The following is a 72,089-nucleotide window of genomic DNA, read 5'->3' as shown; positions in this document are numbered from 1 at the left end:
TGGGCAAGGACATGTTTGTGGAGATGAACGAGCTATGTGCTTAGTTCAGGCTGGTTCACATGCAGGACAGTGATCTCAGAGGAAGAGTGATGTGTTACATTTATTAGCTGTTGCAAATACCTCTGGAGTTTTCCAGTCAGAGTGAGAATGAGGGTGGGGGCCATGTGCTCTGCGCAGTGAGGCTTGGTCACCAAGATGGAGTGTAAAGGGGGTACAAAAATGGATGCCCCGTGTCCTGCTCAATGGTCCCATCTACGCGAATGTCAACCAAAGTTAACATCACATAAGGGCAAGGGGCGAACCCACTACTGGAGGCACTTGGTCCGAGTTTCTACTGAGAAGTAAAGGATGAGAGGGGCCTGATGGCCCCTCGCTCCCACACACTTGCCTGCACGCCCACCGGCCCATCCATCCCACCCCTCTATCAAAGGCGGTTCGCACCCGGGGATGAGCGCTAGCATGGGGGGCTGTCACGGGCGCAAACGGCCAAGGTGCCAAACAGCATGTACACTTCAAAAGATATCCCACGCCCAGGGTCCATCGCTCACATGGCCTCCTCAGACCCTGTGTCTCCAGGCAGGCCTCCCCTGAGGCAGGCCGCCCCCTGCAATCCACATAAGTGTGTCTCCATTCAGCAGTCTTCCTGTGCCTTATCTGCACGCCCACCGGCCCATCCATCCCACCCCCCTCTATCAAAGGCGGTTCGCACCCGGGGATGAGCGCTGGCATGGGGGGCTGTCACAGGCGGCAACGGCCAAGGTGCCAAACAGCATGTACACTTCAAAAGGTATCCCACGCCCAGGGGCCATCGCTCACATGGCCTCCTCAGACCCCGTGTCTCCAGGCAGGCCTCCCCCGAGGCAGGCCGCCCCCCTGCAATCCACATAAGTGTGTCTCCATTCAGCAGTCTTCCTGTGCCTTATCTGCACGCCCACCGGCCCATCCATCCCACCCCCCTCTATCAAAGGCGGTTCGCACCCGGGGATGAGCGCTGGCATGGGGGGCTGTCACGGGCGCAAACGGCCAAGGTGCCAAACAGCATGTACACTTCAAAAGGTATCCCACGCCCAGGGGACATCGCTCACATGGCCTCCTCAGACCCCATGTCTCCAGGCAGGCCTCCCCTAAGGCAGGCCGCCCCCCTGCAAACCACATAATACCACGACATACACACGTCATTCATTCACAAACACACCCCTGTTTCTAATACTTTATAAACCACTTGATATGTCTCATGAGAACATCTTTGTGCTTTGCAAGTCAACTCCTGAACCTTCTACCTGAGAAGCACTGAGATCTATGCTAATCTGCTCGTCGTCGTGCTATCTGTGACCGCTTTGAACAAACTCGTCAGTGTGCTACTGTGGCCATCTACCTGTTCTCCTGCAAAATACTGCTTGGCCTGCTGTATCCAACTGTTTGTTGGTCAAGGTAAGGCCATGTATCCTAGTCATATTTCGGTCATTTTTACATTTCTATCTATTTACGATTACAGTACCCAACAGTCCTATGGTCATTGGTCTCATTGCTATTGACTTGAGTTTCAATTGTTATGCTATCAATAGATCTATTTATTTTCACCTGTGTCAATTGTCATCGAATTGCATCTTTCGGGGGTCCAGTCTATAATGTAAGCATGTTTCCTTGTCGTGCAAGACAGAACATCCAAGGGACATGTTCAGAGTTCAGTCACATCATTTAAAAAATGTCTGTAATTTATGCAAATACTAAGCCGCACATGATGAACTGGTGTAGTTCCGGCGACCAAAACAAACCTTGCATTGAACATGGTATGGTTCATTTACTTTTTTATGACATTTTTATTCATCAAGGTTTTATAATAATCTTGATATTTACTTTTCAGAATTTATAACAATGCCTGCCTGTTCGATTAGCGGTTGCCCTTCGAAGACTCATGCTAAATTTGAAGGCACTACAATGCATGTATTCCCTAAAACTGTTGATCGAATAAGAGAATGGGTCAGACATTGCAGATATCCACCGGAAGAGCTTGAAAGTAGAGTCCAGCAAGTCTTTGAGGACAAGAGGGGTGAACGATACCGCATCTGCAGCCGGCACTTTTACTCTAACATGTACGCCACATCTTGGGTAACAAAGAAGAATAAACGGCGAACAACACAAAAATTGCTCGCAAACGCTATTCCAACTCTATTCGTCCACATTCCGCCACTGGTGAGTCAAGTGTCCGGATTTAGCTTTAGGCCTTGCGGTAGTGTGTAGGTAGCCGAATGGATTAAGTGATATTTTAGGTGTTGTGTCTCTTGTAATACTTTCGATATTGATATGCGTGTATAGCTTTTTGAATAATGACATTTATCAATAAATTATTTTTCGATTTTATAACCCCCAAAGGAAATCTATTTATGGGCACAGGGAACTGTGCTATATTGCGCATTTTCAATAGCATTATTCTCAAGTATTCTGTCAGTTTACATGTCAATTTTTTAATATTTGCATTTCATTATCAAACAATAATTTACCTTTACAACTGCTTGACTATCTACTGAATCTGAAGCAAGAACATTCTACATCTGTGACGTGCCCGCAGTTATCAACCACTTCTAGCGCGTATCAGGTAATCATACTTGGCTATTCCGCTACAGACTTGTTTTATGCATGTCAAGTAATAGTTTTTATGTATTGTGTGATTATTTTACCAATTGTTTGGTTAGTGCTTTCCAATTGATATACACCTTAGTTGTCGTCCCCTGGTGTTTGTTTTCAGTTATAATTAGTGTTATCCATACTAATGCAAGTACTGTCTTTCAGGGAGATGCAACAGCCCTAGATGTTCTTCAGCAGCACGAGGTATGGATACTGACAGCTCCATCGACCGTGATCATCAGGACTGGAACACTTCTCGTTTGATTGTTCTACACCATGTTTCATTCGTGGTAAGCCATTGATATGTACCTGTGCGGTCGACCCCAAGTGTGTGTTGTGTTTTCAATATTGTAATCCTTACTAATGCAAATACTATGTTTCAGGCAGTTGTTGAAGCGTTAACCCATGCACTTGATGCGGAGCCTGACATTCAAGTAATTCCAGGGGAAGTGGAAGCGGGACCATGTGGATACGAATCGGCGCAACAGCTTTCGGAAGTGCGCATCACATTTACAACATCCATAGATATTCTTCAGCAGCACGAGGTATGGATACTGACAGCTCCATTGAGCGTGATCATATAACGTGATTCCATTTGCTATACTTTCTTCCCTATTAACGCAAGTACTGTGTTTCAGGGAGACGATGGAGTTTCCACTACAATCACAAGATCCCATTTAGATGATGCAGATGTAAAGAAATCGGAGAAATAAGTCGATTACATCTGATAATATTTAAATATTCCTTGATTCTTTTAGACAATGCATCATTTGTGGTTATCTCTTTGTATGTACCTGTGCCGTCGACCCCAAGTGTGTGTTATGTTTACAATATTGAAAACCATACTGACGCAAGTACTGTGTTTCAGGGAGTTGCTGATGCCTCCTCTCCAATACAATCATTCATGGCAGTCCATGCAGAGCCAGAGGTATGGATACTGACAGTTCCATGGAACTAGGTCATCAGAGCTTGAATACTTGTCGTTTGATTGTTCTACACAATGTTTAATTCGTGTTGAGCTATTGAGATGTGCCTGTGTGTTCGTCCTCACGTGTGTTTTATGTTATCAATATTGTGATACATAGTAATGAAAGTACTATGTTTCAGGGAGTCGATGGAGCCTCATTCCGTGCTGTCTATGTGGATACAGAAAATATAGACGTTGCAGTGCAAGAGGAAAGGAAGAGATGCAGAAACTAATCGGAGCTACAGCGTGCAGATGTTGAAGGTCGAGTCAAGAAAGTTGCAAAGAAAAGAAACAAAAATAAGGTTAGTTACAAACAGTTCATAACTTTAGAATTTCTTTGTGCTTGGGACTATTTTATGTTTTTTCCAGTCAATTGTACTATACTTTATCTTGTGTTTAAACTGAACATCCCTTTTCCAATCTGTCCTGTAGTTACCCGTGGGTCTACGAACTATACATACACAGACAGTGAAGCGAATGAGAGATGTTGCTTGCCAGACCATTTACACTATGGAGGAACTATTAATTCAGACACATCGTGTTGAGACTAGAGATGTTCATATCCAATGGCCAGAACATGAAATGAATGTGTCCGGAGAATCCAGTAAAGTTGTAATGGACCTTTGCTACAGTGCGACTGCACCACCACAAGAAGATGATACTGAATGTATTGAGGATAGCTCGGAAGTAGTCGCAGATCAATTCACACAATCTACACCTGCCAAAAAATTGCCACCAAAAAAGCTGTCGACAATGTTGTGTTCTCCCATCAATGTTGAAGTAACAGATGTTGAAATGACAGAGAATGAACCAGCAGCAGCATTCACCGACGCATCAGAACCTGATATCGGCGATATTTCTTTCAGTTGTGGTGAAATGTCCTCAACGATGCAGTCCGAAACAAGTGTGGCACTGGATGACAGTCTAATGAAAGAGGGCAAATACATAGTATTCAACAGTTGTTTGATGAATATTATAAGTATGCTGAAATGTGGGCATTCCGTCAGAGGGAAATTATGTCGGAGGCCATTGATTCATGTGACTCGTCAAAAACAAGGCAGTAACGTCAAAATACATGCCGCCTGTAGATTAAATCATGCATTCTCATGGTCTGCACAACCGATGCTGGGGAAGCTGCCAGCAGGCAATCTACTGTGCAGCTGCATCACTTTTTAGAGGGTCCAGTTTTAGAAAGTTAGAGTCTTTCTTTCAGTTTGTGGGACTTCATTTCATTTCTAAAACGCAGTACTACAAATACCAACATGATTATCTGTTTCCGGCCATTAGTGATGCTTGGAAAATTGAACAATTGTCTCTAGCAAGTACATTCGAAGGGAAACGATTCAGGCTAGCCGGCGATGGACAGTGCGACAGCACTGGATTTTCTGCCAAGTACTGCACCTACCACTTTCAGGACATGGATAGTGAGATAATTGTGAGTTTGGTGGTCGTGCAGGTAACACAATGTACATCCTCAGTGGCCATGGAGAAACTAGGATTTATAAAATCAGTGGAATATCTACAATCGAGGGGAATGCACATCGACCTCATAGCCACGGACAGACACGTTTCAATTGCCAAGACAATGAGAGAGCAGTGCCCACATATTAAACATCAATTTGATGTATGGCATCTTGTTAAATCAATCAATAAGAAAATCTCGGCTGCAGGGAAAAAAAAAGGTTTGGAATGTATTTCACAGGGTTCCCAGTCTATCAGCAACCATCTTTGGTGGAGCTCCAAAACTTGTGAAGGGTCAGTGGAAATACTACTTGAAAAATGGCGGTCACTGATGCACCACTGTACCAACGTTCACCGCTGGTCAGAAACCTACATTTCCACCAATGTGAACATGGCCCTTTGTCCCCAGAGGAGGCAAGGAAGAAGAAGTGGTTGATTCCATCTTCACCGACACACAAAGCCATTGAGAAGATTTTTTTCGATACAACTCTATCAAGAGATTTGAGGGGAGTGACAGAATGCTGTCACACAGGAGGTTTCGAGGTGTTCCACAATATGTGCCTAAAGTACAGGCCAAAGCGCTTGCATTTCAGCATACAGGGCATGAAACATAGGACTCTACTTGCGGTCTTGGCCCATAACGAGAATCTCAGCCGTGAACAATCTAGGACTACGGGTAATGTAAGGATGCCTCGCTACACTAAGGTGTTTTCTAAAAGAAGTAAGCAAAGGGTCATCAAACCAGTCTATGAGGAAATGGAGTTCGACTTTGTAAAAAGCCTTATTGTTGCTGTACTCGAGAAGCAGAGATATGCAATTTTGAACGTTTCTGTGCAGAGCACTGATGCATTGCCACCGAACATTGCCACTGTGCCATGTCCACCCAAAGCAGAGCTGGTTGTGAAGAACAAATCCCGGTTTAAATAATTGTAATATGATTGTCTTTTTGTAAATACATGTTATCGTACAGTGTACATACAAAGTATGCTAACCCTAACCCCTCCCTTCACCATCCTGGGTGGTGAACAACCTGGGTGTCATGTTTGACTTCTCTCTCTATTCACCTCATATCGCTGACCTTGTCAATATGTGTATGTATATATTTTTGTTGCTGTAACTAAGTTTCGTAAGGTTTGCGTATTGCAAATAATCAAACAAACAATAAATCTCACTTTCAACTCAACTCCTCGGGTACGTTATACTTTCCCTGACCTTTCCACAAAAAGTCAATGTCTCCATAGTTATGGTTCTCTAGGGCTGCAAAGCTCGCGGACAACAGGGACAAAATTGGGGGCCTCAGAACGCGCCAAGCGAGCCGTTGCAGATGGGAGAGAAGCCCGTTCACATTTGCACATTGAGTCCTAGTACATAGATGGATTCGAAAATTCAAGTTCTCACAGATGGCTTTACTACGGGATGTTGCAAAGTAAGAATGTATGCTCCTTTAGAGTGAAGGTCAGCGGCTTTGATTTTCAGCTGGTGGCCTAAAGAGGCCCACAACTCAAACTGCCAGTATAAGGTTCTATTGTTTTTTGACCTTGAGAGACAGGGACCATGCCGAAAGGACTTCATTTGAAGGAGGGGTGCAATAACGTAAAAGACGATAAGGCAGAACATTCGGAAACTAGACCGAGTTTCATGTTAGTTCAGTATACGAAAAATCGTTGTCAAGAGCACAGTGGGATTTACGGACTGCATTACGCAGAGACACAATGGAAATTGCAAATATAATGTAAGTAACTCTTTAGATGCTTTTATACCGGAATGAAGAATCAATGAATGGATGAATGAATGAATGAATGAATGAAGAGCAAGTAAAACGTTTGTGGGATCGTCTTTGTACCGGGCTCATGGGCATGCAGGTCCACATTCCACACGCATGTAGACAAACAGTTGTTTCTCATTGTGTGTTAACCTTGATTTATTTCGTTAGTTTTCGCATTGATTTTAGAGCCGAACATACTCCATTGCACTATCCTTGAAAGCAAATAGTTTCAGATCGGCCGTAATAAATAAAATGAATAATATTAATAAAGATCGGCTGGCGAGACTAATTATAATTTTTATGTTTTCAAAACAGGTATATCCTACCCTACTGCTACTGCCACCAGTTTCAGACCCCGGCAGATGGTTTCTTCAACCGCCAGCTGCAGCTTATCGTAAACAACTGCACCACTTTGACGGTCTTATGGGACGATCGCCAAGGGCCCATACACCCTTACGCGGTACTAGCGGCTAGAAGCAACATATCAACCTTTACGCTGGCCTAGTGCCTAGTTGATGGAACAGCCTTGCGGTTCACTGTGCGACCAAAGTGCTTCTTTTAATGAAAACCAACACCCTGTGTACCATAAAGTAACAGCGCGTGACTCACGATGAAACGGAACAGGATTTGCGGATAGAGAGAAAAGAAAAAAAATGACATTCCGATTTAATATGCCAATTGCTGAATATTCTATAAACATTTAATGTTAAATAAATGTACTTTACCAAATGTACTGTGTTGCTGTTTGATTTGAAAGTACAGTTTCATATTCCGAATTGTGGCGCGCTGTGTTGTGAGTTGATCTGTGTTGGTTTCCGGGTTCTGTGTGAAGTCGCGTAGAAAATGACTGGGCGCGTTTGCCTACGCAGCACAGTAACGTCACGGAGAGAGGCGGGAATATGAATGTTTTGATAATGTCCGGCTCAGGGGCGGGGGATATGATTCAGTGCCGCAAAAGCAGGAGCGATGGGGCAAGTGATAGGATTATCACAAAATGGCAGCGCCCTGATGCCTGTTTTCGCGTGCATTTAATGGACGAAAAATCGGGTAAGGTCCATAAGAAATTTTTCTAAAATCGAGCAACTTAGGCTTAAAAACACATGGCTGACCCATAGGGACAATAAACATTTTTGACCAAACCTTTCCTTTAAACATTCACATCCAAGTATAGGAACATGCAGTCACTGGCCAAAGTCGCAGCAGGAGCAGATGGTGCATCGCTGCCTCAGCCTGGCAGTAAGGCGCATGTGCGTCTGAAAGCGGTTTATCAGTCCAAAATGGTGGATCAGGCTTTTAGATCCTACGTCCATGCTGTCAGGAGACAACACACACCCATAGACCGTACATCAGACTCAAAGTGCCTAATTATGAAGACCCAATCACAAGCTACTGTCAATGATCCAACACAACTGTAGGGTATTCGCCATGCCTCGTCACATTGGGAGGGATCAGCACACATAATAGGCCTAGCCTGGGTGATGGTGGTGTCAGTGTCTGCAGATGGAAGTTGTGGCAGGAAGTTGTAGCACATTTGCGGTGCAGAGAGTAGACTGGGAAGGGAGCTTGGGGCGCACAAGGCTGTAAGTGAGAGGAAGAGAGTGAATATCAGGGAAAGGAGGTGGTAAAGCAACAATACGGGTAGGATGGTGGAGTTCAGCATCAGAAGGAGGTTCATTAGGAACATCAGGAGGAGGCTGGAGTTCAGCATCTTCAGGAAGTTGGAGTTCAGCATCTTCAGGAAGTTGGAGTTCAGCATTGGAAGGAGGTTGGAGTTCAGCATCAGAAGGAGGAAGTTGGAGTTCAGCGTCAGAAGGAGGTTCTTTAAGAGCATCAGCAGGAGAACATTGGAGATGAGCAAAAGGAGGAGGAGGAAGTGGTTAAGGACCTTTCAGAGAAGGTTGGAAGTGGCTATTAGGATGAGGTTGGAGTGGAACATTAGGAGAATATACAGGAGTCTGATAAGTTGGTAGCTAGCAAGAGTAGGAAAGGTTCGATATGGCAGATTTTGCCCAGGAAAGACAATAGCAGTGAGAACTCAATCTGAAGGTGTGGAACCCACGGAAGGAGGGGAAACAAGCACATGGCATGGCATCAATGAGAAGCAGGTGCAGAGATTGAAAAGCTCAGGGCCCTGTCATGCCTGTTATGGGGATCAAAGGACAAGAACACACAGAGAAAAATAAGATTAAAGTGATTTATTTCGTTTATTTGTACAGCGAGTGGGAGCAGTAAAAAATGGGGGATTTACATACAGGGCAACAGAAACATCAAGATCACACTGGTGGTTACAACTAACTGAAAGTTCAGGGGAAACTACAAGATGAAAGTGACTTCACTTTGGCCTTCTGAGGTGATGACAACGCAAAGTCTTTCATGGAAAATATCCGGCGAATGTCTTTCATCAACAAAATCTCAAAGTTCCTGAGTGCTTGGGACTTGGCCTTTTCCATGTTCCTTGGGCAGTTCCCTGCTTTGCTGGTGACATGGGGCAATCACTCTTTTTTTCTCCTTCTTCTTTGAGACTTGTTCTGTAGTCTGTTGTTCTTCTTTAGGTTCCACATCCCCTGTTCCAGTTGGTCCACCACAGTAGAAAAGTTGGGGTCCTGTGTCAAGAAAGGGAGGAGCCTGGGCCAAGGACAGGGCAACTTCCAGTGTACTGAATGTAGTCCCGGGGACGAGAGCAGTTTGGGGGGTGGCCAACTACTCTACAACATTCTCCTTGGCTTGCAACACCAACCGTTAGCCCAGTGATTTAGCTGCTCTTTTGCTCTTCTTGATATCCTTCTGTCACTCTGCTTCTCTGGTTTCCTCTTCTTTCTTACTGGCTTCTATCAGTTACTTTCTTTTTGGCTGTTCCTTCGCCACCTCTCTTCTTTCTTTTGCCCCTTCTGTCTCAATCTCCCCCTGTCACTCATCAATGGGACACTCTTCAGTCATTACCCCAGCAAAGTGTATATCTCCCCTATCCAGGGAGCCAGAGAGTGACTGGAAAGGAAGGTGCAGGTGTGCCGATGAGGAGGATCTCCATCTTACTGGCATTAAGGCACAGATCATTAGCGGCACACCACTGCTGGATTGCAGACAGACAATCCGAGATGAGAGAGGGAGAGGAGGCAGCTGAGGGGGGCCTGAAAGCGAGCCGAGTGTCATCCGGATAGCACTGAAAGTTGGAGCAGAGAGCAGCAATGCAGTGGGCAAGAGGTGCTGGGTATTGGTTGAACAGCCAGGGAGAAAGGTTAGACCTCTGGGGAACAACACAGGTAGAGAGTGTTATAGAGCAGAGGAAGGACCCAAGTTGGACCTGGGAGGGTCAGCCAGGCCAGGACCTTATCAGTGATACCCAGGTTATCACAGAGCTGGTTGAGCAGAATGGCCAGGTTGACCGTGTTGAAAGCACAGGTGAGATTGAGTAAGATGATGACAGAGGGTTGATTGGCATCGAGGTTAGAGAGCAGGTCTTCACGGATGTTCAGGAGAGCAGTTTTGTTGCTTCTGGCTGCTCTGAAGCCAGACTGATGGTCATGGAGACAACCAACAGATTCAGTGTGAAGATTATGTTGGGAGATGGCCAGCTTTTCCAAGAGTTTGCCTGGGAAAGCAGTAATGGAGATCGGGTGATAGTTTGCCAGACAGGAGGGGTCAACTGAGGGTTTCCTAAGAAGAGGGTGAACAAGAGAGTGCTTCAGGGGTAAAGGGAAGGTTCCAGTGGTGAAAGAGTGATTCCAAAAGTCGCCCAAGGCTGGAGTGAGGGTGTCAATGTGGTCCTTGATGGTTTTGGATGAACAGGGAACCTGTTTTGACGACACTTTCATAGATCGGACTTGTCTAGAAACCTCATCGGGGGTGAAAAGAGGAAAGACAGAGAAGGGAGGAGGAGCAGTGGCCACAGGGAGGCCAGAGGTAGAGGAGAAAGTAGAGGGAGAGGATGAGAGGGTGGACACGATGTCCTGAGTTTTAGAGATGAAACGTGAAGCTAAGGCCATGCATAGGGCCTGGGAGGGGACACGAGAGGTAGAGACGGCAGCAGGATTGCCCAGCTCTTTGCAGATTTTAAAGAGTTCGGCCTATTTGTTAAATGCCACAGAGACACAGGCTCGGATGTGAGCTCTCTTCTAAGTGAGGACAGAGAGTCAGTATTGCCTTTGAAGCAGGCGGCAGGCCAGTTTGTCAGAAGATGTACAAGATGCCAGCCATTTCCTCTCAGCCACCTTACACTTGCGTTTAAGGGTGATGAGGTCTGAGTTGTACCAATAGCTGCACTTGGACTTTGGGCTTCAAGCGGATCCTCATGACAAGGGCAAGTACATCAAGAGTGTCAGAAATAGAAGAATGGAGATTGGAAAGGGCTGTGTCAGGATGCGAGTCAGCCAGAGGTTCAGGAGGGGGAGAGAAAGTGGTGGCGAAGCCTCAACTGACACACGCTTCATGGGACGGATAACTGAGTAGGTGGGTGGCAGTGTGGAGGTAGGCTCGGCCAAAGGGGTAGAGAGAGAGTAAGTGAGAGGAGAGGAGAAAGTGGTCACTCCAGGAGAGAGGAGTGGTGAGAGTGTTAGAGAGGGGGAGATTGTCAATAGAGTCCAGAGAAGGGACAGGAAGCATCCAGGTGGATGTTGAGGTCTGCAAGGAGGAGGAATTGAGTGGTTGAGGTTAGGAGAGAGGAGGAGATATCCGCCCACTCGGAGAGAAAGGACGTTATCTGACCAGGTGGCCGGTAGATCGTGGCCACAGTGAGAGAGCCTGCAGGCCAGGCATTCAAAGGAGGAAAGGCAGGAATGCACTCCCGGAAGATCAAGGCTACACCCCCCCACTGGAACAGTTGGATCTGGGCACTCTCCAGTCATTCAGAAAAGAGAATCATTCTTCTTGTACCGAAGTTGACAATGTGATAGAGACACCAGGAGAAGGAAGTCATTCCCCTGGCTTTGTGTTGAAATGTGCCAAAGTATACCAAGAGAAGGCAGGCAATCTCTTGGTCCTGAATTGAGAGTTCAGCTGAAGACGCCAGGGGAAGGGAGTCATTCCCCCTGGCCTTGTATTGAACTGTGCCAAAGCAGACCAAGAGAAGGGATGCATTCTCTTGGTCCTGAACTGAGAGTAGAGGTGAAGAAACCAGGGGAGTAATTCCCCTGGCCTTGTAAATTGTACCAAACCGTACCAGGGGAGCAGAGTCATTCTCCTGTTTCTACTGGAACTTGTACAAAGCCACACCAGGAGAAGGGAGCCATTCTCCTAAGAGAACATTGTGTTAAGATTGCCTGAAACCCGCAGGCCGGGGGAAGGGAGTCATTCCCCCAGGTATATTTGTTTTGAAGGAACATTTTGTTGAACCCCATCCAACAAGCAGGAGAAGGGAGCCATTCTCCTTAAAGAAGGAACTTCCTGATAGTTACTTTTTTAGTTGTGTGAGGGACAGCAGTAGGTTTTGACAAAGGACAGTGTAATTTATTTTGACAGCTGATCTGACAGACCCTTTTAGTATTCGTTTTGAGGCAGGGAAACCTCTCTTAGAAGTTAGGGATAGTAATGATCTTGTTTTCACTTCAAAATAAATGTCTATAACCAAAATCATGCCCCCTTTGTGTTAGACACCCTTACATTAGATGGTTTCCAGTACAAACAAAAAATAGTCCAGAAAAGAAGTGTTCTCAGTTCTCCTGTTACCCTCTTCAGATACACTTGCAAGTCTCCATATACAACCTCTTTGGTTGTACATGTGCTTCTTGCCAAGATTCAATACTCACGTTTCTAGGGCTCCCGTAAGCCTCCTTATCAGTTTCCTTCTCCACCACCATCTCTACCTTCTCTCTATTGATTCTTTGTTTTGCCCAGGTTGATGAACCCTCCAAGTTCTCTTCTCCTTAGGTTTTTACCAATGTCACTTGTTTCTCAAGGGGACTCCAGGCCCCTCTGGCTTTCATGTTTCCTTAACATCTCTGGTTGTATATGTGCTTCTTCCTCAGATTCAATACTTGGGTTTCTAGGACTCTCGTAACCTTCCTTGTCATTTTATTTCTCTCTGTTTGTTTTTGCTTGCCTCCCTCCACCTTGGGCAACTCTGGTACCTTCTCTGCCTTCTGGTGTGCTCCAGCAGGATGGCGTCCCAGCAGGTATATTGCTGTTCACCCCTCTCCACAGCGTCACTGGCACGTACGTATCTGCTTCTGCCCGACTCAGCAGTATCTGCAGTCCTCATGTTCCAAGTGAAGGATTCATTCCTCCCTTCTATCCTGGCTTCAGCATAGTTTCTTGGATCCTCGACCTACCACGGCTGTGTCGTGGTCATGCCACCAGATAAGATGTTCTCCCCTCTCCACCTCTTAATTCTCTGCTTCTGTCTGATTTGACAGTCTATGCGGCCATCACCTTCCAATCGGAGGAGGTGTGCCTCCGTTCAAACATGGCCTCGAGGACATCTGTATGCCAGGATTCTTCCTCCTCTCCAGGCCTTTTCTCTAGCCCCTCTTGTGAGCTTATGAGCTTATGAGCTCCTGCTCCAGCCTATCTTTCAAGCACCTGGGCTCATGTTCCAGCCTCTCCTGTTTGAGCCCCTCTCCTGATCCCACAATCTTCAATATGGCCGAGCCCCCTAAACCTCTCCTCCCGGACACTGAGTCTTCAACAGCCTCCTGATCTAACTTCAAACCAACTCTGAATAAGCACCTGTCTCCTCTCACCAGTCTCCAGCTCCTTCTTTCAACACCCACCTCGAGAGACTGAGCCATGGGGCTTATATAGTTCTGTGACCCCCTACCTCTGGGCTGGGATTCCTATGAGGGTGTATACCTGTATGGTAAATCTGAGTAGGGTATGTGATTGGCTGTGCCTTTTTGAGGCCCCTTGTTGTGTGCCTCTGTGTTCAGGTCTTGTACTTAGTATTTATTAGACTGACCACCATTTTGGGATCATTCTCTAGATTGTTGGGAGAGAAAAATGCAGAGGAAAATGGCACCTCTGTGACTCGCCTGCAGTCTCTGGGTGAGTCGCACATATGTTCTGTGTGTGCTTCAATGAGCTGTTCTAGTTCCCTTAACAGCCCTTGCATGGAAATTGTGCATACATGCATAGCTCACATGAGGTCTCTGGGTGAGTTATGCATGTTCTTTGCGTCTGCTTTCATGAGTGGTTGCACTTACGTTCTTCTCCTCTTAGCACTTACTCTGAGCACTTCTCCATGAGCACGACAGCACTTATCCCTCAACCTCCCCTCTGCACTTGCACGTTCTGAACACTCACAAGGCATAGTAGGTTCGTCTCCCCTCCCTTTTTATTCTCATTATTTGCTTGTACTATTAATTCAATTATTTATCTTTGGTGTAATTTATTGTCTACCTTCCTCTGTCCCCACCCTGTTGCCCTGTGGGTGCTTTGAAAAAGTTTTGCTAATTGTATAAGTGCCTAACAAGTGACCAATACATAAATAAATAAAATAAATGAGCTGTTTGAGTCCCCTGAAAAGCCTTAGTAGAAAAACTGAAGATGCATCCATGACTCGCCTCAGACCTTAGGGTGAATCACACAAACATTCTATGTATGATTTTGTGGTCTGCTCACTTTTCAAAAAAATAAACGCTGCAAGAAATTTTTGAATGCTTTGGCAACTAGCCTAAGGTCTTGGGGCAAGTGACTCTGATATGTTTTGTGTGTCTCAGTGGTTCTACTGCATCTCTAAAATAGGAGCTGTGGGGAATCTGTGGAACAGTTGATGCCTACATTCCCTGATCCTGTGCCCTTCGAAGTTCAACTCTGAGACAGCTGCCCTTCTGTCAATGAGGGGACAATGATGTTTCAAGTTACTGGTGACCGACCTCTGCTTTGTGATGGGGCCCAGTTAGGGTGGGCTACCGCCCCGGGATCATCGTTTGTTGTCTTGTTGCCATGGGGAGGTGTCCAGGCCCCTTAGGCAGGGGACTTTGTCACAACCCCAGGGTGAAGAGAAGGCTATATGACTACTTCCTGCAGAAACTTGGGAAGTTCATTCTGTTGGCTCAAATGAAACCTCAATGAGAAACTGCGCTTACACTGACTATGCATGCGTGAGACACAACCATGCCTACACGAGTTACCCAGAGAATAGAAGTGGAGCCATTCCAGCATCAATGAGAGACACAACCATGCCTACACGAGTTACCCAGAGAATAGAAGTGGAGCCATTCCAGCATCAATGAGAGACACAACCATGCCTACACGAGTTACCCAGAGAATAGAAGTGGAGCCATTCCAGCATCAATGAGAGACACAACCGTGCCTACACGAGTTACCCAGAGAATAGAAGTGGAGCCATTCCAGCATCAATGAGAGACACAACCGTGCCTACACGAGTTACCCAGAGAATAGAAGTGGAGCCATTCCAGCATCAATGAGAGACACAACCGTGCCTACACGAGTTACCCAGAGAATAGAAGTGGAGCCATTCCAGCATCAATGAGAGACATAAGATGAGAACCAGAGACATGCAGAGACTATGAGTGACAAGGTTGTAAACGAAACCCCTGTGAACCTTAAGAGGAGCCCCCAGAATTGCTGGTACTTTGAGAAAAGACTGATTTGATCTCTTTGTTTTGACCAGAGAGGTGTACCTTTGCATTCTCACTTAGAATTTTGTTTGGCCTCCTTGTGGTACCCACTCGACCAGCTATTTGACAGAGCTTATACCCGTGTGTGCAGTTTCAAGTACTTATCGGGAAGTACTGGAAATAGTCAGTGAGTTGTTGCGTGATGGGCTTGGGATGAGCTTCAGTGTACCCGCAAAGCGTGGTGGCATGTTTGCTTGTTAGCACCTAGCCAGACAGATTAAATTATATTAAAACTATATTTGAAATGTGAAGGTGAGTCCCTTTTTCCTTGTTTTATTAAATATAGAAGCTGATAGTGCTTGTTGTTATAGGAATATATTATATACCATATATACGAGGCTGAAAAACGTGTGCGCTCATCAGTAGGAATAGTGCTACCTGGCATACTACTATCTACAGTATTTTTTATTTATTTTATTTTTGCTGAAGCAGGTGTGTGCACTGGAGTAAAGACCCTCTTGGGCCTTGTTTGACCCCACCTTGTGCCTCTAAATCAGCCCCAGCCCCGTGCAGCCACGTTCAGCCCCCTCTTCCCACACAATCACATCCCACTTCCATTTCCCTGTGCGTCTCTCCTCCCGCTGCCGAGCGCGCCCCCCTTCCCTGATTGGTGTGATTCACCGAGTGGTACCTGGCCTATAGTCCGGCACAACTCCCTGCTCGCCTCTTTTATTTTCGGCAAAGCAGGTTAGTGGACCGGACTAAAGACCCTCATGGGCCTTGTTTGACCCCATCTTGTGCCTCTAAATCAGCCCCCAGACCCGTTCAGCATCCTCTTCCTGTCATGACCCCTATCCCTGACCCCTCAGATGCAACAGCCCCCTGACAGCAGTGAGGTACAGCCCCCCACAGTGGCATCAAGCGTCTTAAAAACCCATCAACAGCAGACATGGAGACAGTCCTGGCGCCTTTGGCGCCAGGCTCATTATCGAGAATAAGGCAAGCCCACTTTGGGCCTTAATTCAACATGGAGGCCCTTTCTACAGCTCAGTTCCATGACCTGAGGCATGCAGACTAGTGTTTTGGGTGTGGTTGAACCTTCAGGTGTGGCTGGCTATATAAGCCACGCCCGAACTGGGATTCACGCTTCGTGTTATTCTGCACTCCTGCAGCGTAACGCTCACCGTGTCCAGCTCCAGCTCATCTTCTTCTCCCGGCGGCTTGAATCTGCAGCATCAACCTGGATTCCACCGGCAACCTACAAGAACAGCATTAACACGGTACACTTACCTGTGAGTAGCAGCTCCAACATCCATCCGTGCATCTATCTGTGCTCGGTGGCCTCACCCATCTCCGGAGCGCTCTGCAACCTGCAAGAACAGCATTAACGAGGGACAATTACCTTTGAGTAACAGCTCCTGCATCCGTCTGCGCTCACTGGCCTCGCCATCTCCGGAGTGCTTCGCAATCTGCAAAGTAAAAGACAGCATTAACAGCAGGTTCTAAGATCGTGCTACGCTAATCTGCAATGGAGATGGAGAAACAAGCAAAACACCATTAACCGCTTACCTGCATACCTGGTCACCGAAAGAACTGCATTCTGGATCAACAGCGCGCTGCCTCCTGCGTGAAGGAGAGAAAGGAATACAGGTTAGCAACTGGCTCACATTGAGCAGCGCCGTGCTTTGCGCTAAACTACTTACCACAGCCTTAACCATCTGGCACTGCAGCTCTGCAACAGCAACAATCCCTGTGAAAGACAGAAAGAGACATTAAAAGGACAGGGAACGAAAAGAAGACAGGAGAGGGAACAAAGACTGAAAGAATCACCTGAGCACATTAAACAAGTCGGTGTCACAGCCGGACTGGACCCGACACAAGGGCACAGGACCAGTGAAGCAACTAGGCTCTCGAAATGCCCACAACTAACACGTACCCCTGCACTGAGACGCAGGACGGAGAGCTTAACGCACAAGAAAATAAATAAGGTGAGGCATAACTCTAAGGGAAGGGACTTGGTCAGTGGGAGGTGGGAACCCCCATCACAGACTCTGTATCTAAACCCCCATTCTCCTGTCATACGACCTGTCCACCAGCCAACATTCAAACAAGCAGGAAAGGGGCCAGGACAGCGCACAGCCTCCCATCCAGTATCGTGTGGCGTCCCTGTGGATACCAGGTGAGCGTAACAGACCGCAAAGCCTCCTTAAAACATCCACCTGGGTGTCATGGAAACATCTGAGACTGATCAGCTAGCCCAGTTATTGGGGGAATCACAGGCTGAATTACACTCCGCCTGGGAAGAAACCAATGCTCTTAGAAGGGAGTTGATAGTCGTCAGGGATCGTACCGATGATTTAGCTAGGCAATTACTCTAAACGCAGGACGGTCAGGCTCCATTGCCAGGAACTGTTCCGTCGGTTTCCGCCACATCCGTCAATCCTGTATGATATGATAGTTTATTTATATAGCGCCTATACACAATGTGTTTCAAAGCGCTTCAAGGCAAGGGAGGAAACAAGGGAATATACAACCACATTCTTACAGGCCATGAACAGTAAGGATGTGAAATTAACTATCGTACTCGGCCTGATGACATTTCAGATAGTGCAAGAGCTAAGACATAGATAAGGAAGGGAGGGGGAGAGTGGGAAGGTAATGGAAACAGACAGGCGACTACCGTACTAGGCCTGACAACATTTCTGGTAGAGCCGGAGAAAAACAAAAGGTGAGGGAGAGGGGTGCAGAAAGGGAGGGGAGGAACAAAACAAGCGACTATCATACTATGCCTGACGACATTTCAGATAGTGCTGGACGGGTGGTGGGGAGGAAAAAAACAGTAATGGGAGGGTGGAGGAAACAGACGAGGTTGCTATCATATTAGGTCCAGGGACAATTCTGATAGAGTAAGTGCATAGAAGAAAGTAAGGGGAGGAGATAGGAAAAGGGAAAGGAGGAGAGAACAGAGAGTAAGCAGTCAAAAAAGAGTGGAGAAGCAAGAGTGGAGAGCAAATACAATTGCAGAAGTCAGTATTAACAAATAATGTTGCAAGCCAGGATACAAGAGGAAGATGGGAACAGCATGATTCAGGGCCACCATGAGTACAAGATGCAAAGGAAGTCCAGCATGAGAGTTGAGAAAGAGTGACGCACCGTGAATTAATGAAGTCCATAAAAGTCAAATCCAGCATTGGCCACAAGACGGTGATGGTGGTGAAAAAGAGCAGCAGGCAGGAAGGCACCGGGTGGGCGGGTCTTAGGCCAGGTGACCTAGATCCACTTGCACCTGCACCCATCTGCAAAGGAAAAGAAGCTGGAGGGCTCTTTAAGTAGGGAAACAGAGCGGCAAGCAGGAAGGCACCAGGTGGGCGTGGCTTGTTAAGTGGTGAAAAAGAGCGGCAAGCAGGAAGGCACCAGTTGGGCGTGGCTTGCTAAGTACAAGATGTCCTCTCCTGGGCGGTTCCTTTGGCCCCACCAGAACGTTTCACTGGGGACCCAAAAAGATATGCAGCGTTCATGAACCAGTGCTGCCTCCATTTTCTCTGCAGATCCAGAGCCTTTCCAAATGATCAGTCACAGGTTGCCTTTGTTCTGTCATATCTGAGTGGCAGTGCCGCAGATTGGTCTGTACCGTTAGTGAAACAGGATGATCCACTCTTGCGATATTTCAGAGGGTTCCAACAGGAAATGGAAAAGCTGTTCGCCCGACACACCCAGGGCCAAGCTCTGGATAACGAACTTCTGTCTCCGTGCCAGGGCAGCCAAGATTTGTTGACATATATCGCCACCTTTAACAGACTCATTGTTGAAACTGGGTGGCTGGAGGAGAAAAGAACCACGTTATTCCATCAAGGGTTATGGGGGGAATTGAAAGACGTCCTAGCCCAGGTGGTAGACCCACCAAGAGACTGTGCTGAATTCATCAACCTCATTGTGCAGCTCGACCACAGGCTGCAAGATCAAAAGACAGATTGGGCCTCCAATTGTGTATGTACGTCCCAAGGAGTATATTCCACGTGCATCAGAAAACACTTCAGAACCCATGCAAATCGGGGGGTACCCAGTCCATTGACCAAGTCCGAAAGAGACAAAAGAAGGCAACAACAACCATGCCTATACTGTGGGAAGTCCGGTCATTTCCTCAGGGAATGCCCAGTGATGCCTCCTAGGAGAGTGCTACTGAAAAGGAAGGAGGAGAACATGAGTCATAAAACTTCCAGGCCCGGCAAGCGTAGAGGTCCATTTGTCGAGCGAAAAGGAAGAGCCACAGACCTCGCACCTTGCCCTGCCTGTGATTTTGATCAGCCACCAACAACTGTCTCAGATGCATGCTGTGGAGGCTTATATAGACAGCGCAGCTGTTGGTAACTACATAGACCAAGGACTGGCAACAAGGATGTGGCTTCCCCTCTGTCAGAAAACGACAAATGAGTAGGTTACCACCGTCGATGGCACAGAGATAGCTTCAGGTCCTGTAACTCAACGCACAGTGGAATTAATCCTTCTGTGACAAGATGGACATCGGGAAGCCATAGCCTATGACCTTATCAAGGCCCGTCAGTTCCAGGTGATTTTGGGATGCCGTGGTTGGTGGCTCACAATCCTAGCATCGACTGGCGTGCAAAGAAATTGACTTTCTCCAATGACTGTGTTCACGCCTGTTACCAAGTTGAAGTGCCGATGTCTGATCCGTTAACACCAGCTCAAGGTAAAGAGTCAGTGGTTCTAGGTGTAACGAGTATGTTACCAAGCGAATACCAAGACTTCCAAGATGTTTTCCAGAAGGAGCAGGCTAATACCTTACCCCCACACAGGCCATATGACTGTCAGATCGACCTTGTACCCGGAGTACAAATTTCAGGTAGTCGCATTTATGCACTCACGGAACCAGAAAAACTCCATCTGAATTCATACCTGGACCAATATCTGGCAAACGGGTTCATCCGCACGTCTAAATCCCCGGCAGCTTCACCCATATTCTTTGTACCCAAGAAGGAGGGAGACTTGAGAACGTGCATCGATTACCGTGCACTAAATCAAGTAACAGTAAAAAACCGCTACCCTCTACCCCTGATCCCGGAACTGCTGGACCAAGTCAAAGATGCCCAAATTTACACCAAATTGGACCTCAGGGGGGCATACCATCTTGTACGGGTAAAGAAAGGAGAGGAATAGAAGACCGCCTTTCGTACCAAGTATCGCCTGTACGAATATCAGGTGATGCTCTTCGGGCTTTGCAATGCTCCCGCCGCATTCCAGTACTTCATGAACGATGTACTATGAGAGTTGATCGACGTATGTGCCCTATTTTACATTGACGACATCTTGGTGTACTCCTCTTCCAAGCAAGATCATGTTAGGCACGTACGCTCCTTCCTTGCAAAACTCTGTCAGCACCAACTATACGCTAAACTTGAGAAATGCTCCTTCCATGTCACCGAAGTCGAGTTCTTGGGTTTCATCCTCACTCACAGAGCGTCCGGATGGATATGCACAGGGTAGATGCCATTCTTAATTGGCCGTCACCGTCTTCAGTGAAAGGTGTCCAGAGTATGCTCGGTTTTGCGAACTTTTACCGCTGATTCATTACGGGTTTCTCACAGATTGTACACCCGATCACTTCTTTAGTACGAAAGAAAAACAAGCATTTCCAATGGACTGAAGAGGCAGAAAAAGCCTTTCAAGAACTTAAGAGAAGATTTACCTCAGCCCCAGTTTTGCAACACCCCCGCCCGAACCTCCCGTATATAGTACAAACAGACGCCTCCAGCATGACGATGGGGGCAGTTCTTTCCCAAAGAGATCCCGGAACCGGCCAATTACATCCTGTGGCCTTTTGGTCGCGTCAATTTTCCACACCTGAACTTAATTATGCAATAACAGACAAAGAACTCCTAGCGATTAAGGCAGCCTTTAAGGCTTGGCGACATTACCTCTTGGGCACCAGACATACCATCACTGTAATCACCGACCATCGGAACCTTCAATACCTCAAATTGGCAAACGCTCAATCATCTTGTCAACTCAGGTGGGCTTTATTTTTTGCAGAGTACGATTACATAATCACCTATCGACCCGGAGTTCAGAATGGAAAGGCAGATGCCTTATCTTGCATGGGAGTTGATGAAAATGCATACTCAACCCCAGACCATGTAGCCATCATTCCGGGTGACAAACTACTTAGTCTCACCGCCACATTGTGTTTGGACAAACTTCAAAAGGAAATTCAGCTCCTAATGAACACCGAGGCATTACAGGACTGGGCCGCTCAAAGTGAACATTGCACAATCAAGGATCAACTCCCGTATTTCAGGGGACGTTTATACCTACCAAATAAGGCATTACAAGACCATGTCATCTCAGGTTATCACGACTCTCTGATGGAAGGACATCCTGGGATTGCCAAAACTTTAGCCAAGTGAAAAGACATTATTGGTGGCCAACCTGGCGAAAGGACATCATACAATATATTCTATCATGTGACATTTGTGCACAGTATAAATCCTTAAAGCAAAAACCTGCGGACCTTCTTCAGCCCTTGGAGGTTCCACCTGCACCCTGGCACACTCTCTCCCTCGATTTCATCACCGACCTACCTCCCTGCCAAGGATTCAACACTATTTTAATGGTAGTGGACCTCTTTTCAAAAATGGCCCATTTCATACCACTTAAGGGTCTACCAAACGCATCCAGTCTGGTGAAGGTATTTTTGGAACAAATCGTGTGACTACACGGATTTCCCTCCGTCCTGATTTTAGACCGAGGCAGTCAGTTTGTGTCTAATGTCTGGAGGAAGAGTTGTGCAATGGCCCAAATTGATATCCGTCTATCCACCAGTCACCATCCGCAAACTGATGGTCAAACAGAGCGGACAAATCAGACATTAGAGCAATACCTAAGGTGCATGTTACATCAGGTTAAGGAAGGTTGGAAGGATGTGCTATGGATAGCCGAATATGCCTACAACAATTCATTACACTCCAGTACTGGACAGAGTCTGTTCTATACCATGTATGGAAGGAATCCACATACTTCGGAGATGGACGTCCCTACGACCTTGGAAATGCCAGCAGTAAAAACTTTACATACAACTATCACTCAGACTTTCAAGAAGTCGGTAGAACTCTTGATTCAAGCCAAAGAAAGACAGAAGAGGTTCTCTGACCAACACCGATGAAGAGCCCCAACCTACCAAGTTGGAGATGAAATCTGGTTGGCATCTCGACACATGCCCATAAGAGGATCTCGAACATTTCGTCCCAGGTACCTAGGACCTTATACCATCAAGGCTATCATAAACCCTGTGGCGGTAAAACTAGCTTTACCATCGAACATGCAGATCCATCCTGTGTTCCACGTCTCACTTCTAAAGCCTGTTCAATCTGGAACCCGGATTAAGACACCACCAAATCCGATATGGTTAATGGAGAGCCTGAATTCGAAGTTAAAGACATCCTAGATTCAAAAATCACCAAGTCCAAGTTATATTATTTAGTGGACTGGAAAGGGTACGGCCTTCAGGACAGGACATGGGATCCTAGCAAGCACCTCCATGCACCATGCCTGGTTAAACGTTTTCATCGGAACTATCCAACCAAACCTGGGCTTGTCGGAAGGGATACTGTGAGAGGGGCCTTAGGGGGGAGTGCTGTAATGACCCCTATCCCTGATCCCCTCAGTTGCAACAGCCCCCTGACAGCAGTGAGGTTACAGCCCCCCACAGTGGCTTCAAGGGTCTTACAACCCATCAACAGCAGACATGGAGACAGTCCTGGTGCCTTTGGTGCCAGGCTCATTATCGAGAATAAGGCAAGCCCACTTTGGGCCTTAATTCAGCATGGAGGCCCTTTCTACAGCTCAGTTCCATGAACTGAGGCATGCAGACTAGTGTTTTGAGTGTAGTCGAACCTTCAGGTGAGGCTGGCTATATAAGCCACACCCGAACTGGGATTCACGCTTCGTGTTATTCTGCACTCCTGCAGCGTAATGCTCACTGTGTCCAGCTCCAGCTCATCTGCTTCTCCCGGCAGCTTGAATCTGCAGCATCAATCTGGATTCCACCGGCAACCTGCAAGAACAAGAACAGCATTAACATGGAACACTTACCTGTGAGTAGCAGCTCCAACATCCAACCGTGCATCCATCCATGCATCTATCCGCGCTCGGTGGCCTCACCCATCTCCGAGCGCTCCGCAACCTGCAAGAACAGCATTAACGAGGGACCTGTGAGTAACAGCTCCTGCATCCTTCTGCGCTCACTCGTCTCGCCATCTCCAGAGTGCTTCGCAACCTGCAAAGTAAAAGACAGCATTAACAGCGGGTTATAACATTGCGCTACACTAATCTGCAATGGTGACGGAGAAACAAGCAAAACACCATTAACCACTTACCTGCCTACCCGGTCACCGAACAAACTGCATTCTGGATCATCAGCGCGCTGCCTCCTGTGTGAAGGAGAGAAAGGAATACAGGTTAGCAACTGACTCACACTGAGCAGTGCTGCGCTTCGCGCTAAACTACTTACTTCAGCCTTAACCATTCGGCGCTGCAGCTCTGCAACAGCAACAATCCCTGTGAAAGACAGAAAGAGACATTAAAAGGACAGGGAACGAAAAGAAAACAGGAGAGGGAACAAAGACTGAAAGACTCACCTGAGCACATTAAACAAGTCGGTGTCACAGCTGGACTGGACCCGACACAAGGGCACAGGAACAGTGAAGCAACTAGGCCCTCAGAACGCCCACAAATAATATGCGCCCCTGCACTGAGACGCAGGATGGAGAGCTTATCACGCAAGAAAATAAATAAGGTGAGGCATAACCCTAAGGGAAGGGACTTGGTCAGTGGGAGGTGGGAATCCCCATCACAGACTCTGTATCTAAACCCCTATTCTCCTGTCATAGGACCTGTCCACCAGGAAACATACAAACAAGCAGAAAAGGGTCCAGGACAGCGCACAGCCTTCCCATCCATTATCGTGTGGCATCCCTGTGGATACCAGGTGAGCGTAACACTTCCCACCCGATCCCATCCCTGCTTCCATTTCCCTGTGCATCTCACCTCCCACCTCCCAGCCTGCCCCCTTCTCTGATTGGTGTAATTCACCTAGTGGTGCCTGGCTTATAGTCTGGCACAACTCCCTGCTCACCTCTTTTATTTTCGGGAAAGCAGGTGAGTGCACCGTGTTAAAGATCCTCCTAGGCCTTTTTTGACCCCATCTTGTGCCTCTAAATCAGCCCCAGCCCCGTTCAGCCCCCTCTTCCCACCAAATCCTATCCCTGCTTCCATTTCCCTGTGCGCCTCTCCTCCCACCTCCCAGCCCGCCTCCCTTCCCTCCTCCCTTCCCTGATTGGTGTAGTTCACATAGTGGTGCCTGGCCTATAGTCCGGCACAACTCCCTGCTCGCCTCTTTTATTTTCGGTGAAGCAGGTTAGTGCACCGGACTAAAGACCCTCCTGGGCCTTGTTTGACCCCATCTTGTGCCTCTAAATCAGCCCCCAGCCCAGTTCAGCCTCCTCTTCCGACCAAATCCCATCCCGCTTCCATTTCCCTATGCGTCTCTCCTCCCGCCTCCCAGCTGCCCCCCTTTCCTGACTGGCCCAATCGATGGTCTTAACCAACCTTCCCAGTGCAGCCCTCTGCCCATGCAGACCTTGCGGCTAAGGGCCCCAAGGCGAAGGGCAGCTCCTACAGAGGCGGCTCCATATCGTGTCTGCAGGTGTCGGCAGGAGAAGCCAGTGGCCAGCCGTCAATCAGCAGCTACTACTTAGGTAGGAGTGGCCTGGGTGGGGAGTATAGCAATCACACTACCCAGGAAGACCTGCCATATAGTAAACATACCTACATTGGGATAGTACTGTGATTATTAGCCTGCGTCGCACCCTTAGAGATTTGTTCATGTTGTTTTGGATCACATCTAGAAAGCACCACAATAGAATAGTACTGGGATTACTAGCCTATGCCACACTGGAATAGCCTCTGCCAAACTGGAATAGTACTGGGATTATTAGCCTGTGCCTCACTGGGATAGTACTTTGCATATTAGCCTGCATCGGGCCCTTAGAGATTTGTTCACGTTGTTTTGAATCACATCTAGAAATCTCTGCAATAGAAAGGTACTGGGATTACTAGCCTGTGCCACACTGGAATAGTACTGTAATTATTAGCCTACCTCCCGGAGGGGGGTAGGCTAATAATCACAGTACTTTGATTATTAGCCGGCATTGCACCCTTACAGATTTGTTCAAATTGACCTGGATCACATCTAGAAAGTACCACACTGGGATAATATGGTGAACATTAGACGAATCACACCCTCTGAGACTTGGTAACAGTGCCTTAAGCCACATCTAGAGAGTGCCAATCTGAGATAACGCTGTGGTTATTGGCCGTATGTAAACTGAATTGTGAAACCTAGGCCTCTCTCCCGCTGTACAGGACTCTCAAATCTAGGTGTGTTATTCTTCTGTACGTAAACTACATTGTGAAACCTATGCCTCTCTCCCACTATACTGAACTCTCAAATCTAGGTATGTTTTCTCCTGTATATAAACTACATTGTGAAACCCACGCCTCTCTCCCACTACACAGGACTCTCAAATCTAGGTGTGTTTTCTCTTGTACTCAAACCGCATTGTGAAACCTAGGCCTCGGTTACACTAGACAGGTCTCTCAAACCTAGGTGTGTCTTACTCTTGTGCTCAGGCCGCATTGCGTACCCTCTATCCTCTGCCTAGGTGTAATTCACATCTAGAAAGTGCCACACTGAGATAGTACTGTGAATTATTTGCTTGCGTTGCACACTTAGAAATTGTTTTATTGATTCACACCTAGAAAATTAATTATTTGCCCGCGTCTCAAACTTAGATATTGTTAATGCTTTATTGATTCACACCTATAAAGTGCCACACTGAGATAGTACTGTGAATTATTTGCCTGTGTTGCACACTTAGAAATTGTTAATGGTATTTTGACTCTCACCTAGGAATTGAATTATTTACCTGCATCGCACACTTAGAAATTGTTAATGTTTTATTGATTCACACCTAGAAAGTGCCACACTGAGATAGTACTGTGAATTGCGTGCCTCTATAGACTTGCCCCCTGTTTAAATCCCTTTCTCCCGAGTCTAGACGCTGCTGTTACATCTAGGGTGATCATATATTACTTCCTACTGCATTAGATGGTGTTGCCATTTTAGATTGAAAAGTGTTAATAATTGTTCTCCCTCTATCCTTGTCTCCCGAGTCTAGGCGCTGCTGTTACATCTAGGGTGATTGTATATTACTTAGTACTGCATTTGCTGTTGACATCGTAGTTGCTCTCACCCTCGATCCTGATACCATGAATCTAGGTGCTGCTGTTAGTAGTAGAGTTGATGGTGCTTAAGAAAGGTCGACAAGCAGTGATAAGTTTGCATGTATAGGCTGCTGATGAGGTTATAGTGTTAGTTTGTCTAGTTAGTGTTAAGGTAGAATCTAGGTAAATCCAAAGGGTTTTTACGTATTTGGATACCTTGATAGTAAAAGTCTGAGTTTAATTTGTTGATTTGATGAGTCTCGGTTGTGAGCCAAGCAGAAGGAGCTCTGTCTTTTCATCATTGAGACAGAGCTTGATAATGTGCGTATCGCAACCTTAAACAAAGGCGATCACAGTCCTATTTTATTGAGAGTCCAACTCAAAATACAACCTCTTCCAATGAACTCATCCCTTACACTAATTCAAACGCACAGATCATGCTTATCAGTACAATGGAATCCCAAGTTGTGTAGAGAACTCACATGCACAGTAAACGTCGATGTCTATCGGTTATTCGATCAAACCTCTTATCATGTAAACATGGAGACCATGGAGAACTGGAATACTGCAGTAATTCAATTTCATCTAAATGAAATAGTAAAAAGAACATCTACTCCGCAGGGAGTGCACAGCAATCCCTATCACTCAGAAATTGCGCAATTAAGGCATAGTAAGAATGCCAAGCTAAGATCTCTCAATAAATTACCCATCTTGGTTTCTAATATTAAACTCCTCCAACATCGCATACGACAAAACTATAGAAACTTTGTCGAAAATACCCAAATTATCCAAAGAATTCCCAAGACAAACACTGACCTGCCTCCCGACCATGAAGCTTGTCTCCATGATATTGACCGATGGATGACAAGTAACCACCTCCTTATGGTCCCCGACAAAACTGAAATCATAGTATGCAGCAATACTTCCCTTCTCCCACATCCGCTCCCATGGCCCCCCTCCGTCGGATCACCACCCCCTCCCTCAGATATAGTCAAAAACCTAGGCTGCACGATGGACTCTGGCCTAAGCCTCTCCTGCCAGATCAATAATGTTTCAAAATGTTCACTACCACCTCAAGCCTCTAATATGCATCTTTCCTTACCTCACCTACCCCAACATACTTGCTGCTGTTATGTCTGTTGTTATGTTGAGACTGGACTATGCCAACTCCCTTTACCTGGGAGCACTGGCATACCAACTCAATAAACCCTAAAGAGCCCAAAACGCTGCTGCCAAACTCCTCGCCCTGGGACACAGAGACCACATCTCACCTGCTCTCCAAACCCTGCACTGGCTCCCAGTCAGACAAAGGGCCACCTTCAAGACCCTTTGCATTACCCACCGAGCAGTGCACAAGACCGGCCCAACGTACATACAAGAGAAGCTCAAACCCTACCTCCCATCTCGCACCCTAAGATCAAGCACTGCCCTCTTTCTAGTGATTCCATCCACTAATTCTGTAAGGATCGGAGGATCTGCCTTCTCAACCTTAGCCCCAACTCTGTAGAACTTGCTCCCCCCTCATATTCAACACACCCAAGACTACATGACCTTCCGCAAAGCTCTAAAAACCTGGTTCTTTCCACCAAACCGACTAAGACCATCTAAGGCGACTGAGACCTGCAACCTGATGACAAATGTTCAATGAGATCAGGAGCAATGGTACCACCGAAAGCACATATTAAGTCACCGATAAGTTTACTCTGAACGCAGCAATCGCAAACGCGCACTTGAAATCCGGAATACCGAGCTCGTTAGATCAGAACTCCACCCCAACACTCACCTCTCCTATGACTATGCTCACTCTCTACTCTACACCAACACACAATAAGAGTGCAGCTACACCCCTCGATCAATTCGGCCTAGCTGCTCACATATGAAAAATACTCCATGAACAACTCAACATTCTGATAAAACACAGCTATACCCATGAGATTTGGGGCTAGCTGCACATATAAGCATCCTACACAGGCCTAACGCAGCCAAAACCCAGTCTTGATGACCTCCCTCCAGACTGAACACATTCAACTGATATCAAATTCCACTACACCTAATGCTAGGATGCAGCTCCCATCAGGCAATTGCATTAGCTGCACACATAATCGGTGCACCCAAGCACCCTATTACAGCCTATTCTCTCGACTGACCTGGACTGCAGTCCCCAGGGTGTTCAACCTACCAGCGCTTTAAGGTCATACCAATGATATATAGAGCACTATATAAATGCCAAATACATAACATAACACAGCATTACATAACGCGCCTAATACCATACCTGAGTTCGGTTTCTAAATGCGGATACGGGATTCAAACCTCTGTTGCTCTGTGATATGATATTATATTTGTATCGCGCTCATATACAAGTGTTTCCGAGTGTGACGAGGCAAGGGAGGGGAACAAGGGAGGACAAATCAACGATCTTACTGGGCCCAGTGACATTGAGAACGCACAAGTGCAGGGGAGAGGGAAGGGGGAAAGTGCAAGGGTGAGGGGAGGAGTGGAAAGTGCTGAACAAGGGATAAAACAACAACAGCATGATGGCAAGTGCAAGATTAAAGCGCATACTAGGGGTGTCTAATAAGTAAAGGTAAAGGGACTGTAGGGTTGCAGATACAGACCCAAGTGCAAGGGTTGCAAGGAGGCAGTGTGGGTGTGTGTGGCTCGGTGGGCAGGGACCTCGACCCGAAAATCAGAGGGTAACCAGGTGCCGAAGCAGACAGATCAGCAGGGGATAGGAAGAGCGAAGGCAGAAGCAAAGCGGAAGGTCTTGAGCTTCCGGAACCGAAGATGGTTCTCCTAAAGTGTCAGAGAGGCAGGGAGGCTGTTCCAGAGGGAGACCCAAGCTGAGGAAAAAGATCTACACCCAACTCGTTGCTTGGAGAAGCGACTGACCCTGAGGGAGTTGGAGGTGGAGGAGCGAAGAGCTTGAGTAGGAAGGTATTTGAGGAGGGAGAGTTGAAGGTATTGTGGACCCAGGCCCCAGACCCCAGAAAGCCTTGTGGACAATGCAGAGGGTCTTGAATTTAATCCTTGCAGCCACTGAGAGCCAATGAAGAGATTTCAGGGCTGGAGAGGTACGATCCCAGGGCTTGAGGCAAAGGACAAGTCTTGCAGTCCTGTTCTGGATGAGTTGCAGAGGGCGGAGAGTAGAGGCAGTTAGATTTAGAAAGTGGTTGTTGCAGTAGTCCAGCCTAGAGAGAACCAGAGCTCTAGAGACAGTGATCTTCTGGGGGAAGGAGAAGAAATGAAGAATACCTCTGAGGAGGCACAGTTGGTAGTTTGACTTCTTAGAGACGTCAGAAATGTGAGGAGAAAAGGAGTGTGTGGAGTCGAAGATGACCCTTAGGTTCTTAGCCTCACAGGTGGGAGCAGGAAGAGGGACAAGGGAGGCCAGCCAGAGAATGACAGGAAAGGAGGGTGCAGGTATGCCGATGAGGAGGATCGCCGTTTTAGTGGCCTTAAGGCAGCGATCATTGGAGGCACACCACTCCTGGATAGCAGGCAGACAGTCAGAGATGAGAGGAGAAGAGGTGGCAGAGCAAAGCCTCAAAATGAGCTGAGTCATTCGCATAGCACTGAAAGTTGGAGCAGAGAGCGGCAATGCAGTTGGTGAGAGGTGCCAGGTATTGGTTGAAAAGCCAGGGAGAGAGGTTAGACCGCTGGGGAACACCACAGATAGAGAGTGAGATAGAGGAAAGGATGGACCCAAGTTGAACCTGGGAGGGTCGATCGTAGAGGAAAGAGGTCAGCCAAGCCAGGGTCTGATCTGTGATACCCAGGTTATCATGGAGACGGTTGAGCAGGATTGCATGGTTGACTGTGCCAAAGGCAGAAGAGAGATTTAGTAGGATGAGGACAGAAGGGATGTTAGAGTCGAGGTTGGAGAGCAGGGCTTCACAGATATTCAGGAGAGCAGTTTCTGTGCTTCTGGCAGCTCTGAAGCCAGACTGATGGTCATGGAGACAAACCAACAGAATCGGTGTGAAGATTAACCTGGGAGATGGCCAGCTTTTCCAGGAGTTTGCCCAAAAAAGGAGTGATGGAGATCGGGAAAATGCACTAGAGTGTGCTTCAGAGGGGAGGGGAAGGATCCAGAGGTGAAGGAGAGGTTGCAGAAGTCGGCCAGAGCAGGAGCACTGGTGTCAATGTGGTCCTTGATGGTTTTGGACGAACAGGGAAGAACCTGTTTTGACAAGATTTTCATAGATCGGACTTGTCTGAAAATCTCGTCAGGGAAGAACAGAGGAAAGGAAGGGAAAGAGGGAGGGGGGCGGCAGCAGGAGGCCCAGAGGTAGCGGAGAGAAAAGGGGAAAGAGGACAAGAGGACGAGAGGGTGGACAGGATATCATGGGTTTTTTAGATGAAATGTGAGGCAAGGGCTTGGGAGGCGACAGCAGGAGAGGTATGGACTGCAGCAGAGGTTGGCCAGCTCCTTGCAGATTTTAAAGAGTTCGGCCGAGTTGTTAGATGCCGCATTGATGCGGGCTTGGATGAGGTCTCTCTTCTTAGTTCGGATAAGGAGCGGGTATTGCTTTGGAGCAGGTGGTAGGCCAGTTTGTCAGAGGATATACAAGAAGCCCACCATTTCCTCTCAGCCACCCTGCACCCGTGTTTAAGGGTAGCTAGGTCAGAATCATACCAAGAGTTGCACTTGGCTTTGGGCTTCAAGCGGATCCTCATGACAGGGGCAAGAACATCAAGAGTATCAGAGACAGAAGAGTAGAGCATGAAAAGGGCTGCATCAGGATGTGAGTCAGCCAGAGGAGGAGGAGGAGGAGGGGGAGAGAAAGTGGCAGCAAAAGCCTCATTTGACACATGCTTCATGGGTCGGATGATCGAGAAGGTAGGTGGCAGTGTTGGAGTTGGCTTGGTCTGAGGTGTAGAAAGATGAGAGGAAAGGAGGGAGTGATCACTCTAGGATAGAGGAGTGGTCAGAGGAATGGAGAGGGGGAGGTCAGAGGAGATCAAAACATCCAGCGTGTGCCCTGTAGAGTGAGTTGGGCCTGATGGGAGAATAGAAAGAGAGAATCAATCACAGAGGTCATGAAAGAGTCCAGAAGAGGAACAGGGAGCATCCACGTGGATGTTGAGGTCCTCAAGAAGTAGGAGTTGAGTGGTTGAGGCCAGGAGGGAGGATGAGAGGTTTGCTCACTCAGAGAGGAAGGCGGTGATCTGACCAGATGTCCGAGAGATAGTAGCCACGGTAAGAGAGTGGCCAAGAGAGAGATGAAGACTGCCGACAAGGCATTTGAAAGAGGAGTAGGCCTGCATAGGAATTACAGAGGCAGAGAGGATCACGGCTACACCCCCTTCCGGAACGGTTGGATCTGTGCACGGAGAGGATCTTGTAGCCATCAGGGAGGAGAGTGTCAAAACCTTGTGACAGAGCTGGCCATGGACCATGTCTCAGTGATGAGAGCTAAGTGGGCGAAACCCTCTTTTTTCTAAAGGGGGCCTGACTCTAGAGGGTGAGAACAATGAGAGAGAGAAATAGAGTCAAAGGCTACCCTAACCCAAAGCGTGACATAGGGTCACAAATTTTCAGCAGGAGCTAGGTAGCTACTAGCTCGAAAGGCAAAACACCTTGAGATATAAAAATATCAAAGAAAAGGTTTTATTTACACTAACACAAAAGACATATTTACAGAAAGTGCTGTGGCACTGAGATTATGCATCATTGAGCACATTGTAATCTGCACATTCGTGGGTTATTAGGCAGAGTGATAATTTATTACATGTATTGCTTAGAATGACAATACGTTCACATTGCCTAGTGATGTGAAAGTATTGTCATCCTGCTGCAAACTTGTGACCCTATGTCACGCTTTGGGTTAGGGTAGCCTTTGTCTCTATTTCTCTCTCCCATCTCTCAGTGAGACTTAAGATATCGAGGTCAAGTTCTTCCAGGAGGCGGCAGATGACAGAGGAGCGTTTGACGGCTGAGCGAGAGTTGAGAGTGGCAATGTGGAGAAGGTTGCCATCCTTGAAGGACTTCCGGGGAGGGTACAGATCAGAGGTACGCCCTGCAGAGGTGTAGAAGGAGGTTTAGATGGAGCACAAGAGGGGGGGCAGCCGAGGAAGGAGGAGAGTGCAAGGTAGCCAAGGAGGAGGCAGAGGGGTGAGGTGAGTGAGCCGAGGAAGGTAGAGGAGGGACAGCGGGAGAAGAAAGGAAATTGATGAGGCATGGGAAGCGTCTATCAAAGAGGAGAAGGTTGGCCCGAGGGCCTTGGACCAAGATGGCGCTATTCAGGGAGAAATTAATGATGGCCTTAAGGGAGTGGAAGGGGGCCAGGAGGGCCTCCCAGCGGGTGCACCATTAATGGGAGAGGAAGAGAAAGGAGAGAGGCACAGAGACCATATGAAGAGTCCATAGATCTGGTGGGGGAATGACAAAGAGGATGTCAGTGAGGGTCCGTCTGGAGGAAGCACTGGTATAGGTGTCTCGCGTCAAAGGCCTGTGTGTGTCTATCAGTTGATACTTGACAGGCACATGCTTTGTCACTTCCATCATTGTGCTGCCTGTGAACTGGATACATGCACACTTACCCACACCCGTGTCATCTGTCTGATAAGGTCAGGCATGCCAGCTACATCGCACACACTGATGTGGCATGATGGCCCTGTTGCCACATGTGTAAAGTGGTAGGTATTTGAGGCGGTGCTGGTTCACAGTCTGAGCATGCACGACCGTGATATTTTTACCCAGCACTGTAGGTTGTCTATGAATTCAGTAGACTGTAGTCTTAAAAGTACATAAGATATGACATTGTAGAAAAATAACAATTTATTTGGCGGAGCTGACTTATACTGTATTATTATCATTAACATTTTATGTGTTGGGTGAGAGTTCCTTGTGCTTGACTATGTCAGTGAATTAGTGAATGCTGAAATGAGAACTGAATTTGGGATGTGGGACTCTGCCAGCAACTATCCTAACACTGCACTAAAAAGAAGGAGGCATCCAATAGGTTGGGACACAACTATCTATCGTGAAGGAACTGATTATAGTTGTGGGCGCTACAATTGTATAATAAACTGTGCATTGCATTTCAGGAAAATAATTTCTTTGGCAGAGATGAGTTTAACTGTAACATTATCTTGAATAGATGTTATGTATTAGGTGGGGCGTACTTTGTGTTTGACTGTCTGAGATGCATCTATCTATCCCAAATCAATTGGTATTACCCAATTCGATCGAATTTAATTGATCAAATGGTACATCTGGCCGAATTCGGCCAGTACCATTCGATCAATTTGATTCGATCAAAGTGGGTGATCAATACTGCACATTGGGAGCAGGGGTTGCGGGGAGTGTCCCCTGCTCCAATGTTTGGTATTGATGGCCTTGGGGGGGCTTGCAAACGGTGTCCCCTGCTTCCTGAGGATTGGAGGTGAGGGGCAAAGAGAAAAGTGGACCCTGCGGCATCAGATCTGACACACGTAAGAGGGACGGAACTGACGCTGCAGGGTCAGGAGAAGGAAGCGGATGTGCAAAAGGTATGTGGGGGTGTGGGCGGGGGATGTATTGGGGTTGGGGGGCATAGAATTGCGGAATTTAGACGCAGCAAAATTGCTTTTGCAGCGAAATTGACTATGGTCAATTGTGCCGCGAACAGTTTTGCCATGGCCAAATCACACAGATCTAAGCAATTGATTGTAATATACCACACATCTGTCATTGCTATAACCTCACCATTTTGTACCTTTATCTCAGAGGTCTGCAACATGCAGCTCTCCTGAATACGATTCCCAATTTTCCTCACTAATGGCTATGCTGGCTAGAGCTGATGATAGCTGTACTCCAAAACAGCAAAAGTTGAAGACAGTGCATTATTTGAACAAGCTGGAGCTGTTAATATGAGGGTTCTGCCGTGAAGATATTGAGAAACACCCACACAGACACTATTGATTTCCAAGAAGAGGGGATTTATTAGGATTTACCTGCTAAAAGGGACAGGTAATAAACAATAGGTATTCATAATTGGACTGGGGTTCTAACCGTCAACATAGTTCAGTAATTAAATCCCTTATTCTTTTGGCACTGCTCCATGCACATCAGGCCTTTCATCAGGATGCTGTTGTTCTTAGAAATTGTTTTTGGTCTAGTCAAGTTTCCCCCTGGGCATGTACCAAGTCTTCCTGGACAAATGGGATTTCTTTTGTCACCTCTAAAGGTCACTCCTTCCTGGCTTTTGGCTTATGTGGCAGGGAGATAAGTCCAGTTTACAACACAGTTCTTTCTTATTAGCCAAAACAAAGTTTCTGATACTAATATATTAATAGTCTGTGTCCCGGTTACTCGATAGTGTCACTCACAGTCTGTTTCTGCATACCCAAATCTCTAGCTCAGATTACTTTGGTCGCAGTCTGTCCTTGGCAGCGCACATGATCTCTTGTACAGAAAAGTAATTCCAGTAACTGTCTGGTGGGTGATTGGCCTTCCCTGGTAGCCGTTGGGTGTATTGTGTTGCCAGGTTATCTCAGTGACTCTTATTGTCGCTCTAGGTTCTTCTTGAGCAAGCTCCACAGGTCTCCCTGATGTGAGGTGGGCCCAGAGGGTGTCTAAGTGCCTGGCTGGATTCTAGTTCAGCTTGGCTCACTGCCTTAGGTTCCTGAACCCATAATATCTCTTGCCCTTCTTGCTCCCCCTTGCAAAGACAGTAACCATTGTGCCTTAGGGGCAAAGTGCTTTACCTTATAACTAGCCCCCAGGCTGGCTATCGCCTACTGTCCTCCACATTCTGCCATATGCTTGTTCCTCCTTCCACTTCACTCCAACAATAAATTGACTTATGTTGTCTCACTCTCTGTCTTGAACTCTTCCAGCGTCTCCACTAATTCCCCACTGTACCGCTCTCTCTCCTTCAGTTTCGTTTGCTCCTCTCCAACTATTTCCCATTTCTCCTTCCAACTTTTTTACCTTCCCCTCTTCTGACAGCCTTCTATTTTTCCCGCTTTTACCTCGTCCTGTACCACCAAATCTTCCTGCACCTCCTCCTCCTTTCACATCACCTCCTTCTGATTCACCGGCTTCTCCTACAACACCACCTCCTCCTGTGCCAACAATTCATCCTGCACCCTTAACTCCTCTTGCACTGCCAACTCCTCCTACACTTCAACTCCTCCTGCACTTCAGCTCCTTCTGTCCTGCACCCACAACTTCTCCTGTGCCACGAAATCTTAGGTTCATGCTTTTGCTAGGGTAAAGGCAGCATGATAAGTGTTATTTAGTGGTACTGGCCTACATTACTGAGGCCCAATCTGGACATTTTGGTTTCACTGTGGCATGGCATTTATTTTTACTAGGCATCACAAGGGTAAAGGACCCTGCTGAGTAATCTTATGTGCTACTGGCCTACACTGAGGGTCGATTCTAGACATATTTTTGTTATGTGGCATGGCATTCTTTACTGAGCATCACAAGGGCAAAGGCAATGTTATGAGTACTCTCACGTGGTACTAGCCTGTATTGTTGGGGTCAGTCCGGCCATATTTATTTGCCCCATCATGGCATTTTGGTTTACTGGGTGTCAAGGCTCACAGCAACATGAATCTTACGTGGTACCAGCCTACATTGGTGAACCCGGTCTGAGCATGTTTTCTTAGTGTGGCATGGCAAATTCTGCTTGGCATCAAGGGTGAAGCCAAAATGATGAGTAATATTAAATGGCTAGACTGGCCTACATTGTATAGCCAGTCTGGCTTTATTTTCTCACTCTGTATGCCATTATTATTAAGCATCAAGGCTAAATTAAACATGTCAATTATGTGGCTAAACTGCCCTCCATTGGTGTGGTTAGTCTGGATATATTTTCTTACTGTGGCGTAGCATTTTTTACTTGCCACTAAAGGTCAAGCCAACGTGATTTGTTTTGTTATGTGGACAGATTGTCTTACAGTGGTGTAGCCAGTCTGGATCCATGTTCTTACTGTGACATTGCATTTTTTACTAGGCATCAAGGATAAGGCCAGCACAATGAGTGTTATTACGTAGCTAGACTGGCCTTCATTGGTGTAGCCAGTCTGAACATCTTTTCTTGCATTAGCATGACATTTTTTACAGAGCATCAAAGGTAAAGCAAATGTAAGTGTTATTTATTATGTTGATAGATTGCCCTTCAATTGTTATATTTCCTTACTGTGGAATGGCATTTTTTTCTACTGGGTATTTAGGGTAAAGAAAACATAAGTGTTATTAAATGTCAGCAATTCTGGATATGTTTTCTTACTGTGGCATGGCATTTGTTTTGGCTACAATGGCCTGCATTTGTGCAGCCAGTTTCCGTATGTTTTCTTATTGGGGCATGGTATTTTTTACTAGACATCAAGTGTAAAGCACACATGATGAGTGTTATTACATGACTAGACCAGACTATGTCAGTGAAGCCAGTCGGGATATATTTTCTTACTGTGGCATGACATTTATTGCAGGCATCAAGGGTAAAACCAGCACCATGAATGTCCTTATATGAGGTTACTGGCCTACATTGGTGCAGCCAGTCAGGACATATTTTCTTACTGTAGCATGGCGTTTTATAGTGGCAAAGCCAACATGAGTATATTCTTATATGGTAATACTGACATGTATTGTTGCTACACCCTCCATGGACATGTATGGACACATTTGCACCCTGATGCCTGCATGTTCTGGTGCAATGTAAACAAATAAACATAAACATCCAGCATGAAAGTGCGTTATATACTGGCATATATTGTGGGCAAAGGCATCATGATAATAAGTTGGAAAATGCTCCTTTGCACTGTTGGCGACTTGCATCTATTGGATCCTTTCCTGTGTTACCCTGCATTTTCTTTTTGCAAACTGTGTGGCTTTCCCCCAATTTGAGTCGAAAATGCCAATTTATATCCAATACTTTAAACCCCCTTAACCCTCATTGATTGGTTCAGGCTCCCCCACTACCATTGGTCGCTCTCGCATATTTGTGGGAAATGTTTACTCCCTGGCAATTTAAAAATGTCTCTGCCTCCACTGGCCATGTCCGTATGAAGTTGAGTAGTATTAAAGAAAAATGTTGGACTTCACACCAAACCCAAGCACACAATTTGAGTAAAAAGTGTATTTTATATAGTGGCATTATTTACAAGTAGAGCATGGAGGAGAGAAAGGGGTGCTATAATAGGTGTAAACAGTCCACATCTGAATAAGGTCCTAAAATGAATCTGATGCCGCATAACCAGGGCATGAGCCATTTGCATCCTCTCTCCAATGCAAAGATATCATTTTGCACCAGTCATTCCATTCAGATCCCCTCGCGCCCAAATTAATTGAGAGCACCGATGTTTGTAGGTAATCCCATGTACAGGAGCTGCTCCTTGGTGGGAAGCAGTGACGCATACGTATAATACTATGCAAAAAAGATCATGTGACTTCAGAACACGAGGATAAGTAATGACTACTAAATTCAGTCACCACCGAGTTCAGGGTCATTCACTGTGAATATCAATTCAGGAAACACTAGTTCCCTGAATTCGGCAGTAGGAATCCGTTCTGTTAACTTCTCATTCGATCTATTATCGTCGTGATAGTTTATTTGTCTTACTGCTAGCTTCCAACAATTACGACTTGGCATTATGAAGGGAGAATGCTCGTGCACTTAATAATAAATAGGCCTTGTTTTAATATTGGGCATAATGGTGGATTCCTCCTGCTTCTAAGCACTGTACCAATAAGTGTTATAAGTATTATGACTTGATTTAAAGGTATTTAAATTGTCGACCTGTAAAATAATAATTCTTGTCAGTGGTGTTGGGATTAAAACAAGTGACTATACAATGTGCATAGATGTCTGGAGTGGCCACTTAAGTCCGCCATATTACAGGCGATTGTCAGGATTCCATCCCCACTCATTTCTCGATGGTGGAGACTCATTGGCAGTGGTCAGCCAACACTGAAAAGCAGCAACCCCGCTGGGCATGGTTACCAATGGGAATGATCGAATGCTGCACATGTCCATGACTACCCCTTCCACCACTGCTGCTTCATCGGTCCTGTGCTGCTTGCTGCCTGCCATCTCATCTGCCTCCTTCATTTTTTGATGTTAACATTTTTTTTCAGACATTGACATCATCGCTCTCCTCTTAGCTCTTGTGGCTCAGATGAAAATAGAAAATGGGCTCTTTTTGGTTCTATATTCCACGGTGAACATTTTAGTTTGTCCTAGTCTGACAATCAGTTCATCAAAGGAAATCTTTTTTGGGGCCATAGGATAACACTCTGGAAGTTTTGTGTGTCTAGCAATGTCTATAAAGCCTGAGTAGGGTGGCCATATTGGTGAGTAATGGCCCGCATTTCACTTGCCCACGAACTTGGGCTGAAAAGCCATTACGACTGGAAAGGTCTGCACCCTTGGACTCTATTGCTAAAATAATAGTCATAACGAAGATGAAAATGAAGAGCAGTAGCCAAACAGCTAGAACATTCAACTGTGTATGCATCACGTTCGTGCAAGCACAGCATTAAGGGATAGCGTCAGGGCCTTTCAACGTTTTCATTTGAAATGGGTCACGAGCATCAGGGGGCACCCCATACTTAGCTGCCCCACGTTGACACTCTTTTGACATTGCAAAATACATTGTAATTCAGGACATTACATATACCCTAAGCAACATAATCATTGAATGCTGCTTTTGCTGGCACCCTATTGCAGTATCCAGCAGTTCGTATTACCTCATTGCCTTTTTACGCTGGTTTCGTCTACATTAGCCCCCTTGCTGACAAAGAGCGATTGCTAGCTTTTCAGGCAACCTTTAACATTGTAGCTTCCAGTTGGTTGCTGGTTGCTTGCTTTGTTTTGATTATAGTTTTAGCATCCCCTGGGTTTAGATGCTCAGTAAAAATGGTATGCTGAAGGAATAGCTAGACTGGCTGCGTTTCCCGTTTGACAGTTTAAGCGCGGCTCCTCTATAATGGGCACAGGCTCTGGTAGGGCCGCGCCCACTATGGACGTGCCACCCATGCCAAATACCAGCGTAATGAGTCCCACGCCTGGGATGTTCAGACAGTGCCAGTTGGAGAAGGAAAGGGGAAGGTTTGGGTGGGAACAGAGAACAGTGTTCAAGATAGAGCAGAAGACTGGGATGGGGGCAGATCGGATAAGCATAGTTGCACAAAAGCTCTAGAGGGAGAGGAAGAGAGGGCAAACCCAGGAAGTGTACATCTTCATTCAAGGGTGTGAAATGGTAGATCGTGCGTTTTCTGGCATCTGCAAAAAATTTTAAAAAAAATAATTCAGTCCATTATTACAGTGATAGGATGGTGTCAGTCATAATTGCAGTGGTAGTTCTGAGCGGTGGTGGCGGGAATGCATAACACCTGTCTATTGAGTGAAACAAAAGATGGGCACCTACGAAATAGCACAGTGCAATGCGAGTCTGGCTTGTTCCCCAGCAAGGGGCAATACACATGAAAGTAACCGACAGCGAGGAAAGACACTTTATTGTCCTGTGCTGGGCACACTTCAGGCCATGACCATCATTTAAGCCACACCCACTCGTTACCGCTCTCCCTCGATTTCTCACCCCACTTAAAGCACTGCTCTTCTCCCAAGATAATGGCCCTCATTACGACCCTGGCGGAGTGGGTTTCCGCCAGCGTTATTCGCGGCGGACCCGTCCGCCCTACTACGAGTTCCCGTAGCGCCATGGAGCCTTTCTCCGCCTGGTTTTACCGGGCGGAGAAATCCATGGCGCTAAGGGACCTCGTTGTTAATTACGCCACCGTACTTTACGGTGGCGTAATTAACGCCTTCCCCACTCCCATTATACCCTATGGGGCAAGAATGGGAATGGGGAAGGGCAAAATGGGGATTGGGGATTTACCGCTCCGCCAAGGTCGGCATGGGGTGGTAAATCCGCCAACCCCCATGGCGCTATCGGCGGCTTTCCGCCGTGCTCCGCGGTGCATTTAGCACCGCGAATTCCGCCAGGGTCGTAATGAGGGCCAATGGGTTAACATGGTGCATTGTACATCACATTTTCTGTGAAAAGTGGGGTAAAAATCCACACAGTGTGCAATCTTTTTTTTAATTTGAATTCAGCTGAGTAAACTCAAATTTTTCAAAACAAATTATATTACATCGGTAAGAATTCACAAATACAAACACAAGACAAATGTAATACAAAGTCAATGATACATTCAAATTAGGAAAACAAACGTATATAACAAAATGTATTAAAATATAAAACAAAAAGAAAGTGTACAATAAGGACGCACCACAAATGCATTAATTTGGTATAAACACATGGAGAAAATCACCTACTGTAACAACACAGTCCGTGTGCAAAGCTATAGGTTTAAGCTCAAGTAATATACTCGGTTAAGTGCCCACAATCCCTCCTCTAGTTATGTCAAGCTTACATGTGATGTGACAACATGAGTAAGTTTTTCCTTTTGGACCTCTGCTCGGTCTCCGTATCATTGACCATACCCAAATCCAATGCATTCAGAAATTTGAAAGTAGCTATTCTTATGCTCATGACTTTAGTCTCTAGTATTACTGGCCATCGATTCTCAGGAGACTTTAGACCGAAGTAAAGTAAGTGACGACTAAACAATCTTAGTCTCAACTCTATAAGAGCCGGGCAATCTACAATGAGGTGTTTCACCGTCTCTTTAGCATCAGTGTCACAGCAGAATCTACAATAAATCTCATTTGGGTCAATACATTTTCTTCTAATCAGAATCTCTCGTGTTGGATTCAGATTGAACCGAAAGCGTAGGATCACCGATCTCAACTGTGGAGATGGGGCCCTACACATATAGGCTTTCAATACATTAAGCCCTTTTTGCTCAAATCCAAAGGACTTAAAATCCTTGTATGTGAGACATTTACATCTCGTCTCTATCCAATCTGCTCTACACATATTATTTTTTGCACGATCAGGATTATTCATCAAGGTGTCAAGTGATACATCAGCCCTTGCCATTATTTCAAATATACATGCTGTCCACTTATCTACAAAGGCACTGTGCAATCTATTTTATAGGGTAACACACGAAAAATGCACAGGAACATTTTCCAACACATGTTCAGCTACCTTTGTCTGCAATATATTCCAGTATTATGCAAGTGTAAACAAAAACAAAAAAAACTTTGAAACTGGTTGTGCCCAAACATGTGCATAGTGGCAGCACCAATATATGCCAGTAGTCCCATGCCAGGACATACTCATGTTTGCTTTTGCCATGATGCCAGTAAGGATACTAAGACACCGTTGCCATGCTGGCTGGCTGGCCTTTCCAGTATATTGCAGTATCCTCAGGTAAGAACATACCCCTGTTGGCTCCACCCATAATGCTAGAGGCGGAGGATAAGAGGTAACGAGTCCATCCCTGAGTGAAATCCAAATTATAGCAGGGCATTACTTGCACCCCCCCCACTACCCCACAGAGGAATGTCACGAATGTTGATTGCTCACTGACTTCGGTTGAGTGGATTTGTGGGAGGCACTGGCTGGTACGCGAGGAGCTCCATCTTTCTAGTGAACCTCCAGGCCTTGGTGACAAAAGGCTGCGTAGGACAGGCCATTTAGTTTACAGAGAGGTCAGTCTCATACTGTACAGCTGCAGAGGTTGGCTCTTAAGACACACTTAACTTATTGGGCCGTTTCCAACAGGGTCAGACTGAGGCGATATGCCGAGGGGTGGCAGGCTGACCGTGTAGGTAATGGCCCGCCGCCTAAGTTAAGGGCGCGAGCACTACACAGGTGTTATGATGAAGGTGAAGGGGGAGCTTGCTGCTCAGGCAACTCAGAACACGGGCTTGTACCATCCAACACAGTCTGTGTTCCGAGACTCCTGAATGGCTGCCACCCCCTTTCAGGGTGCTAATATGGAATGAAATTTATCTAGGCACCACTGAAAAAGTGGCCCACAGTCACACATTACAATTCATTACTATATAGAACAGAATGTTTGAGTACTACCCAAGGGGGTGTTTTTGCAAAAATATGTTGCATTCAAATCATTTGAAGAGATATTCGCTTTGGAACGTTGGTTACAAGTAGTGCAGTAACTTATGAAACTGTCCCACTCTGGTAAAAAAAACGCTGGGCCACCATAGAATCATGTGCTGCCACTTTGGGCATTCTCCTATTACCCGATAGGTAGTCTGAGCTTCGCTTCCAAGAACTAGGAGAGCGGTTTCCACGGGAGCCTCCTGCAACAGCAGAGGAGAAGCGTATGTTTAAATTGTAATTGGTTATTTATAATGATCTTAATACCCAGAGGTTTCTAAGCACGGACCGGGGATCGTGTAGTCTTGCTTCCAAGTCGAGAGCATTTCCCCTGAGCTATCCTCCCAGCCCCAAACACATTATATAGTTCAGAACATCTCCTTGTCTGATGTTGAATCTCTTACCCCTCCCCCCACACCCCCCCCACCCACCAACCAGGAAAAAGGCTGCTGGGGAAACAGTACATATATATACTGTTTCAGCAGAACATGCTAAACAACTGATAAAAGAGATTTTAAGGGAAGAAAGAAGCAATCCAGGGACTGTTCCCTTTTTTCAACCTCTAACTATTCCTCCTCTTTGTGTTCCTCATCTTGATCTGGGTTAGAGGGTGATCAAGCAGGACATTCCCTCAGCAGGCACTCTGTGGTGGGTGTGATGGAGGAAATGCCAGATGGCATTCGCTTCCTCTCCATGGACTCCAAAGATTCAGGTGAAAATCCTAAAATGTGTTAATTAAACACCCAGCAAGGAGAAGCTTGCCAGTAACTGAGGACATAAAAAGCAACATCCTCTGGGAATGAAGGGAGCCTAAAAAAACTGATGCCCAGATTTCTGGCTAAATGTAACCATTTTAAGGGAGAGGAAGACTGTTCACTCAGATGAGAAGATAAACAATTAAGGAGGAAGTACATAGTGTGTTCTGCAAAGATGAAAATGCTGATAAATTACAAAGATCCTACAAGCAGCCAGCTGGATTCAGGCCCTCAAACCGGTGTTCAAGAAGGTACCAGAGGCCTTTCCAGTCACCAGGATCATACAGAGGGAGGCCCCAGCAGAGATCAGCGGGAAGGGCCTGCCGAATTCAAGGGTAATGAGTCTCACCGAGGCTGTGACAATGACAGCAGGCCAATGGTTGGTCAGCTGTTGTATTTTACAGAGAAGTAGAGCCAAAACTCATAGAACCCGTAAGTACTACAGGTGATCAGATGGGGCTGCAAACTGGAGTTCCAGGTGCATCCTCACATCTGTGTTTAGGTCTACGTCATCTGGGCAGCGCAGGAGAAACGCTATGCATCCAAGAATTGTTAGACAGGGAGGTCACACACCAATTACCAGCTGTAGAGGTGTCAGACCGGTTCTACTTGACCATCTTCCTGGGGAGGAAATCCTCTGTGGCGTACAGAGTGGTGCTCATCCTAAAAGCTTTCAAGCACTTTAAATACACTTCAAGTTGGCCACTCTGCAGTCACTCATTCCCATAACCCCCCCAAGGGGACCTTACTGATATGCACTAACCCTCCACTTGCAGGACATGTACTTTCTTGTCCCCAGAGATCAGACCAGATGTCCCTCAGGTTTACTGTGAGACTGTGTCACTTCCAAGTCAGGCTCTCTTTTTCACCCACAAATCTGCCCAATGGGTTTTCACAAAGGTCGGGCTACCCTAGTAGCAGCACATGAGCTGCTAGCGTTCCAGGCCGTCGTATACCTGGGCGTTTGACCAATCAAGGAACCTTCCATGGATTTCCTGAGCTTCAGGCTTTTGGCTTTCTAATCAATCAGGAGAAATCGCACCTAGTGATTACGCAGGAAGTACATTGGTGCTTGCTTCATGGCAGACGTAACTTGGCCTGTCTCCCTTGTGACAGGGAGAAAAAAATGAGGGATCTGCTGGATCAGACTCCCTGGTTAATCTCTTTCACAGCAAGGCAGTTCTTACAGAAACAAGACCGCATGGCAGCAAGCATGGCGGTCGCCCCTTGGGAAACATTCAACCTTCAGCCCTGGTGGTCTCAGATTGACCAACACTGGCTTCTCTGCATTTCAGTACTTTGGGTTGATCATTCGGATTGATCCAAGTTAAAAAACGGCATTACAGTGGCGAGTCAGGGAAGACAGTCTTCTCAAGGGATACTGCAGATGCCAGGGGAGTGTGCTGGGGACATCCCGAATCACCTGACCAATCAGGAGAATAGGAGTCTGTGGCCCTTTTCTGCTACTCCAACCGACGAAATTAGCGGCAGGGTTCAGAGCCTTCAAAGAGTTTGGGAACCGGCTTCAGGTGAAGGCAGTGATTCTGCAGACAGACAATATCAACGCTATCTCCTTTATCAACAGGCAAGGAAGTTCCAAGTCCTGTTGACTCGGTGCATTGACATACATGCTGCGCTGCTGCGTGGTGAACTTTGCCTCTCTCAGAGCAGTCATTATGAAAGAGTTGGATAACTCGGCTGTAGGCCTCCACAATAGGGAATTCCTCCATCTACTAAGCACCGGTCACTGAAAGCGGGTGTATTACAAGAAATAAACGTCATTACTCTTGGAGCTACTCTTCCTCGTCTCAGTGTATGCCACGCCAAACCCAGGCAACACGAGAAGGCCGCATAATCCAAGAGGATAGTTGTTAACTAATGGGATTTTAGGTAGGTAGATTTAAATGCACAATCAATGCAGAGAGCGCGGCAAGCTCACCAATATAATAGTTATTATTGGTTATTTGCTTGATGTTTTGGAATTGGTTGCAAGAAAGAGTAGGACTAGGAGAAGGAAGATTACAAGTAGTTAACTCGTTCAGCACAAGACTAGGAGCCATAAAATGTTGGGGCCAGTCAATATTCAGTTTATCATATTTGAGCACTACAATCATTCAGATTACCTTAATGTGTAGTTGTTTATTTAGCATTTATTAAAGGAGAACAGTGCATTGTTTTTTGGCTGGATTTCTCCCTTACCCTCAGTGGAATGATGTACCTTGATATAATGTGAGCAGGTTGGTTGAGGTCCATCTCTGGTGATTCTGCGGTACATATGCACCAACAGCCTCCAAGTCATTGGTCACTGTAACTTACCACAGGCGTATTTGATCCAGCAACACTTTAAATGCTGGTACTTGCATTTTTGCTGTTTTCTTTGTAGTGACATGCTTGCATGCTCCATACAGCATAGTTGGCTTAATGGTCATGTTACTTACAGGTAATCATCATTAATTCTAGCCCGACTCTTCTTTCACGCTATGTACTCGTGTTATTCCCAACTTCCATGACAGGAAGCGTCTTTTCAAATTAAACCCACCCTTTGCCTGTGGAGGTATAGGGCCAGATTCACAGAAAAGTCTGCATAGATCCCACAAAATCCCTGTGCCGAAAATCATTCTGCACGGCCATATGAGCAAAGTTTCTAATGCGCAGTCCGCGTATTCATGGAATCTAAATTGCAAAGCAGCCCGACCCGCAAAGAAAACCGAGTTGCGCGAGGAACACCCACAACACGCCCCCATGCAAACCAAAATCATAGCCATAGACAAACCTTTACGCAAACCTCCATGTCCACCTCTGACCCAACATCCAGCACCCCAGTGACACTGCACGAGGTCCTGTGTAAGTAAAGGCTGCACCCCAGCTAAACTGTGCAAAGTCCCCCGTCAGTAAAGGCTGCAGCCCTGCGATTCTGTGCAAGGTACCCCGTAAGTAACCCCCGTAAGTAAAGGCTTTACCCCAGCTAAACTCTGTGCAGTAGCACCTGGAGCGTATCAAGTGCTGGACGGGATTACCACAACAATTAATTACGGGCCCAAATAACCGGACAGACTCAAAGAATATGGCAAAGTGCTACTTTATTATCAGTTCAATAAAGAGATACAAGATAAAGTAATACTTTTTGGCTTATATGCCCAAAGGTCAAGAGGGAGCAGTTGTTCTTTTCCTAGTACTGGAATGGACTACCGGTGGACATACAAAGAGATAGTAATCTCCTCACGTTCCACAAATGATTGAAGACACTGCTATTCAACTGAAATAGCCTCACCCGTGACTAGGGTTCCAGGTTAGAATTGTGTCTTTTCTGTGCGTGTCCTCATTGTGCACCCTGATGCCTGCAGGCTGCTGCGATTAAGAAATAGATAAATAAATAATAATAGTAGAATAACAGGAGCAGATTGGCTTCTGCAACAATGTATAGTTCATCATCCCATAGGCCATCCTAATTGGTTGGCATCCTCTTCCAAACTTGGACATTCGGCTTGTTAGCAGCACGTAAGCAAAACGAAATCCAGGTGCAGGAACAATGTCAGACAACTACCCGCTTGGCCAATTAGCCTTACCAATTAGGCCCTAAGCCAAGGCCTCTTCTTTGCAGTTGACCTTGCTAACTGTTCTCTTCACCGGAACTTTTTAGGGAGTGAAGGTACATCGCTATCTTCGTCTGAACCATTATGAATATGCCATGTTTTCTGGTCTTGCACTGCATGTGAGGAGACCATGATTTGTCCATTCTGCCCTTTTATTTAATGCTATTTGATTCAATTTATACCGGGTACTATTACTCTTCTGAGCCTCTGGAGACTTGGTTGCTCCGTCTTGCCTATGCTTTCCATGTCTTTAATTGTACAATACTTGGCACTTGCAAATGTTAAGTCCTTTGCCTAATCTAAGAGAAATATGGCTTATGTATATGGCTTATCCTCTTTGACTCCTTTTGTACTTTGCAGTTGCTTCTCACTGTGGCATCCTTGATCTTTAGCCAAACAAAGATTCTTTGTTCTTACATGAATCTGTATTTCAGTGCCTGTCAGCTCTTCTGCCTTGGTCTCTCTCCTTGGGGTTTTCTGCTTACTACTACACAAAAACTGACGTCCATCTTCTCATCATGACTGCTTTACCCGCGTTATATTTTCTACTGTAGCAAGCTTCTATATTTCTCATCTACCTTGCATTTCTGAGTATATACATCTACTGCATCTCTTCTTACTGATATTCTCAGTATATATGATTTATTTGTGTCCATATGCTCATTTGCTTTGTACTTCAGTTACTTCTTCATTCTTTAAGTATTCGCATATCTTTTTAGTGCGTCATCGTCTCTTCTCTTCATGACATCACTTTACACCTGTCAGATGTTACTTATAATTCTTCTATGTCTGATTTTGTCTGCAGATTTCCATCTACCACTTCAGTTCAAGGGTACATTCGATATGGTTGTCTGAGTGCATAACATCTTTCATATCTTTGATGTGATATTGGGACAATACTAGGTGTCATGCACACTAATTTCTTGCTGTTCTTTCAATATGACGGAGGTGAGGGGGTGGGCTCCATGAGTGACATATACATCTCTTTCTATACAATTGCGCAAGGTCACACATAAGTAATGGCTTCACCCCTGCAATTCTGCCCAAGGTCCCCCTTATGGAACGGCTGCACCCCTGCAAACCTGTGTGAGGTCCCCCATAAGCAAAGCCTGCACCTTTGCGAAACTGCAAATTGTCCCTCCTACTCCCAACACACACAAACTGCTGGCATATACCCCTACTTCACAGCAGCCCCCTCAAACCCAGACACCACCCGCAGGCAGCCCTTTGGGTCCTGACACCACCCACCAGCCCAATTCACCTCCAACACCCCTAGGCAGCCCTGATATCACCCACCAGCCCCCCTTACCTCCAACACTACACCCAGGCAGCCCCTCAGGTCCTGACAGCACCCATCAGATCCCTCACCTGCTATGCTACCCCCAGGCAGCCCCTGAGATCCTGCCACCAAAATCTCTGACACCACCCCCAGTCAGCCCATACTCCACCCACCATCCACCCTCACCTCCGACACCACCTGCAGGCAGCCCCTCAGGTCCTGACACCACCCACCAGCCCACCCTCACCTCAGTCTCCAACCCCAGGCAGGCCCTCAGGTCCTGGTACCACCCATCAGCCCCCCCATCTCTGACACCACCCCCAGGCAGCCCTGACACCACCCATCAGTCCCCCTCACCTCCAACACTACCTCCAGGCAGCCCTGGCACCACCCACCAGCCCCCCTCAGCTCCGACACTACTCCAGCCTGGCCCTGCCATATTACACCCCTACCTATCCAATGTTAACCAACAACTTAACTCAACTCCACTGGCCTGCCTCCATCATGAAGCACACTGCCCTCCATATCCTTCCCTAGCCTGAAGAACTGGGGTCACCGCTGCAAAATCCATGCTCGTAGCTCATCACAGGACTCCCTGGTACATCACACTCAGTTGCACAGCAACATGACAGCAGAATGTAGCAGCAGCTACACTGTGAATGCACTATGTCCATGTGACACAGTAAAACAATGGAAGGCAATGTGACATATCTTTGTACACATGTGCCGTTGCAATGGCCTCAAAGTTGTAGGTGAATGACCTTGGAGCACACAAGTCCAAGACATCACTGAAAGGATAGTCACATGTAATATTTGTGTGCATAGTAGCATATAAAAATTAATGAATGAAGGGAGTGAGGTAGGAAGGCATAGCTGTCAAAGCCCCTGCAAGTAACACAAGTAGAAGAGGCATGTGTTTGGGGGATGTGAAGGCTGTCTGAGAGTGTTTGAGCCAAGGACATGGATGATGTGTACAACCAGACTTAAAAATCTTTCATGTGAAGAGGTAGCATTTGAGAGGCAGATGTGCAGCATGACATGGGAGAATGTTCTGGGTGAAAGCTGATGTGTGCAGGTGGGTGGCTATGCATTGGGAGGGACACACCTACCGAATAACGAATGCACAAGTGATGAGTGTATTCCACACATTCACAGTGAGGCCCCCACCCACGTGACAGTCAAAGAACAAAAGCATTCCAAAACCATAGTAAACCAAATTCAGCAGATGAACAAAGAGATTGCAACAACTGTGTGATCAAGAACCTCAAATCTGTATTCAAAATATGTACATTAAAAAACACAACTATGTGGAAGGGGGAAATGTCCAAGTATCAAAAATGAACAAAAGGCAAAAAAGAAAATACACACAAAGAACTATTTTCGCAGGCTCAATTGTCTCTCATGGAACCCTCCAGGGCAGTCACATTCCTCCTCCTCGACATAGAGGCAGGTCTCCATTCTACCCTGGATGGCTTGCAGGCCCCCTAACATCCTCCTCTGCATCCCTACAAGCCTCCTCCAGGATGGCAGCCTGCCTCAAAGTACGTCTCCCCACCACCTCTGCCATGGCCCTAGCAATCCTCGTCTCCCTGGCCCGCTGCCTCTCTGCTATCAGCTGCCTTCTGAACTCCATTTGGACGCACTCCATATCGCAGAATCTCCTCCGTTCCTACTGCTAGATATCAGAACTTTCCCGTCTGACTTGCCTCCTCGATGATTAATGGCCCTGCGAGGATTGCCTCTGGGCACTCTTCATCTGCTGCTGCCTGGCTAAGAGTATGCTGCACAGGCACCTCAACATCTGGATGTCACACTTTGGTGGGGTACAGTGCCAGCACTGTCCTGAAGTGCCAGCTGTCCCACTGTGCCTGTCCCTGTGTTAGTGCCTGGGCAGACACAGTGACCACATTTCTGTAGAATGTGGGACTTCCACCAGAGACAGGGATGTGCTTGCCAACAGACTGGGTGATGTGGGTGGGATTGATGTAGAGGGGATCTTGATGGGAACTGACAGGGAAGGCTCCCTGGAGGATGACTGGGGCACAGAGGAGGCAGTGGAGGAGGGGCAAGTGAATGTGCCAGCTCACAGAGACCACCCGAGAGTAGTACATGTGCCAGCTGGCCCAGGGGGAGGCATATCGAATCGTGATGCTATGCCAGCTCATCACGAATAGCTGTCACAGCATCATGAATCGGGCCCCCCTGCCTTGACAGACGAGGCAGCAGGGTGCGCACCAACTCAGGGTTGGTCTCCTCGGGCACAAGGGGGGCTCGTTCTGGGTGGAGGCATCCACAAAAGTATCCACTGCTGCAGCAGATGGACCAGGGATAGAAGGTTTGTCAGCTTCCTCCATAGTGCACTGCAGATCCTCCTGTCCCTAGCCCAGGGGTGCAGCCTGAACACCCTCCTGAATGCCCCCGACAGTTGCAGACCCTGTGTGCTGGTCTCACTTGCCTCCTCCTCCACCACCACCTCCATCTCCCTGGATGACTCCCAAGAGCATTCCTCTCTGGATGGCTCCTCTGTCCCTGCACCCTGTCCCACAGCCACTGAGGAGTCCCCCACCACAACAACCTTCTGGGACGTACCCACCATAGCTCCACCTGATGATACTTGCCCTCCCCCAGCCAACTCTCCCTCAGATGAGGTGGTCTCAATAGTAGCTAGCGGGGATGTGAGCTAGGGTCTGGTGGCCCGGTCCCTGCCCTTCTTCTCCACAGCGATGTGTCCACCCTCTTCATGAGCTTCAGCAACTGTGGAAAATGGGACAAAAGACATTGGGCCTCATTACGACCCTGGCGGTAGGGGGTTAACGGAGCCGGTAGAGATGCCGGCCCCGTTAACCCCCTACTGCCTCATTACGAGGTCTCCTCGCGGGACCCTGTAAGGACGCCTGGTAAAACCAGATGTGTCTGTATGGATCACTTGCCCACAACATAGCATGCCCGCATCCTTAATGTTCCTGGTCTTGGTCCATGATCACACACAGTATGTGCCCAAGTCCAATAAGTCACTGAGGCAAAATTCAGCCAACACCCATGCATATGCCAGTATACAATGTCTGATGCCACATACGCCCAGCATTGGCATGAGGCAGCAAGCTGCTGCTTCTTACACCTACACATAACCTGCATATACAATGGGGCATCTGCAAACATGCATGCCACACATACACTGTAGAGCATTGCTCCACATGGGTATTTAACAGCAGCTTCCAGACGACATCTCCATGCACAGATCTGGGTGTGAAGGTCTGGATAGAACCTCTCAAGGAACCGGAGCACTACTTGGGAGAACCGGTGGCAGCCTGCACATGGTACACCTCCACGGTGGGCTCCTTGGCGAGAGCTGCCACCAGATTGGAATGGCTACAGCCTTGATGTCACCCCCTCCGCATTGATGGCAGCCGTGATGTTGTCCCAGATCTGTTGCCTTTGCGCCGGTGCCCAGCGGAGTTGCTGGGTTGAAGAGGGTATCACAGGCTCCCAGGAGCTGATTCACCAGTATGGCAACTTCGGTTGAGCTGAAGTTGGCAGCCCTCTGCCTCACTGACGTGGTGGTGCTGTACTCTTCCGAGGATGTCGATGGTCCAGACAATGCTTCGCCGAGGCAGGTATGGCTTTGCTGGGTCCTGGATAGGTGCTGTGGAGCTGTGGTGGTGTTGGCAGGGAGAGGTGGAAGTCCCAAATACAGAAGAGGTGGTGACAGGCCCAACACAGGAGTACAGGCAATAGTAGGACCGCTGGCACTCCAAGACAGTGCTGGTTGCAAGAAAGCCCACACACTGAAGCAGGCAGCAGTAAATAAGGGGTGAGTGAGGCAAACCAGGGCCAGAGGAGGCAAAATCAGCATTTCGTGGGCAGTAGAAACTCCTGTGTGAGTCCCTCATCTGCAGCAGCCAAAATAGAGTAAAGGCCCTTAATGCATGTGCTAAGGCTAACGCGCTGGACGCAATGCACCTTTGCGGCGTGCCTATGCGGCTCACTGCAATGACAGTGTAATATAAGGCACGCAACGCACATCACTGTTGTGCGTGCAAAGGTACGAGACGGACAAGTATTGCATTCACATATTTGGGGGTGCTACTCAAGCTGTTTCATTCAGGTAACGCGTACGGCATTTGTATTTTTGGGGGTTGCCTCTGCGCATATGCATATGTAATTCTTTCCATTTTGAGGCCTACGAAGTGTCGGATACATCATTTAATGTTTTGGGGTGCCTCTGTGAATCGCGTACCGCTTTTTTCACCTTTTGGAAGCTTTCTGGGTATCACATACGCAATACTTCTGTTTAGGGGTGCCCCTGCTTATCGCGTACTGCTTTTTTCACCTTTGGTAGCTTTTGGTTACCTCGTACACAATTCCTTTATTTAGGGGTGCCTCTGTGTATCGCATACTTCCTTTTTCACCTTTCAGAAGCTTTCCTGGTATCGCGTACACAAGTGTATTGTTTCGGGGTGCCTCTGCATATCGAGTATGCATATTTTTGCTTTTGATGTACATTGTAGCTTTGTTGGACCACACATCTACAGTCACACATCACGTAGACTGTTCCCTTCCTAATATTGCCTAGAACAATATCTTGGTGTGGCTTCCATTTCTCCTTTTTATCTTAGACATGAGTGGAAAGGCCCCAAAAAGGAAAGAGAGTAAATGGGGTCAGAGATGTGGTGAGGACACATCTGCCCCAGCCCCAAGAGGACGTGGTGGGTCTCAGCCTGCAGGTGAGACATCAACGTAGTCGCAGCCAGACAGGTGAAGTAGCACCGCCTAGGATCGCTAGGGCCAAGAAGGGACTCCCTGCAGAGCAGGAAGATGTTCCAACCCAAGACATGGCACAGGAGATGGGCCAGCAGAGGAATCGGCGCTTCACTGATGAGGAGCGCCAGATCCTCATTGACTATATAACTGATCACCATTGTGAGATGTTCCTGTATGTGGGTAGAACGTATGCAACCATACATCTATTGGTGCATTAGTGGCGTGTCACTGACCACATCAATGCCTTAGGTGTGGAGAGGCGAAATGCTGAATAGGTCCAGAAGCGGTGGAATAATCTCACATGGAGGACCAAGCATAAGCTCAGTGCCAACCCAGCCTCTGCACTGCCCACTGGAGAGGGGCCAGCAGAGGAGGAGGAGCTGACTCCACCAATCGAAGAGGCCACAAGTCTACTCATCATCATTGAGCAGGTGCAAGCATGTGAAGGGGGTGGTGCTGCATGTCAGCAAATGCCATATATCCATGTCTTATAGTTGAAAGTGTGCCAAGTCGCGATGTCAGATGCATGGTTGTCCTGCCATTTTGTGTCTGTCTGCCCTTTGATGGGATGTATACTAATTGACCTTTTCACAATTGATTGCGGGAGAATTGACCTTTTCATAATTGATCGTGAAATGAAGGTCAATTAGGACATATATGAGGGGGGAAACCCCCCGCTCAATCTGGGGCTAATGACCAATGGAGGGATGCAGACCTGCAGCCAATGAAAGGGGCCCGCATCAATGGGCCAGGTCCCTTGCATCATGCTCCCGTAGGCCCTGCCCATGTGCAGGCTGGAGAGAAAGCCTGGGAGCAGCAATTGTTGCGTACCGCCATCTGGCATGGCAATATGTTGCATCGATTTGCAGAGGGCATGGATCAACTGGCCGAGAACATGACCCCACCAGTGGCCCGGGGTGCACAACGGCTGCAGATCATGAGGTCCTCAAGCCGCTCCCACAGACTGGGTCTGGATGCCAACATCATGGGCCAACGGGCTGATCTGAGGTGTCTGCAGGAGTCCCTGCATGCAGATGCTAGGGCACATAGAGAGGCACTGAGGTGTGAGATGTCAGCATCTCGTAGATCACATCGCCGTGAGATGGAGAGTTTGAGGAGAGCACTACATGATGAACTCTCAGCCATAACAACACTGTTCCACGAGGAGATGGATGCCCTGAGGCAGACATTGTCCCAGCAATTCGATGTGTTACGAGTGAGCGCGCATACAGACTCTGTAGCCATTCGTGATGAAGTGCATCCTGACCTCACCACCATTGGGATGCTGGTGCATGCATCTGTGTCACGGCTGGCCCTGGCCAATGAAGACCACTCATGTGTGGATATTGACATGCACCCTCACTCCTCAAGGGTGGACATTTTATTTACCTCCAGTCCAGGATGGACATATGTATATTTTCTTTTTACCTGACCAGTGTGGTCTGATGTTTGTTGTCCTTGACCCCTTGATTGGGATGGACCCATTTTTCATATTTTTTAATACCCTTGTCCAGTATACCTCTGCACCTTTTCACCTCCCTAGTGCCCATGCCCTCTGCCAGGAACTGGCCCTCCTTTCACAAATTTGGAGGTACTGTTTCCAATGGAGATGATGAGGGAATCACATCAAGGCAGCTCTTTCAGCAGGTACATATGAAAAAAGTCTTGTTATATCTGTATTAGTCGTCATCACGATATTTGGATGAATTCTCACAAATGCTCTTTCTCGGGGTGTAATGTTTGAGTCACGGTAAATGTCAGTACAGATGTGTGTTTGTTCACATGCATGTGGTACATCATCCACTCCACCCACTTTCTGTTAATCTGTTTTCCCTGTAGGTGTTGCCAGTGTACCCTGTGCACCACGCTCACTTACTGGGAACAGTCAAGTCCAGGGTGTTAGGTCTGTTGGAAGGTGATTGAACAGCTGCTTATTGGGGTAGGGGTTACTGCATGGTATGGGGATGTAGTTGGAGGCACTTTATTTGCGGGGATGTTGTGGACATGGGTCTCTTTTGGTTTACATTGCATGGTGGGTTCTGCATGTTGTTTCTGTGATGTGGAGCTGCTGAATGACCTTTCACAGGTGGTCTTTGTTTTCCAATCTGTCCTTCTCCATCACCCACTTTTGCTCTTGCTCGCCCCCAACATATGCTAGCTTTCCACCTATGTGGCTTCCAGGCTCTCTGACCATGCTACCTTTTATTAATGTGTTTTTGTGTCTGTCTTCCTCTCTTGCCAACCTTTTCTCTGCCCCCACCCACTGTAATGTCCCACATGTCTCTCCTCATCTCCCCACCAGCAAGTCTCCTCCACTCCACTGCTATACGTTCAGCACTCAGTGTCCTGTCTCACTCTTGCCCTCTGTCATCTTTCTCATCAGCCAACACACTTGTACTTCCACTACCGAGACCATCACCCCCTCACTTGGAGTCCTTTTCCTCCCCTGCATCCTGGTTTCCAACCCAGGATTGCCCATTGCTGAAACTAACATCAATGCTTCCTCGAGGCCGATTATTAGTGACATGCTCTTTACTGTCCCCTATCCTGACCTATGGACTCCCCATTTGGTCTCTATCCTCTCTTCTTTTTCTTCCTCCCCCATTAATGGTGGAGCCAGATGGGAAATTCTCTTGACACACTTCCTATCATCTAGGTGCATCATTAATGTCTACCAGAATGGCACTATCATGGCCCGGGTTCTTAGCCCAACCTCCTTCTTCTGGACAGGCGTCTTCCGTCTCTCATCAACTACCTCTCTTCTCCTGCCACTCCTCTGGCTTCCACCCTTCTGGCCTCTTCATCCCCACTGATGGATGTACCTCACCCCTTCACTCCACCTCGGAAGACCTTTAAAGGTGGCAACGAGCTTCACCTAGCTACCCTCAATTCTTGCTCTGCTGTCAAACACTCCTCTGACATCTGTCATCTCCTTGAAGACTTTGACCTTGACGTCCTCACTCTCACCTAGATGTGGTTCAATGACAGCTCTGCCACTGCTTTTGACACTCTCCTTCCTGAGGGCCACAATATCCTCTCCAAGCCCAGGTCCAACTGGTCTGGAGGCAGAGTGGCCCTTGTCTTCCCTGAATGGGTGCCTGCTTCCATTATACCCACTAAATCCAACTCCTCCTTTGAAGGTCTTTTCTGTAAGCTTTGCGTCTCTCTTACCCTCTCGCCTACTCTCGCTACCATTTACAGGACTCCTGGGCCTACCTCCTCCTTCTTTCTGAGTGGACCGACCTCGCCTCCTCTCTTTTGACCTCTACCTCTAAGCTTCTCCTCCTTGGAGACTTCAATATTCATTTTGATTCTCCTGATGTGGCCACTCTACTCTTCCACAACCTCTGCGATTCTCTCTCCCTCACCATTCTTCCCTCTGGCCCAACCCACTCAGCTGGGCACACCTTGGACGCGCTCATCGCAGGTGATATCTCCTTCTCTAATCCTCTCACTACACCTCTCTCCTGGTCTGACCACGCTCTCCTCTCCTCCCACCTGGAGCTGCTGGGCCTCCCGGCTAAGCCCCTGCCTGCACTGCCTGTCTCCTCCGTCACTCGATCGATGAAGCGAATGTCAGTAGCTGCTTTTGCCGCCTCCTGCACTCCCCCCACTTCTACAATTCACTCACACTGACCTTCACCTCTTGATCTCCAATATCCTTGACATCCTTGCCCCGCCATGAAGATCTGCATGAAGCCTGCTTCCAAGTGTAATAAATGGTATGACCCCGACCTATCCTTGCAGAACCGTAAGTGCAAAGCTGCAGAATGGAAGTGGCTGGCTGCAAGCACATCTTCTGACAAACTGCCCTGCCGCCTACTCCAAAGGCAATACAGACACTCCATCTGCTCCAAGAAACAGGCCCATATCCAATACTGCATCTCTGCGGCCACTAACAACACAGCTGAACTTTTAAAAATCTGTAAGAAACTTGCCAATCCTTCTGCAGTCTCCACTTCTCCTCTTCCCTCTTAGGCACTCTGAACAGCACTGGCCTCCCATTTCACAACCAAAACTCAGGGAGCCTACCTTCTCTTTCCTCTATGCCCATCCAACCCCCGCCTGCATGCAGGCCTCCCATAACTCCTCTGACCTCCTCCTACTCCCCTCCTTCTCACCCACTATCAAGGCCAACATTGCCTCTCTTGCTCCCTCCTTGGCTGATTGCACCCCCCCCCTAAAAAGCTGTTGCAGACTCTTCCTGCCCGGCTAACTACTCCCCTATCTCCACTATCCCTTTCCTGGGAAAACACCTGGAGAAGTTGGTCATCTCCCAACTAATCCACCACACTGAATCTGTTGGCTGCCTCCACAACCACCAGTCTGGCTTCAGAGCAGCCAGATGCACGGAAACTGCTCTCCTGAACACCCGTGATGATCTGCTCTCAAACTTTGACTCCAACTCTCTTTCTGCCCTTATCCACATTGATCTGTCCTCTGCCTTTGACACAGTCAATCATTCCATCCTCATAAATCAGCTCCGTAATAACCTGGGCATCATGGACCGGGCACTGGATTGGTTGACCTCTTTCCTCTCGAATCGACCCTCTCAAGTCCAACTGGGCCCTTTTCTCTACTTAACTCTTGACTTGCGGCATCCCTCAGCGCTCTATCCTCTCGCTGTGGCTTTTCAACTTTTATGTTGCCCCTCGTACCCACTCACTTCATCTCCACCTTCTCTAATCATTTCCAGTGTTATGCTGATGACACGCAGCTTCCCTCCTCTTCCTCCTCTCCTTCCTCTATTATTCCTGACTGTCTGACTGCTATTCTAGCATGGTGTGCTGAACGCCAGTAAGACTGAGATCATTCTCATTGGGACTCCTACCCCCTCCTTCCCTCCTACTACTGGCCATCCTCCTTGTGCCCTCTTCCTCACCCTCGTCTGAGGCAAGACACCTGGGTGTCATCTTCTACTCCTCTCTCTCCTCACCTCATATAGCTGACCTTGCCAAGAAGGCCCACTATCAGCTTGACCTCCTCAGAGGCATTTTCCCTTTCCTCACCTTCCCTAGAAACTCAATGCCCCCAGAGCTCTGGTTCTCTCAAGGCTTGATTACTGCAACAGCCTCTTCCTTTATCTGCCTCTTTCCTCACTCCGCCCTCTTCAACTAATCCAGAATAGGACTGCAAGACTTGGTTCCATGTCATTTCATCGCGGCATGTTTTTTCGCGGGTTTTTAACGCAATATTTTTTACGAAAAAACCCATAGAATTTTTTAACAATTATTTTTGGGGGGTTCCCCCCAACCGCCCTTTTTTCTAAAAAATTCGATGGGTTTTTTCGCAAAAAGTTTCTCGGTAAAAAACCCAGCGAAAAAACATCCTGCGATGAAAGGACATCGTACCCAAGACTTATCCTTGGCCTCAAGCCCAGGGAACGCATCTCTCCAACCCTAAAATCTCTCCACTGGCTACCGGTGGTTGCAAGGATCATATTCAAGAACCGCTTCATCATCCACAAGGCTTTCTGTGGCCTGGGACCTCCCTACATTCACCTTTCTCTCCCTAAATACATCCCGGCTAGAGTCCTTCGGTCCTCTAGCTCTAACTCTCTTCAGAACAGACGTTTCTCCAAGCTGAGAGTGGCGGGGGGGTAGATCTCTCTCTTCGGGAGGAGCCTCCCTCTTAAATGGCCTCACTGCCCTTCTCTGACTTGAGCCGGATCTTCTTAAGTTCCAGAAGCTTCTCGCGACCTTCCTTTACTCCTCCTCCTTCCCTCTTCTCATCCCCTGCTAGTCTCCTCCTGCCGCTGTGACTGGTTGCCTGTTGCCCCTTATGAGTCTTACCAGGGCCAGGCCTTCCTTTCGACCAGTCTTCCCCCGCACCCATTCCTACCAGCACCTGCCCTCAGGCACACTTCTCTGATCAGCCTTCTGAAGCGCGTACACTACCGTCCTCACACTATAGACCCCTACTCTTGTCTTCCCCCTGGCACTTGCCCTGATCGGCACCCTTTAGCACTTGCCCAGCCCTTTGGGCCCCCTCCCTCCAAACTTCTCCTTCTTCAACCTCTCCCTATCCCACCCCTTCGCCCTTATCTCCCCCCCTGCACTTCTTATACTGCACTTGCACCATCCGAATACCACAAGGCCTAGTCGGAACATTATTGTTGTTTTCCCCTCTGTTGCTCTCCCCCCCCACCCTCTTATCGTGTGGTGCCTGAAAACACTTTCTGTTGTATAGGCGCCATACATATTTTCAATAAAGAAATACAATGGGTGACCCAATGGCCCACGTAACACCTGACAATCGGTGTGGAGGACTTGTATGTCTGCAAACAATGTCCCCACTTGTGGCCGCATCCCGGGGGGGACAGACGCCTGTTTCGAGGGTGCATGTTGTGATGTACTTGTAATCTGTTTACTTTGCTGCCAGTGATTTCTCTGTTGGTGTGTTTTGCTGTTGGTATGTTGATAGTTGAAGATGCTTATTTTTTTGTACTTCTGAACGTTGACACTGGATGGTCCATGGCTATTTCCCTGTTCTGTATGGGAGCTGACATGACTGTCCAGTGTCTTTACATTGATGCAATGCATGTCTTTGCAAGTTCAGAATGTTGTTTCAGGTGGAAGGCTGTGGATGCCAGACAGGCAGGTACTTTGTGCAATTAAGTCGAAGGCACTCATAGTGGCACTTGTGGTGTTGTTGGTGGCAGGGAATCTGGCACTGTGTGGGGTGTATATTTTATTTCCTTGTACTGAGGTGAGCAGGTCTGGCTTCATGGGTGAGGGAACACATGGTGATGGTTAGCTGGTGGTTATATGCTTGCTGTTTTTGCATGTCAATCAGGGGGGCACTGGTTGCGGAGGTAGTGTTGTGAGAGAGGGTGTTACTGTAGGGCATTTATTGGTGAGTTGTTATGAGGGTGGCCCATCTGGCTGCATGGGTGTTGGGACACATGGTGATGGGAGTCCAGTGAGTGATTGCTTTCAGTTTTTGCATGTGTGTTGCCTGCAGAGGGCTTCTCGTTCACTCAGCTGTTCATGGCATGTCTACCCACACAGGTAGTCCACTCTTGGTACTTCTGCCCCTTCTGGGAGTGGTGTCCTGAGACAAATACACATACAGCACAGCACTGCAGGCCATTTAGTACATGGTCCTGCATGATACACGGGGGGCAGGCAGTGCAGGTGTTGTTGGTGGGGACAGTGTCACTGTGTGGGGTGATTGAATTGCATTTGCCTGAGGTGTGTGGATCTGACTGCATAGGTACGGGGACACATGGTGATGATTGGCTGGGGAGTTCTTGTTTGCATTTGTTGCAAAGCCCTCATTGGGGCACATGTTACAGTGGTTGGGAACTTTGTTGCTTGTGTTGTGTGCTTTGTTCTGGACAATGTAGGGTAACCTCACAACAGAAAGTAATTCAATTAGCAGCCCACTAGGGTAAAAGGCTAGGTGCACCATTTTTCGGGAAGAGCAAGAGCTTTGTTTTGTATACTAAATATGAAAATGGAGACAGGGTATTATTAGTCCACTGCCGCAGGGCTCTCTAACCTAATCTAAGCAAGCTGCACGTCATAACCATGTAAGTCATCATGTGTGATGCATTTAATTTACAGTGTTCATCCACCACCTTCATTGTCTACCGCCCATTTACATGCTTATATTCACATGCTGTCCACTCTCCCATTGGCTGTCTCATTTTATCCTCCAACTACTGCACACTTGGGAAATTGTCTCTTCACCTTGGGTCACTGTGAAATGATTGGTTAGGCTTTTAATTACTCCACCATATCTTGGGGTCTAACCATGTGATGTTTACATTGCCATCAACATGAGCACAGTAGACAGCTTTGAGGTCAGCCTGGTCCTTGCAAACAAGCCGACTGTTTTCTCATCCCAGGCCCACAGATGCCCCCATGACGCCTCCCTGCTGCAATCTTATTGACATTGCTCTCCCAGGTACAAATGACGGACCTTTTTCTCTGTTGCCCCCTTGGTCTGGTACTCCTCCCTAGGTGTTGAACTGGGGTTCCTGCATGTCCCACTGATCTATCTGATTCATGAAGAATGTTTGATCTTTATCCCTGGGCGTCTGGTGATTCAAATGGGATGAGCATTATCTTGGGGGCACTGGTGTCCTAAATCTCAGCTTGTGTTTGGCAGCTCAGGACCTCTGCCCTGGCTCCCATGGGTATGACCTCCACAATCGGCCACAGCCCTACTCCCATTTGACTGCTCACATTCTTGTCTAATTGTACAAAACTGTAACTTGATATATTTGTATGTGTGTGTACGTGCCAACCAAGAGAAGAGGCCTTGTTCTGTGTTTCTAACGCAGGCTGCAAGGATTGAGGCCTAATGTCGAAAACAGTGTTAGTTCATGTTCTGTATATCATGCACATGCAATGTATTGTACGTGACATTTTTGCAAAGCAAGAGGTTCTTTTCACTTGAATATGTATGCGCTTCTACAATATACGTGTCTCCCGCCAGTTACCTCTACCCACATAATTCTCGCTTCCCACTATACCCCCCCTTGTGCATTCCGCATGTGTTAGTGTTCATTCCACAATGTGAATCATTTGGGAGGGGCTGGGATCTGAACATGCCAGCAGGTTGTATGCAGCCTCTCCCTGTGCCCTTTGACCAACCAACGGCAAGGTTGTGCCTGTGGCTGAAGGCGATGTCCCACCTGCAGATCAACTGGTACACTACTCTGTGTGGCTACATTGTGCAGTATACATGCTGCGACAATGATTTTACAGAATACTGGTGATGCATATAGCAATACCCCATCAGAGTGGTCTAGGGAGCAGAAACGTGACTTAAGCTCCGTGAATATGTGCTCCACTATGCCCTTTGTGGCCACATGTGCAGCATTATATCTTACCTCAGCTGGTGTGGCAGGATTCCTCTATGGTGTTATCTTGAATGGTGATGTTTAAATGGTTGTTATTGGCACTTATTGTCAAGGTCTGTTGTTCAGTGTGTGACGTGCATGCATGCATGCATGTGCATGCCAGTTCATACATACCAATGTGACAGGTGTTGCCATATTTTCCCGATGGCAAGGTATGGTAGAGTGCTGACTGGCGGTAAATGTAGCTGTTATGCGTGCTACCAGGGAAATTGGCATTGACTTGCATGATCACTCCATTTGCATCACAGATGACCTGCATGATGATGGAATGCCAGTACTTGCAATTGCAGTATATGTGCTCCATCATTCAGGGTGGGGGGGGCGTAGCGCTCCATGTGTTCAGTCAATGGCTCCAAGTACACATGAAAAGTGTGCAACCGCATAGAAATCCTGGCACACTCTCTACCTTTCCTCCAGTGTTCTCGGCATATATATGTGCCTACATAGACATGCACATGATGTTATGCAGGCCATGACCTGGTGGAGAGAGCGGGAATGTGTGGCCTTTGATATCCTACCCACTATGACAGTGGTGTGCTGAAGGAGCCTGTGGCAATGAAATATATTGCTGTCAGCACCTTTTCAAGGGGGCTAAGGCCCTGGGAACAGATGGTGGGTTATGCTCTTGCTCCCACTCCCTGACACGGTCTAGGATGATATGGGGTGGGAATCGGTACCTGGCATACACCTGGTGGTCAAGCATGCCAAACATAGTGATGCGTGTAGCAATAATCTGGTGCTTGGGCATCCTCCTCCTCCTTCTGTGTCCATATAGGATGGCTCCGACTATTTCAGCGTGCATCGTAGCTTTGTGACATTAGTATGGTGTGCAATGCGTGCTTTATATCAATTGGATCACTTGCATGTTGAACTTTATGCCTGCTATCATGTAGCGGTTGGATCACAGGGTTTGCGTGTGACTTTTCCCGACATAAGGTTGCACGTTGGAATGCATGAATTCGTTTGGGTTTGTGGTGGATTGGACGTGCCATTGCTTTGAGTGTCCCGTTCCTCAACATGCCCACATTATTCCTCATTTTGCATGGAAAATGGGGTATATGCATATTCCACCCCCTATTTTTGTCCCTGCGCAGGCCCCACCCACGCTCTGCGAGGAGTCTTGCGCAATGCACTTTACTGCACATAGGGTCATAAGTGCAGTGATGAGGAAGAGTAGGACTAGGAGTAATTGTCATTGCCTCCATGTCCCTTTTCCTCATCACAGTGCTTACTTGTGAGGAAAACTAAATCCTACAATGACAGGGTCTGTGAAGAGCCACACAGAGAATGCCACATACTGTTGCACACCCTTCACAGGTGTATTACAAACTGGCTCCCAACACTCACTTCTCGAAGTGTGTGCTGGAGCTAAAGAACATGTTGCCTGACTGAGAACATTTAACCTGTGAATATGAATGAAAATGTTAGGGTCGGACTATGTAGCTGCTCTGCTTATTTCCTTCAGAGAGACCTTGACCCTGATTCATGGAATATATTGCACGGCAAATAGGGACCTTGCGTTCCAAACCGCGCGCAAAACCCCTTTTAGTTGATTCCATGAATCGACTGCACGGGACTTCCCTGGGACTTGCGTGGAGTTTGCGGCGGCACATCTCTGCGAGTGGTCAAGCGCCTTACACGAGACTCCTCGCAGAGTTTGGGCTGGGCCTACAAAGTGACCTAGATAGAGGGCGGAACATGCAGAATGTGGAAGAACACTTGAAAATGTGGGCGTGTTGAGGGACGGTCCACGGCTAAGCAATCGCATGCCCATTCCAATGCAAATACAACCGTACTCATAGATATCAACGTGGACATTGAGTCACGAAAAAACACACAATCCCTGTGATCCATCCGCCACATGATAGCAGGCGTAAACTTCAATGTGCACAGGAACCAATGCGAATAAAGCAAGCAATGCACACCAAAGCAACTTCTACAGCCACGATGAACCAAACAATAGCAGGAGCTATTGTGCATAGACACCAGTGGACAAGGAGCATTCCAGGGCCTGTATCTTCACAGCACGCACCACGCTGTTTGGGATGCCAGATGATCAGGTATATGCTAGGTACAGGTTCCCCCCATATAATCCTAGACCTCGTCAGGGAATGGGAAGATGGCTTAGCATCACCCACCATCTGCTCCCAGGACCTTACCCCTCTAGAAAAAGCGCTGACTGCATTCCATTTCATTGCAACTCGCACCTTCCAATGAACCACTGCAATAGTTGGTGGGATACCGCAGGCCACCCAATCCCACTGTCTACACCAGGCATTGTCATGCATAACAGCACATGCATGTGTGCACATAACACTGGCAGAAAGACAGTGATCCAGGAATTGTACGCAGAAGCACACTTCCCCTGTGTACTAGTTTCAATTGACTGCACACATGTTGTTCTACAGCCCCTCTACGCTCCCCCCAAATGACAGAGCACTTCTACTGGAATTGAAAGCACTGGCACTCTATTAATGTGCAGGTAGTGTGTGATGCCAATGGAATAATCATGGAAGTGTATGCCAATTTCCTGGGCAGCACATACGATAGCTACATCTTCCACCAGTCACCACTGCACACGTCCCTGTCATCGGAAAACCTGGCAATGCATGGCTTAGCGGTGAGTATGAACGGTCATGCACATGCATGCATGTGACACACTGAACAATAGACCCTGACAATAAAGGACAATGATTACCATGTACACATTTACAGGGGACCGTGCCTACCCAATGTCTACATTCATGATGACACCAATCCGGAGTCCCACAACACCAGCTGAGGTGAGATACAATACAGCACATGTAGCCATTAGGGCCATAGTGGAGTGCACATTCGGAGTGCTGAATCCACGTTTAAGATCCCTTGACCACTCTGGTGGGGTGTTGCTATATGCACTACCAGTAGTATGTAAAATCATAGTGGCTGCATGTGTACTGCACAATGTTGTCACATGGCGTGGTGTACCAGTGGAAATGCAGGTGGGACACCACCTTCACCCACAGGACCACACTTGCGCATGGTTCACTGAAGGGCATGTGGAGAGGTTGAACGCACCCAGCTGGTGCAATCATACGTCACATAAAAACCTGCCCTTGTGGAGCTGAAACACAGAAGCCAGATCCCAGGTGCCATTCAAGGATGAATTGGGGCCTATCCTTTGTTCCCGCAACAACACCCTGAGAATGTGCCTCTGGGAGGGCAACATTGTGTGAGTCCATTAGACATAAAACAACATGTACATACAGAGCCCCAGAAAAGACTTATAAATGGGAGTACCACTCGCACTTTGCAAAGTTGGGAGTAACATGATTCTGGAGGCAGATAACAAGTACATTAGTGAAAATACATAAGCAAGTAAAAATATGTTAGAACAGAAAAATGCATGAACTTGGCAACATTCAATTCTTAGCACCTAGTCATTCATGGCCATCAAAAGCAACATGTTCACTAATTCCAATCAGACTCTCACAATACTATTGTACACCTGTGGGACTACATGCACTACAGACTCAAGACTATCCATGTTCCTGTGAGCATGAAAGCATGGGCGCAAGATTCCACATGTTACATACATACTGTAAATAGGGAGACTTTGCGCCCCATATTAAAATGACCACTGAGTATGAGCCAATCTGTAAGTGAGCAAAAGTGGTTGATACACACCAACGGCCTGATTCACAGAAGCGTGGAATAATGGCGCAATCCCATAGGGAAATGCTCTGTGAATCATGCTCCTAATCTGTATGGCTGTGTACAAATCACCACCACAGTCATAGCAACTTGAACCAACAGTGTCCATGTAGTACACCCAAAAGCTTGCAGCACAAGCAACAAAGTGCCTAACCACTGTCACATGGACAACAACACATGTTGTGCATGTAGACACCAAACCACACACATGAGACCACAAGTAGGAAGGCATAGTACCAAATGGATGCAAACAACAAAGACATGTGGGGACAGCCCTGAACCTACTATGCATGTTCCACAACAATAAACAGGTTGAGTGGCCAACCCATTATCTGACAACTATGATCACAATACACAGTCACATCAAAGCAGTCATGTAGATCCAGAAAAATGCAAGTACACTGCAAGAAATACGTACATCTCACCTTTATCCCTTGTGAATCTGGCCACAGTCAGTATGATACTGAGAGGACCCCCAAAAAGAAACCACTGAGAGGAAGGAAACCCATGATCACCTTGGAAGTACTCCCAATGCCCCTGATTAACGTGGAACTGGGACAGTTCAATAAACACTGGCAGGGGAGCCATTGATGCAAAGTCCAAGAAGATGTGATTGCAAAATATCACCAATTGCACAGAAGACAGGATGTGGCAGAAGGCCTCACTTCACAGAGGCAGCTGTCATACTGGAAGGCAGGGCAACAAGGCAACTGGCATGAAACAGACAAGCAGACATGAGAAAGGAATGAGAAACAGAGGCCAAGGATACTGACACACAAAATGCAGCAGGCAACAGGAAAGTGGAAAGGAAGGCAGACTTCACCTGGTCTGGATTTAATTGGGTCAAATGTGCTGGAAACTGAAGGGAGCACTGAAATGCACTCAGCAGCTGTCAACAGGCCTCATAAAATCTGCTGTTGTACTGTGCACGGTACATGTTCACCATGGCAAACAACAACCTCTGGCCAATGGTGTGCGCCTTGTGTCTGTGGAGAACATGGCATCACTCAAATGGCCAGCAATGCTGTTCTGTGTGTTGATTGTCTTGGGACAGCACCCCCAGAAGGGGAGTAAAGACCAAGATTGGACTGCCTGTGTGGGTAGACATGTCTTTTGAAAAATAATGTTATGGGATGCCATGTGGCAGGCAGGCAAGACACATGTGAAAAGTGCAAGGAAACACTCACCATCACTACCATCACCAGCACACAAACAGGTCCTGCCACCCTCATGACAACTCACGAGCAAAGGCCCTACAGTGACAACCTCCCTCCCAACTATGACCCCACAACCAGTGCCACCCTGATTGCCTTAAGAAAACAGCATGCATAGACACACCAGCCTACCATCACTATATGTCACATGCACCCATGAAGCTGGACCCACTCACCTCAATACAAGTGAGAGAAAAACGACCCCACACAGTGCCAGACTTCCTGTCACAAACCACAACACAAGTGACACCCTAAGTGCCCTTCACTTACCTGCACACGTTACCCACCTGGCTTGCATCCACTGCATCCCACCTGGAAATACATTTACAAATCGCAAAGACATGCATTGCAACAACATAAAGATACTGGACATCCAGGACAACTCATGTATGGAACAAGAAAATAGGCATGGACCACCGAGTGTCGAAGGATGACAAAGTGCAAGAGGGAGACGGGACACAGAGTGATGATTGCCTAGCTGTGGAGTGGAGTGAGAGAGATAGGTGAAAAGCACTGCAAGGAGGAGACGGGATGGAGGGGAGATGAGGATTGATATGTCTAACATGGTTTGGGTCTACTTGGTCGAAAATATTTGACCTTTTCACATTTGACAGAGTTTTTGTTGCTCTTTATTTGGTAAGAAATACAGGGAGGGACCCCCCGCAACACCTCTCCCTATTCCCTTACCCCACCCCATATATAAATTTAATTAAATTTGACTGAATTTTGACCAAAAAACAATAAAAGAAATTCGTTCAAAAGTAAATGGTCAAATGTTAAAATGGGTAAATCCCCATTCAGTAAACCATTCCCCATTCTCATTTGAGTCCCCATAGGGCTCAATGGGAATGGGGAAGGCGCTAAAAACGGTACCTGCAAATTGCGGTACCTTTATTAGCTCCAAGGTCCCTTAGCGGGACCCGCTAAGGACATGTTTGCGGTTCCCGCTATGGGACCTCGGGATTGGGCGGTAAGGGTTTACCGGCACCGGCATCCTTACTGGTGCCCGTTAACCCTTACCGCCCAACTCAGAATTACCCCCAAGGTGTCCAAGAGAGGAAGACGGAGACATGAACACTTTTGCAAGAGGCAGCCTGGTCTGAGAGCCTGGAAGGAAAATAGATGGAAAAGTACAACATGTAGTTGGGCATGAAGGACAAAGGTGGGTGACAGAGAAGGGCAGACTGGCAAAGAATGGGACATTTGAAAGGTCAATCAGCAGCTCTACATCAGACAAACCACCGGCAACATCCACCATGGCATTCAAAGCAGAAAAAGACCCATGTACGCTACATCCTCGCCAAGAAGTGTCTACAACCACATACCCATACCCTACACCAACAAACATTCCTCCCTGTTGTACAACACTGTAAATGGACCTCAGGACAACATGCAGCTGTTCACTTACCCACCGCCCCCCAACAGACCACACACCCTGAGTGAGACTGTCCCAATAAGTGTGCAATGTTATCCAGGGTGCACTCGCAACTCACACGGGGAGAACATATGAAGAGAAGCTGTGGGGAGCGGATGATGTAACATGTGCATGGGCCCACAATGTGCACACACAATTTGCACTCACTGACAGTGCCAGATGAGATGAACAGGGAATGAAAACCAAAAAACTTGCGGCACACCCCAGTGTAGATAACGAACAGAAACAATGTACAACAATTGACCTGATTGGGTAACAAAGAAGCAGTCTGGCAGGGGTACACATACACATTTCCGTACTGCCCTACAAGTGTGACAAACCTGTCCTGTGGATTCAATGTACACAAATGCCCAGAACTGTGTCACCAAAGGCTACGTCATGAAGCGATGCAGCTGAGGATGAGCAGACCTGAAAATGGACGTGTGTGGTACATGTGGAACAGTGGCAGGGCAGGTCATGTAAGTGGACAAGCTAGTGGAGTGGGAAGTGGCAGAGGTCAAAGAATAGTGTGCCCAGGAGGTACACCTGCAGGGCCCGGCAGGAAACATGGGTCCAGGCAGAATAGAAGGGAGGCAGTAAGGAGATATCATGATGGTCAGTGCGGCAAGTGTTGGAGAACCAAAATACACAGAGTGCAGATGCACAGAGAATGCATGCCATCAATTAATATGAAAATCCAGAATGTTGGAAAAAGTGCATCCAAAAAAAACAATGCACCCACATAGAAGTTTAACTGCACATACACACACATGCATGTGGACAGACACACATCTGGACAGACATTTAATGTGACTCAAGGATTATCCCCCAGCTAGTAGAAATGTGTCATGCATGCAAAGACTATGGTGACCAATAATACAGACACAACATGAGAGACAGTGCATATGCTTACCTGCTGACAGAGCTGGCATGATGTGATTCTCTCATCACCTCCACCAGGAACTGGACCTCCAAACTCGTGAAAGGAGGGCCAATGCCTGGTAAAGGGCAAGAGGACTAGGGACATGAAAGGGTGCAGTGTGGCCTCCCATGGAGTGCAGTCACTGCATGAATCAGTATCACTGCAAAAGCATGACATTGCATTTCACCAGCCATAGTTGACAATCATGCATACAGCACATATGTGTCAAGATTCCCTCAACCCCTTGTTTACCTGCACATTCCATCCTGTCGACCTCAAGGCAGCCATGGCAGTTGACACCACTGTGCATGGCTGCATGTCCACAACTGCATTCATCAAGCCAATGAGAGGGCACAACAACACATTTCAAGGGGGAAAAAACCCAATGATAAAGAGTCCACCTTGGAAAGGGCAAAATAAACATGCCACCATCCTGCCAGGGGTATTGAAAAACAAGTAAAAAGTGTCCATGCCGAATCAAGGGGCAATAAAAAAAACGCCCACACTGGTCATGTCCAAAAGGGAAATAAAAAGTCCACAGGGGAGTGGGGGGGTCCACCTTGAAGGGGTAATGGGGAGGGTGCATGTCGATATCCACATGAGTGGAGAAAGAAATCCTCCCACCCAAACAAAAAAGAAATCCCCTCCATGGGCTCATGGACCTCACGCCAATGGTGGACCAGGAGGCTGGTCTGTACTGGGACCCCCATCCTGCGGTTGATCTGCAGGTGGTTGTGTTGTTGGACCCCTACCACGCAGTGCCAAGGCCTTTTATTCACTGGCCACGGCCAGCCGTGACATGGTTGAATGCACCAGCACAGTAAGGGTGGTGAGGTCTCCATGCATGTCCTCACAGATGGCTGCAGAGTCTGTATGCACACTCACCTGTGATGCATTGAGTTGCTCGGACAGTGTCTGCCTGAAGGCATCCATCTCCTTGTGGATCAGTGTCCTTATGGCTGAGATTATGAAATTTTGTCCAACATATTGCCATGTTGGATGGCGGCATGAAACATCTGCGGCTCCTACTCAGTGCGGGGTCCATAGCAGCCTGATGCAAGGGACCATGCTGTGGTGCCCATGTGGTTGGCTGCAGGTCTGCACCTCTCGCTTGGACTTGATGCCAATTCATGAAAGGGTGGCCTGGGAGCTGTAACCACCACAGAAGGGGGCCACCACTGACTGACCATGTGAAGTCAGCTGCAGCATCGCAGACTTATGGGCCCCATCTGATCTGCCTATTGGGGCACCAACCTTCACTCTCTTTTAGGCATACACATCTGGTTCAGCATCAAAGCCAGCTGAGTCAGAAGAGTCTGCAGCACGAATGAGGATAATCTGGAGCACCAGTGGGTTCTCATGGTGTACAACACCATGTCCTCCACTGGTGGTCTGACACACCATTAACTCTTCTTCCTTCTCCTCCTCCTCTTATGGTGCATCCACACCTGCACATGGACAGAGAAAGACATATTGAGCCATGTGCCCCGAGACACAAATGCACATGTGCATCAAAGTGCACTCAAACAGAAAATGCAGGACATGCAGGCATCAGGGGTTTAAAAAAAAGTCTGCATTTTCGGACGTCGCAATAATCACATAGATCCCTTTTGTTTGTCAATTAATCCACTGACAGCATGGACGGGACTGGAAGAGGGGGGGGTCACTACAGCAAATGCCATGCATCTGTCGGGGGGAAATTCTGCCGGGGTGGGCCGGGCCGTCCGTAGACCTCCGGGCAGGGAGGCCCCAACTCCTCCCGTATATCCCAAAAGAGATAGAGTATGAGACACACGCAAGAAGCAAGGTGACTCTGCTGTTTATTAGACAAAACGGCAGGTATGGTTCAAGGATCGTATGCGTCCGTCCTGACACACACACAATTGTGGGGCTCGCAGGCCCTTTTTACCTTAGTATGATGCGCTACTTGCGTCACCTTAGAAAGTTTAGCAAAAACCTATTTCCACTCTGGATTGGTTACTCGAGTGGTAGGGTTAGTATAGCATACATATAGAGAACGGTGTTAGTGGTTGAGGGTTAGTCAGGTGGTATACTTGGGCTGTCCCTTCAATTTGATACATGAAAATTGTTACATGAAGACCTCTGAGGATTGGTCAATGTTAATGGCGTCAGTGATAAGAGCCCCATGTTCTGATTGGTCCGCTCGCGAGCCTCCCAGTCTGAGACTATCGCTGTTCCCAGCTCGCGGTGCACCTGTCATTTGCAACAATGTTTTACTATGGGTAGGTGTAAACAATGTGAGGATTTATTCATATGTTGGGAGGTCGACTACTCCCACTGCTGCAGATGTCCAATGAGTCTTTTAATTGTATCTGCCTGTGTCTTGAAACGTGGGATTCAGGCGTCTCCTCCCTCCTGGGCTTGGCATCCTGTCAGGTTTGGCTTTGTCACGTGAGGTGGGACCGTGTTTGAGGCAAAATTCAGCACAATTAATATTGTTTTTCCCACTGTGTGCCTGGTTTATCTTGCAGGTGCGACCTTGGCGTCGGCTTGCGGCGTGCGAGATTGCAACATCGTGCCCTTGGCGGTGTGCTTTCGCCGGGCTCATTCTGCAGGGTCAGCAACCGAGCTCTTGCTCATTCAATGTTCATGGAAGCTTTTGCTTGCGGCCTACTTGGGCCTGGTGCATAGGTGGAACCGTTTGATGCAGAGCGCTTTAGGTTACGGTATCATATTGCTCTATCCTCAGTATCGTGTCTCCGTTATATTTTTCATTATGGTACATGGTTCTTAGAAGAAGCGTGAGCAAGCCTTTTTAGATAAGTTCATTATGCGTCTTGCGTTTCTGCATTTTGAGAGCCTATGTGGAAAATAATAAAGATGCACGTCCGTGGGTATGTCTGTCGCCTACGTCATAGCACTGAGTATGTTCTTCGTGTGGATTGGTGTGGGAGTGTCCGGTGTGCATGTTTGCCCAGGTGTGCTGACCGCTGGCTAGGTCATCATGGCATCTCTAACGAC

Source organism: Ambystoma mexicanum, chromosome 3p (assembly GCF_040938575.1).
Source record: "Ambystoma mexicanum isolate Mex_15411 chromosome 3p, UKY_AmexF1_1, whole genome shotgun sequence".
Lineage (NCBI taxonomy): Eukaryota > Metazoa > Chordata > Amphibia > Caudata > Ambystomatidae > Ambystoma > Ambystoma mexicanum.
The sequence above is the reverse complement of the archived record's forward strand: the minus strand, read 5'-3'. Positions refer to the sequence as shown.